The sequence below is a fragment of the Triticum urartu genome, chromosome 4, assembly GCF_003073215.2.
Source record: "Triticum urartu cultivar G1812 chromosome 4, Tu2.1, whole genome shotgun sequence".
NCBI lineage: Eukaryota > Viridiplantae > Streptophyta > Magnoliopsida > Poales > Poaceae > Triticum > Triticum urartu.
Genome location: NC_053025.1, coordinates 363,275,039 through 363,347,127, shown reverse-complemented (window position 1 = coordinate 363,347,127; position 72,089 = coordinate 363,275,039). Strand labels below are relative to the sequence as shown.

Here is a 72,089-nt window from a genome sequence, read left to right as displayed (position 1 = left end):
TAAATAGATAGGCCCTTCGCGGAGGGAAGCAGGGATTTGTAGAGGTGCCAGAGCTCGGTTTTGAAATAGAGGTGTGTCGGCATTCTGGGAACGGGGGTCCCCAGACTTGCCTGCCTGCGGCCTGCGGCATGGCTCAAGTGGGGGCCCAGCGCGGCCCATCTTCATCAGCTCAAGCTCAAGACCCTCGCGAGGGGCCAAGCCTCGCGGGGCGGATGACCAGAAGCTTCCTCGGAGGTAGACTCATCAGGCAGGCTCGCGAGGAGGCGGAGAGATCAAAGCAGGGGTACCTCGCGAGGAGCCCGTGACGCAAGCCATGACGATCGAGACCAGGCGGGCGCCAGGCGGGCGCCGGCCTGCGCAGTGTCCTTGTTTTCCCTTTGGTGCAAAGGGGGCAAGCATAGGCCAAGGCATCGGGCAAAGGTTACCATTCCGGTGCAATGAGACCAAGACCGGCAGAGCGGCAGGACGGAGGTCACCGTGGAGCCCAAGACGGCATCATCACCAGTACTTTTGGCAGCCGAAGACCACCTTTGGTCAGGATAACTTGTACTAGATGTTCCCCTTCAAAATGGCCAATTGTTGGCGCCCTTCCCGCTCATTATTTGGGGAGAGGCCCAGGGCCTCTATAAGTAGAACTAGCCACACAGAGCAGAGGGGCATCTAGAAATCTGGTAGAGCCCTAGCAGAGAGAGAGGCGACTGAACTCACCCTAGCAGTTCATCGCACCAGCTCAAGAACACCTCTCGCGAGGCTGTTCTTCCCTTGTACTGTTCATCAGCAGCCCCTGAGGCAATCCACCACACCACACACTGGAGTAGGGTATTACACCACAATGGTGGCCCGAACCAGTATAAACCTCGTGTCCCTTGTGTTGTTCATTGTTTCTAGCTTAGATCACGTGAGGAGATTGGGCGTAGATCGGTAGGGGAGAGATCTCCGCGCGCACCCTAGTGTTCGAACCTCAAGGGTCTGCCGGAACCCGAAATCCGACATTTGGCGCGCCAGGTAGGGGTGCGCCGGAATCTTTCTTCCGCTGTTCGCGTGTGACCTTCCGTCGTGTCCATGGCTGACACTCGTCGGGCTCGCGCCGAGCGCCGGGCTGCTCTTGCCCCCCGCATCGCCCAGACGGCGCCCGTCGGCGGACGTCCTCGTCGTTCCCCATCGCCTGCCGCCAACACCGCCACTGGCCCAGCGGGGAACGAGCAGCAGACCTCGTCCCAGCATCCTTCGGTACAGCGGGAGGGCCGCACCGCCACACCGTCGCTGACTCCAGCCGCTTCGTCGTCCCACGCCCGTCGCGCCCCCACGGACGCGCACGCCGCGCTGCTCCTGGCAAGAGAGCTCTTGCACTACCGCCCCGTCGACGACCTCTACGAGGACTGGCTCGCCCGCATCACCGAGCTCGTCAACACCGCAGGGGGCTCCCCCTTGCCGTCCCTCTTGCTGCCTCGCCCTCCGTTCCGCGCAGGAGGCGGGGATCAGGAGGCGCCTCCACCACCTCCTCCCCAAGAAGGCGCCCTGGCTCCAAGGCGCGCAGCCCCAGGGCGAGACCCTCCGCGTCCGGCGCCTGCCCAGCAAGAAAGGAGCTGCCAAGAGATCCCTCGTCCCCAAGGAGGTGCTCGCGCGCTCCCAGCGCCGGCGCGCCAAGATCGCGTCCCTGCACCTCCACGCCAAGACCCCGCGCTGCTCCAAGCGGTGGCATGCGGTAATCTCCAGGAACAAGCCCAGCACCAGCAAAAGGCACCGGTGGCCACGGCAGGCTGTCGCGCCCTCCCCCCGAGCTACGCGGCGTCGCATGGCCAGGCAAGTTCAAGCCTGACCTGCCCCCCTGCTATGATGGCACTATGGACCCCGCGGAGTTCCTACAGCTCTATGAGCTGTGCATCGAAGCCGCCAACGGAGACGAAAGGGTCATGGCGAACTGGTTTCCCATGGCGCTCAAGGACGAGGCCCGCACCTGGCTCCTCAACCTGGCTCCTGGCACGATCTCCTCCTGGGACGAGATGCGCACTCGCTTCATCGCCAATTTTCAGGGCACTCGCGACCGGCCCCCGACCGTGAGCGATCTGCGCCGCATCAAGCAGCAGCAAGGGGAAACCCTATAGAAATACATCCAGCGCTTCAACAACGCTCGCCTCAAGATCCCCAAGTGATTGAAGAAGCCATCATCTCGGCCTTCTCCGATGGCGTACGCGACATCAAGATGAAGGAGGAGCTAGCAATCCATGAAGACATGTGCACATCCCTGGAGCTGTTCAACTTGGTGACCAAGTGCGCCGGGCTGAGGAAGGGCGCCTTTCCCTCCTCGAACTCCCGGCTGCCGACCCAGAAGAGAAGAAGTCCAAGGCCAAGGACGTGAAGCGCAAGGGGGCTGCCGTGCTTGCAGCGGAGCCAGACACCAAGCGAGGCAGGGATCAGCCTGAGTCATCCAAGGGCAGCCGGTACTGCGTGTACCACGACCTCCACACCCACAACAGCAACGAATGTCAAGAGCTCAGGACCGTGAGAGATGGACGTGTCGGCCGACGCCCCGAGCGCAATGACAGGGGCTATGGCTGAGTAGGAGGAAGAGGTGGCGGACGATGGGAAGACCGTGGCCCTCGCCAAGGGTGGCGTGACCGACCTCGCGAGGATCACTGGCAGGACCAGCCTCGCGAGGGAGGCTGGAGAGGTCAGCCTCGTGAGGATCGCCCACACGGCAACGCAGGCCTTCCTCCTCTGCCGCCACCGCCAAGGAGGAACGAAGACCAACATCAAGACGAGGGAGCTGGGGGCTTCCAGGAGCCACGCGCAATCGCTTGCATCTTGGGTGGCGCGCAGGCCCCAGCCTCACAGCGCATCTTCAAGCAGTTTGCTCGCAAGGTGAATGCAGTCCTCCCCAAGCTTGAGGCCACGCGCTCTCTCAGGTGGTCTGCATGCGCTATCATGTTCAGCTCAGCGGATCAGCTCAAGTGCACGGCAACGGCTGGTGTCCTCCCTATGCTTTGCTCCCCAGTCATCAGTAATGTACAGGTCACCAGGACCATCATTGACGGCGGAGCAGGACTCAACGTCCTGTCCGTCAAGACGTTCGACAATCTCCAAGTGCTGTACGATCAGCTTCAGCCAACCAAGCCATTCTCAGGAGTCACTGATGGTTCCACTGTTCCCATAGGGCAGTTTCACCTTCCAATCACCTTCGGACAGCACAACAACTACCGCATCGAGCTCATCGACTTCGACGTCACCCACATCCGTCTGCCATACAATGCCATCCTCGGGTACCCAGCCCTGGCCAAGTTCATGGCAGTGACTCACCATGGATACAATGTCCTCAAGATACCAGGAAGCGGTGGAATCATCACCGTACCTTGTGAAGAAAGGGACGCAGTGTGTTCACTCGAGCGCGTGTTCCAAGCTGCAGCAATCAAAGACCCGGACCACAGAAACGAAAGATTGCCCGAGGCAACCCCCAAGAAGAAGAAGGTTTCACCTGGCCTAAGCCATAAGGAGGCAGGTGCCTCCGAAGGTGTTGGGTCAGGATCTGCGCCCAATCAGGGAGCGCCACCCTCTCTCGCATAGGAAGGCGCGCCCGGCGCCCTCCTTAGGCAGGGCTCGGGGGCTCTTTCTTGGAGAGCCACCGACCTTGCCGAGGTCGTGAGGCAGGCGCTCGGGCACCACTTGGAGGGGTGCTTCCAGGCACGTTTCCCTCAGGAAGGTACAAGGCAAGGAAGACCAAACCCTCAGGAGTTCATCGCAAGCAACAGCTACAGGAGTCGAGAGTCATGCGCAGCAGCCGCCGCTTGCCCGCCATGGCCCCACATCCAGGTGAGGATGGTGGGCTGCGCGTCTGCATCGACGTGCCAGGGCTCAACCGAGCCGCGTCTCAGGAGCGCCTTTGGCCTTCGCGCGTGGGGCGTTGCGAGGGTCCACCTCACAGCTACGTTTGCATGCCTTTCGGCCTGCCGAACATGGTCGCCGCTCATCAGCGCCTGCTGAGGAGCATTCTGGAGGCTCAGGAGGTCAGGCATGGTGCGGTCCTGGCGGAGATGGAGAAGGCCCTCGGAAACCCACCAGTGCCCCCGGAGCCTCCCGAAGCTCCTGGGCCTGGGGGCTCGTGAGGATCGACGTCTACATCGCGCATCGCCCACTTCTTCAACATCACCCCATCTTCAAACGACACCAGGTGACATCTTTCTAAGTTCTGTTTTTAGCTGGGAGAGCCCACAAGGCCGCATTATTCCCAGGTCGCGTGGGTTCGTCCCTGCGGCATGTATCCGTTTTGCTTATGCTCTTTACTTACCTTGTTGGGGGCACCCCTTGGGCTGCATCATCCCTGAGCTGCTTGGGCCTGGCCCAGCGGCGTTTGCTTTTCTCACGTCTATTTAAATGAATTTCCTCCTGCGTGCTTAACATACCCGACCTAATCGCCTGCTCGATTGACGCCTACCTATGGAGCCGCTCTCTCTGGCACGACATCTGCGCACGGGTCCGTCCCTGCAACACCGATAAATCTGAGCGGTCGAGCTCTGGCCGCGGCAGCCCCGCAAGGCGCCACCTCACCAGGCCCTCAGTGCCCCAATCACTCCCCCAGAGCGACCAAAGGTTGGCTGGCAACCGTAACAACATGTCTTGTTTCCCTTTATGACTGGTGTGCAGGACCTACTCCAAGAGCAACGCTAGGGACATCGCGAGCTGCCTCTCCCTCTCTCCGGCACGGACCGCTTGCATGTTAAAAGGGGGGCGCCTGAGCATCGCGACTCATGGGCTCCTACTGGCTCTCTAGCCCTCACCCCCTGGCCTTGACCCACGGCATCGTGACCTGTCATACCAGCGGCGGCTGAGCTCACTCAAGGGCCGGGACCTGAGGACGTAGAGCATTGAGGAAAGTGCGGGGGAGAGGGAAGAAGCTCGCGAGGACCAAACCCAGCAGCACCTCAGCTGCCACCGCTCGGGCTAGGAGCTTCGTCGAGGAACTACACCAGACTCAAGAGATAAGTCACGCCCTTACAGGAGTTGAACCAACGCAGCGCAAAAACCCTCGCCCTGTGCAGCTCTGTCACGGCGACATTGCCTTCCTTTCTCGCTCAACGAGGGCTGCTTGAGCGCTAAAGGGGACCTCCCGAGCATCGCGACTCGGGGGCTCTTACCGGACCTCGAGCCACTCACCTCCTGGCCTTGACCACGGCATCGCGACCTGGCAAACCAGCGACGGCTGAAGCTTGCCTGGGGACTGGGACCTGTCAGCGTAGAGCGCCAAGTCCTCATGAGGATAGAAAGGGGGAGCCGAGCCGAGATAGGACAAGCACCTCGCATTGATTCATATTAAGGATATAATATTCATAAAAGACATGGCAGACGCCTTACATGCCCCCACGGGGTGTTGCTTCGATTCCTCGCAGGGAACAAGAGTACTAATCCTAAGGAACGCTAATCGCCCACGTCGCCGCAAGGGATGCCATCATCAACAGTGGGCTGCCCAACATTGACGCCAACCTCATCCAGATCAGTGGCGTCGGCGGCTGGACGCAGCTGCCCCGCTCCGAGCACGGCACAAGCTCGGGGGCTCGTAGCTGTCGTCGCTCGTCTCCGGAGTCGCGAGGAGCTCGGGGGAGCCGCTGGATTCCCTAGCTCCTCCGCTGCCGCCTGAGGAGCTGTTGGAGGGCCGATGGGCAGGCCAGGTCCTCGCCGGTTCGTCGCCCCTGCTGCTCTCCCTGGGGCAGCACTCCAGCCGGCGTCCTTTCAGCATCGAAGACCTTGAAGAACATCAGGGAGGCGCCGTCGTATTCAAGATGAATCACGAGGGCACCTACCGTCTGGCAGACCCGGGCGATTTAGCCCCAGCCCCGGGTCATGAAGACCTTGCCCGGAGTGACGACCGCGACCTCCGCTTCGGTCGCAGGGGTACCGCAGTCAGCGTGCTACAGCCAGAGCTCCAGAGCCCCGCTCGGCGGCATCTCGAAGGCGAAGGAGGGGGAAGGCGAATCCAAGAGCTCAGAGGCATGGCGGCATGGATCACGAGCTCGCGAGGGGAGCGCTCGGCATGGACTCCAGGAGGAATGACACGCACCACCGTGACTCGCCGGTGTCGACGGCGGCACCGTCGATGTCGCTCGACGCCTTCTCCCCCAGGGCCCACGACGCGGGCATACAAGGGTAGCGGATACCCAGGTGGCGGCCGCTCGTACCAGGGCCTCGGTGCCTCCTGCTGAGAAACCCTCTTCTCGATGGCAGAGGACCAGCCGCTTCTTCGGCGGAAGTGGGTCAGGACCCTCTCGGGGGGCCTTTCCCTTTTCTTCTGCAGAAAACCGATGGATTGGTGCCATTGGCGTAAGGAGAAGCAAGAGCGAGGAAGAAGCAGGAAAGGAGCGGCAGCAAGGGATGGACTGAAGGGACTCGCGCAGCCCCGTACTTATAGCCGGAGGAGGCCAACCGTCCAGTACCACGATCGCAGGTAATCATGACCGGTTTCTCTGCATGCAGGGACATGTCAAGTCGTTCTGTTGCCGAGGTGTCGTGGGGAGGCGCAGACGCCCACGTCCAATCAATCGCCACGCGGCGCCAAGGCCGCGGGCTGTTAGGGCCCGCGGCGCTTCGCGCTTGCCCCTTTGCTTTCCTGCTAGGCCAAGCCCGGGCGCGCCTTGGGCCCGGGGGCTACTGTCGGCATTCTGGGAACGGGGGTCCCCAGACTTGCCTGCCTGCGGCCTGTGGCGTGGCTCAAGTGGGGGCCCAGCACGGCCCATCTTCATCAGCTCAAGCTCAAGACCCTCACGAGGGGCCAAGCCTCACGGGGAGGACGACCGGAAGCTTCCTCAGAGACAGCCACATCAGGCAGGCTCGCGAGGAGGCAGAGAGATCAAGGCAGGGGTACCTCGCGAGGAGCCCGTGACGCAAGCCATGACGATCGAGACCAAGCGGGCGCCAGGTGGGCGCCGGCCTGCGCAGTGTCCTTGTTTCCCCATTGGTGCAAAGGGGGCAAGCACAGGCCAAGGCATCGGGCAAAGGTTACCATTCCGGTGCAATGATACCAAGACCAGCAGAGCGGCAGGACGGAGGTCACCGTGGAGCCCAAGACGGCGTCATCACCAGTACTTTTGGCAGCCGAAGACCACCTTTGGTCAGGATAACTTGTACTAGATGTTCCCCTTCAAAATGGCCAATTGTTGGCACCCTTCCCGCTCATTATTTGGGGAGAGGCCCAGAGCCTCTATAAGTAGAACTAGCCACACAGAGCAGAGGGACATCTAGAAATCTGGTAGAGCCCTAGCAGAGAGAGAGAGAGAGGCGACTGAACTCACCCTTGCAGTTCATCACACCAGCTCAAGAACACCTCTCGCGAGGCTGTTCTTCCCTTGTACTGTTCATCAGCAGCCCCTGAGGCAATCCACCACACCACACACTGGAGTAGGGTATTACACCACAACGGTGGCCCGAACCAGTATAAACCTCGTGTCCCTTGTGTTGTTCGTTGTTTCTAGCTTAGATCACGCGAGGAGATTGGGCGTAGATCAGTAGGGGAGAGATCTCCGCACGCACCCCAGTGTTCGAACCTCAAGGGTCTGCCGGAACCCGAAATCCGACAAGGTGAATAATATTTTGAGCGGTATACTTTCATTGTCAACATAACAACCAAGAGATGGCAATATCTTCCATGATACACACATTATAGGCGGTTCCCAAACAGAATGGTAAAGTTTATACTCCCCCTTCCACCAACAAGCATCAATCCATGGCTTGCTCGAAACAACGAGTGCCTCCAACTAACAAGAGTCCCAGGGGGAGTTTTGTTTGCAATTATTTTGATTTGATTTGCATAAAGCATGGGACTGGGCATCCCGGTGACCAACCACTTTCTCATGAGTGAGGAGCGGAGTCCACTCCTCTTGAGAATAACCCGCCTAACATGGAAGATACGGACAGCCCTAGTTGATACATGAGCTATTCGAGTATACAAAACAGGATATTTATTTGAAGGTTTAGAGTTTGGCACATACAAATTTACTTGGAACGGCAGGTAGATACCGTATATAGGTAGGTATGGTGGACTCATATGGAATAACTTTGGGGTTTATGGAGTTGGATGCACAAGCAGTATTCCCGCTTAGTACAGGTGAAGGCTAGCAAAAGACTGGGAAGCGACCAGCTAGAGAGCGACAACAGTCATGAACATGCATTAAAATTAATCAACACCAAATGCAAGCATGAGTAGGATATAATCCACCATGAACATAAATATCGTGAAGGCTATGTTGATTTTGTTTCAACTACATGCGTGAACATGCGCCAAGTCAAGTCACTTAAATCATTCAGAGGAGGATACCACTCTATCATACCACATCACAACCATTTTAATAGCATGTTGGCACGCAAGGTAAACCATTATAAGCTCCTAGCTAATCAAGCATGGCACAAGAACTATGATCTCTAGTTTTCATTGAAAACATGTTTATTCATAATAGGCTGAATCAGGAACGATGAAATAATCATATTTACAAAAACAAGAGAGGTCGAGTTCATACCAGCTTTTCTCATCTTAGTCAGTCCATCATATATCGTCATAATTGCCATTCACTTGCATGACCGAATGATGTCAATAATAATAATAGTGCACGTGCATTGGACTAAGCTGGAATCTGCAAGCATTCAATAAACAGGATAAGACAAGGCAATATGGGCTCTTTTGTCAGATCAACAATAATGCATATAAGAGCTACTTCAACAATTTAATCATGGTCTTCCCCTATCGACCCCCAAAGAAAAGAAAAGAAATAAAACTATTTACACGGGAGAGCTCCCAACAAGTAAAAGAAGAACATGAAATATTTTTGGGTTTTGTTTTTAATTACTACTACAAGCATGGAAAGTAAACTAATTAAAAGCTACAACTAATTTTTTTTGGTTTTTCTTAAGGTTTATCAAACACACAAGAAGAAAGCATAAAAAGGGGAAATAAACTAGCATGGATGATACAATGAAAAAGTATGAGCGCCGACATCTGGAAATGAGTGTGTGAACATAAATGTAATGTCGGTGAGAAATACGTACTCCCCCAAGCTTAGGCTTTTGGCCCAAGTTGGTCTATGGCCACGGTTGGCCAGGCGGATATCCATAGTAAAAGTTGGGGTCGCACTAAGATGCAGCGGCTATCGCCTCCTGAGCTGCAGCGTGGCGACGAGCGGCCTCCGCCCTCCTCTCATATTCATCTGCCTCCTCTCTGGTAATAACATATCTTCCTTTTGCCTAGTAATCAAAGAAGGCAAGAGCAGGGAGAGTAATATGGACAGCACGGTGTCTGTCAAAGATTAAACGATACTAGAGAGGTGATTCATTCCTCTCGACAAACTGGTGGTGAACCATAGCATTAAAGTCCAGGTAAGTAGTAGGCAACTCAATATCATCTTCGCGTATGGCTACACCAAGAAAATTAGCTATGCGGGTTGCACAAATTCCACCACATAAATCTCCATTAAATCTACTAAGATGCAACCTACGTGCAACAATGGCTCCCAAATTATAAGATTTGTCTCTTAACACAGCACTCCTAAGAATACTTAGGTCAGGGACACACATGTGACATGCCTCATCTTTACCATTAATGCATCTACCTATGAAGAGAGCAAAATAATGTATAGCAGGAAAGCGAATGCTCCCTATGGTAGCTTGTGTTATATCTCTAGATTCTCCCATAGTTATACTAGCAAGAAAATCTCTAAATTCAGGTTTGCGAGGATCCCTGATACTACCCCATTGTGGAAGTTTGCAAGCAGTGGTAAAATACTCTAAGTCCATAGTGTAAGAATTTTCATAAAGATCAAACAGGACAGTTGGAGAATTACGTGAAGATGAAAATTCAAACCTCCTCACAAAGGAACTAGTGAGATAGTGATACTGGCTGCACTTTTCTTCCTCGAAGCTCACAAGATTAGCGTTACGCAAATATGCGTTAAATTCTTCCTTAATTCCCGCTCGATCCATAAAATTTTCCGAAGGCCATTCACAAGGACGCACTGGAGCGTCTCTTGGTGGCTCTTCATCAGCATCACGCATTGCAAGCCTGGGTCCTTGCTTCCTTGAAGAACCACCTTGGAACATTTTCCTAAGCATATTTCTTCCTTTGAAAAATTTCTGAAATTTTTAGTAACTTCAAAATAAAAGTAAACCAAACTCAATAATATTGATAGCAACTACTCCTACAAGTGCCTAGGGCCTATATCATGCATCAAAACTACTTGGAACCACATAAATTTGACATGCAATCTCAAGAACAGGGTCACCTAAGCAGCAAAAATTTGCAATGAATAAAGCACTAGAACGAAAACTAATTGGACCAATGGAGGAGTCACATACCAAGGAACAATCTCCCCAAGCAGTTTTGTGAGAGGTGCTTTGAGCAAGGAGATCGAAAATGGCAGCAAAATGAGCTTGGACTCGGGTTTGAGCTGGATATTCATGTTTGGGGGAGGAAGAAGGAGTGTGTGGGTGAAAGGATAAGTGGAGGAGGGCCACCGTGGGCCCACTAGGCAGGGGGCGCGCCCAGGGGGTACGGCACGCCCTCCACCCTCGTGGCCAGGTGGATGACCCCCCTGCTGTGTTCTCAGTGCCAAATATTTCGAGTGCGCCTTCTCTCAAAATGGACACAAAAAATACCATAGCATGCCGGGTGCCATTCCATGATAGCATGCCAAGTTTCATGAATTTCAGACGAGATTTGCATTTACTAGAATTTAAAACAAAGTATCTCAACGTTTTGCGAGCAATCAACAATGCCCTGGTGTTTGAAATTCATTCTCATTTCTTGCATTGGACCTAAGCATGCACCCAAGGACAAAGATTTGATTTTTCAACCAATTTATATGCACTAGAGCATGTGCATGTAGTTCACATTTGAATTATGCACATAAATGCATGGAAAACTCAGTTAAAGCACAAAAATGTGTAGGATCTAGAAGTAGATGTGTCTAAAGGGGGGGATTAGACACTAGGTGCTAAAGTTGCAATTTTTAATCTTTTTCGGTTTAAGTGGAGTTTAGGCACAATTTCAACACACCCAATACATATCAAGCAAGCATGCAAAGAGTATATGAGCAGCGGAATGTAAAGCATGCAACTTGCAAGAATGTAAAGGGAAGGGTTTGGAGATTTAACGCAATTGGAGACACGGATGTTTTTCCCGTGGTTCGGATAGGTGGTGCTATCCTACATCCACGTTGATGGAGACTTCAACCCACGAAGGGTAACGGTTGCGCGAGTCCACACAGGGCTCCACCCAAGGGCAACGGTTGCGCGAGTCCACGAAGGGCTCCACCCACGAAGGGTCCACGAAGAAGCAACCACCCACAAAGGGTCCACGAAGAAGCAACCTTGTCTATCCCACCATGGCCATCGCCCACGAAGGACTTGCCTCACTAGCGGTAGATCTTCACGAAGTAGGCGATCTCCTTGCCCTTAAAACTCCTTGGTTCAACTCCACAATCTTGTCGGAGGCTCCCAAGTGACACCTAGCCAATCTAGGAGACACCACTCTCCAAGAAGTAACAAATGGTGTGTAGGTAATGAACTCCTTGCTCTTGTGCTTCAAATGATAGTCTCCCCAACACTCAACTCTCTCTCTCATAGGATTTGGATTTGGTGGAAAGAAGATTTGAGTGGAAAGCAACTTGGGAAGGCTAGAGATCAAGATTCATATGGTAGGAATGGAATGTCTTGGTCTCAACACATGAGTAGGTGGTTCTCTCTCAGAACAAATGAGTTGGAATGATGTGTGTGTTCTGATGGCTCTCTCACTGAATGAGAAAGAGGTGGAGGGGTATATATAGCCTCCACACAAAATCCAACCGTTACACAGTTTTCCAATCTCGGTGGGACCGAATCAATAAACTTGGTCTGACCGAAATAGTAAACCTAGTGACCGTTAGGAATTTCGGTGGGACTGACATGCAACTCGGTAGGACCGATTCGGTTAGGGTTTGGGCATAACGTAATCTCGGTGAGACCGATTACACAAACTCGGTGAGACCGAGTTTGGTAATTAGCTAACCAGAGAGTTGGTCAGGAAAACTCGGTGGGACCGAAAAGTTACAAAGGGGAAACACTGAGTTTACATTGCAATCTCAGTGGGACCGAGAATATTACAATAGGTAACAGAGAGTTTGCAATCCCATCTCGGTGAGACCGAGATCCTCATCGGTAGAACCGAATTGCTAGGGTTTGGTAGTGGCTAATGACAAGTGAAACTCGATGGCGCCGGATAGGAAGAATCGGTAGGACCGAGTTTGGCTTAGGGTTTAGGTCATATGTGGATATGGGAAAGTAGTTGAGGATTTTGGAGCATATCATTAAGCACATGAAGCAAGAGGCTCATTAAGCAACACCTCATCCCTCCTTGATAGTATTGGCTTTTCCTATGGACTCAATGTGATCTTGGATCACTAAAATGTAAAATGAAGAGTCTTGAGCTTGAAGCTTTAGCCAATCCTTTGTCCTTAGCATCTAAGGAGTTCCCACAACCTTTAGTCCATGCCACTCCATTGTTGAACTTTTCTGAAACGTGATAGATAGAGGTGTTAGTCCAACAAGAGATATGTTGTCATCAATTATCAAAACCACCTAGGGAGCACTTGTGCTTTCAAAATGTCCAAACGATCCCCGAAAAATCACAAAAATTGACACAACACTCCTGTTGTTCTATGTTGACACGAGAAATTTTTTGAAAGCAATAAGAGGCAATGGATATCGTTTCGTCCCCAAGGTGGGACGTTCCCTACCGAAACCATCATGCTTGTTGTGAGAAGCTCTGGTTTGTGAGAAGCATATACCCAAACCTGCCCCATATGGGACAAAAAATTTACCACGGCATGTTGATGCCGCTCCATGATAGCATGCCAAGTTTCATGAATTTTAGACGAGTTTTGGATTTACTAGAATTTAAAAACCAGGTATCTCAATGTTTGCGGGCGAGTGATGGTGGCAGGGTGTTTGACATTCATTCCCATTTCTTGCAAGGGACCTAAGCATGGAACCAAGGACAGAGATTTGAATTTTCAACCAATTTATATGCATTAGAGCATGTGCATGTAGTTCAAATTTGAATTATGTGTAGACTAAGGGATAGCCTAGTGGTGGGAAGGGGCTGATGCCTTCCCACCCACCCAGGTTTAAGGCATGGTACTTGCAATTTGGGTTTGTTGCACCAATTATACTATAGGGGGTTCCCTTACAGTCTTTCTGTCAACAAAATTTGAATTATGCATATAAATGCATTGAAAACTCAATTAATGCATAAAAATGTCCAAACGAACCCCAAAAAATCCCAAAAATTGACACAACACTCGTGTTGTTCTATGTTGACACTAGGAAAAAATTGAAATCGATAAGAGGCAATGGATATCGTTTCGTCCCCAAAGATGGGACGTTCCCTACTGAAACCATCATGCTTGTTGTGAGAAGCTCTGGTTTGTGAGAAGCATATACCCAAACCTGCCCCAAATGGGACAAAAAAATTACCATGGCATGTTGATGCCGCTCCATGATAGCATGCCAGGTTTCATGAATTTCAGACCAGTTTTGGATTTACTAGAGTTTAAAAACCATGTATCTCAATGTTTGCGGCCGAGTGATGGTGGCAGGGTGTTTCACATTCATTCCCATTTCTTGCATGGGACCTAGCATGCAACCAAGGACACATATTTGAATTTTCAACCAATTTATACGCATTAGAGCATGTGCATGTAGTTAAAATTTGAATTATGCACATAAATGCATTGAAAACTCAATTAATGCACATAAACCATCGTGAGGGCAACTTCGGGGGCCCACTTTGGTGAGAGCGCGGCCGCAGCCGCCATACGCGTGCTAACAAGGTGAATGAGCGCGGCCGCGATCTGCGACTGGGTGGCCAAGGCAGCCCAAACAGCCACTGTTTCTTTTCATGTGGCGGCAACAACATCTGCCTCGGGGATAGCAACTGACGAGAGCGGCACACCAGCTGTCCGGTCCGCAGTGGCGGCCTTAGCCCTGATGGAGGCCACACACGACCATGCTGAGGTTGCCCACGCCCAGCTCGTGGTGGTCACCGCACAAATCGAACGAAGCTTCTCTGACAACGGTCGGCAACCCACAACCGAAGAGATGGCAATCGCCGAGAGCGTTCGAGCAGCCGTTCGTTCCTCCGTCACATACCTTGTGACGACGGAGCCCGTCCAAGCCCAAATCACAGCCGCCCACGCCCAGCTCGTGGCGGCCTTTTCCAAAGAGATGGCGGACGTGGATGGCGCGATGCTTGCCGAGTATGGTGCGATGGATGCCATGGAGCCCCTTCCTGCGGAGACCGTCGGGCGCGAGCTCGACATGGAAGCGGCGGCGGAGATCGACGAGCACCAGTCGTAGTAGTACCCTTTGTTTTGTTCAATTAAGAGCGCCAGTCTTTAATTTGTTAGAGTAATGTTTAGGTTAGGTAGCTCTATTTAATTACTGAACTTGCTCGATTAAGAAGTGTGGGTGTGCTGTAGTCTCCTTTGTGTACCCAAATTATGCAATGACGTGGATGACCACTGTAACCAGGGAAATTTGAACCAAATTTTTTGACGTTCAAACTCATCACACACGGGTTAACCTATCTGAATCATTTGTGATGTTCACATATCTTACATAGTTCCGAATAAGGGACCGTGTCTGAAGACACTTTGCCCGCCAGTTTTTCGCTGAAGTGATTCCAAATTTTTGGCTTCCGCGGAAATATCTACCTCCTCGCCCCCTCCCCCTTACCAAAATCCACATTTCCCCTATTTCCCCCTTCTTTTCCAAGTTGAAACCTTCACTCCTTTCTTGCAGTGCCGCCTCCTCACCGGCGACCCTCCTTCATGCTGCTCGGCCTCATCTATCCAGGCAGGTAATCCACACCCGACCCCCATCCTCCTCCTCCTTCCACATCCCACATGCCTCGACCGCCGGCGCAAGCGCGACACCTTCCACCCAAATCACCGACCCCTCCACCAAATAAGCGCTACCCTAAGCCATGGTGCACGCAGTATAGCCAGGATGTAAAGGAGCATTTGGCAACGGAGAAGCAAATCGTGGCCGCACACGCAGATGAGGTCGCGATGGCTGCCATTCGTGCCGACCCCAGTTCTTGGAGGAGCACCTTGCCATTTTCTAGCTATGCCAGTTAAGCATGCTCGGTTTACCCGTTGCGTGCTGCTCCTGCCTTTCCTTCACAAATTCTAGTGAATTGTGCTATCTAATTTCACCATGCAATCTGTTGCTCTAGTGTATATGTTCTATATGTCGTGCAGTGTGGTACTCACTTATTAACTTTTTGTTAATTAGTTGTCGTCTTCAGTTAACTGTTTGGTTCAATTCTACAAATGTGATGTTCAATTCTTCAAGCTACAATTTTGTATTGTCTTCCATGTGAGAAATAAATCAAATTTATCTTTACAAAATACATGAGAAACGAATACAATTGCTATATTTCCAAGTTGTCAAGCATGCTTGGTTTGGTTATACATTGTGCAATGTGGTGCTCGGTAAACGTTTGGTTCATTTGTGTTGTGGTGTTTAGTTTACTGTTTGGTTCAATTCGGTAATGCAATGTTCAATAGTTGTGGGTGCATTCTATTATTGTATACCATGTGAGGAATAAATTGAATTTGGCTGTAGTAAATACATGAGAAACAAATACAATTGCTATATTTCCATGTCGTTAAGCATGCTTGGTTTGGTTAACTGTCTGATCTTCTATTAGGAGTATGTTATATTGTGCAATGTGGTGCTCAGTTAATGTTTGGTTCATTTGTTATGGTGTTTAGTTAACTGCTTGGTTCAATTATGCAATGCGATGTCCAATTGCCGTTCGTAGAATTTTGTATTGTTCTGCATGTGAGGAATAAATCGAATTTGGCTGCACTTAATACATTAGAAACATATACAAGTGATATATTTCCTATTTCTTAATCATGCTTGATTTGGATAAATGGGTTTTCCAGCTGGCTTTAATTAATCTGATGAATCTGCAATGCGATTATTTTTCATCAACATATTTTACTAATAGCATGCGAACCCTTACTTAACCTGATGACTAACTACCTTATATGTGTTGCAGGGAAACAATGGGAAGCACTGAGGTTTACAATCGAGGTTAGCACGTGCATGGTCCGTCGTCTAATAGCACATTATTGTGCAATTGCAGGAACCATTCTAATATTTAGGTTTTTAACAATTTGGTCTTGCACATGTAGGTCCTGCTGTCAGAGGTTTTGACCCACTGTTTGACCCTTTTTGCATATGGGGAAATGAGTTGTCCATGAATATCAATCAAGTCAAGAAACTCAGAAAGATTTTTGGGATAAAGAAATTAGCGACAAAAAACAACAAGATCTTTGTTTGCACAATGAAGAAGACATTAGTTCACTACAAGATGGTACTAACTATTACACCTTGCCTTTTTTTATTCCTTTGCCCCATTTCCAATATAGAGAAGATATTTATGCACATCCTTGTTTTCAGGCCTTTCCAAAGCAGTTCACTGATGATTACCTCTCAAACCACCTCTATGGTCAGGAGGCGAGGAAGGTTTTCATACAACACCCACGGTTCAATATTTAAGTGTTTCTAAAGAGGACGAAGAACAGATGGTCAATCATCCACAGGCACTGGCCTAAAGTTGCAAAGACATCCAACATGAATGAAGGATCAATATTCGCCTTCTGCTTCAACGGTTTTCCAGATAAGATGCATCTGTCTATATACCGTCTATGATGCTAATTTCGAAAGGTTCTACATGTTGCATGTGAAACATGGTGCTGGTGCAGTTGTGTAATGGGGTAGCTGAGTGCTGAAGCTATATCATGTTGTACTTTGATGTATTTCAATTATGAAATCATGCTTCCTTAATATGGAAATGAAATATATTATGTGCTTAATATGAATGTCAATTAGATTAATAAATGGATTATTAATAATAGGGCAATTAGCCTGCTAATTGGGGTTTGCTATTGGAAACGGTTATTGAGAAAATACCATGGGTGATGACCTCAGGCAACGCACATAGTTTGTAGGAATAAACCGTGTTGGATCAATGAACAATAACACACGACCTTCTCTTGAAAACTATTTGCGTTAGGCCACCTTGTGCAAATGTTTACCACATAAAAACTGTGTGTGATGGACAACCTTTGCCACACAGTTCCTTCTACGCACTGTGTGTGATGCATTCAATAACGCAAACGATAAAATTGTTAATATCATGTGCGATGGCAACGCTATCACAAATGATTTAACGGGAAAAATTATGTGTGATGTACCTGTGAATGGAAACTTTTCTTTGGAGCGACTGTGTGGGATGTACATACGAATGGAAATGTTTAGCGAGAACGGACTGTGTGGAATGTACTTGCGACCGGAAACAATTTCGCCTATATAATTGTAATTTTTTATCTCTACTGTACGTATTTCCGTATTTGAGCGCTCGCCGGTTGCACACGACCTCATTTTGCCGAGTGTGTGTGTGCCAGAAGGGCATACCCGATGGTTTCTGGGTCGTGTGGGAAGGACCCCCTATCGCCATCACTCACTAGGCGACGGTTCCAAATGTCGTCGCGAAAAGGGGTTAAAAACTGTTTGTATAGCACCGACGCGTACCAGTGACCCCCCTACAAGGCAACATACCAAATTTTGGTGAACCATTCACGTGCATGTCGCATGTACACCCCACCCTGCCTTGAGCCCGGCCAAGCGAGGCAAGCACACACGTGTGTCTTCTCTTCCTCTCGAACCCACTATATAAAGAGGTCCAACACTTTCTCAACTAGCAATGTGGGACTAATCTTTAGCACCACCACCACTTTCATTTTTCTCATGGGCTCATTTGAGATTTCAGAAATTTTTAATGGGCCAAACCCATTTATTCTAGCATGGGACATCCATAGTGATCTGCACTTTCTGACGTGAAGATAAGGAGGAAAGCAAGATGGCGAATGGATAATATTTCTCCGCGGAGAAAAGAGAAAGAAATATGTGCCACGGGCCCACAACGAGGTGGGCAGGTGGCACGCGTGCCTGTGACCGGCCGAGGACGAGATCGGTCGGCCGGCTGGGATCCTTTTGTAAAAGGGGACCGATAGGAGATAGCGTGTCAGTGATAGTTTCGGCCGGCCGGCTCTGAGCCGTCAGATGCGCTCCACTATAGTCGTCTGATCTCTATCTTTTCCCCCACCAATTCGTCCAAAAAGACGGGGCACACATTGACTTCGAGCCGTCGACTGCTTCCGCGTGCGTCTGTGCTGTTGGTACCTCGCCGCACGCGTTCGACGACTCACGGCGCCGCGTCGCACCACCGCGGCTGCAGTACCCTGGCCAACACGGTGGTGGCCTCACAGTGCAGCACCCGCATCGGCCCTCAAACTAGCTTGTCGTGGCCGCCATTGTAGCTCCTCCTCGACCTATTGGCCGCAACTCTCCACCATGCCGACTGCTACGCCACAGTCCTCGTCATCACCATCACAACATCGCATCGACCGTCACTACATACTAGATCTCGCGGTCATAGTTCGCAACATCCCACTCCAAACATCTCGTTGTGCTCGTCACCGCCATTGTAGCACCGTGGCATCCCATCATCCCATGTATGGTTGTAACAAATTTTGGCATCGGTTGTAGCAAAATCCGATGATGGTTGTAGCAAAAATGTCGTCACCGTCCTCGCCGTTGCAACTAAGCCATGAATTGTTGAAGCTTTATCTGTCATCGCCCATATCTCCCGTCATCTACAGTTGAATCATTTTCGTCGCTATTTGAAGCTTTTTTCGTCGATGGTTCCAGCCTTCGCGGTTGCATAGTGGTCGATCCCCAGCTTCCATCACCTTCGATTGAAGCTTCCTATGACGGCGGTTGTAGCAATTGCTGATACTGTTTGCAGCTGCCCTCCGCGCCATACACAGCTTCCTTTCTCTCTCTGGTTCCAGCAAAACTAAAAGCCAGACACAACATTTTGAACCATTGGTTGCATCTCCTTCGGTCGCCGGCTGTGGCTCCACCGCCGCCAGGCGTGTTGGTTCGAGCATCTCCAATGATGGTTGCAGCTTTTGGTGTCACCATCCTAGCTACGTGCATGGCCGGTTCCAACAATCTCCAACAACGGTTGTAGCTTTTTTCACTAGTTCCAGAATCTTCCCAGAAATGGTTGCAGCTTCTAGTGTCAGCGTCATAGCTGCGTGCAGGACCAGTTCCAGTAAAAGCATGTGGATGACTGGCTCGCGCTTGATTAGAGATGTGGTGGGCTAAGCTAATCAATGGCGGGAGGGGATGGCAGCAGAGGTAGGTGACGATGGGGGAGAATGTATAAGATTGAATGAGTGGTTGTTGTTAAGAGAGATAAGAGCCCGTGGGCCTATATACAGATGACGTGACCCGGGGGCGTGTGATGCAATAGGAGGCGACAGATCACGGCCTAATCCGACGTCGCATGCTCGACCAACGGAAAACTCGTCCGGTCCGCCGGCACCAAAAAATTCCCTTTACAAAAAGAATGATCAAATCAGTTAGGCCTCTTCCAATGCATGGGTGCTTAGATAAGGTGCTAAGCACATTAAAAACTTTAGCAACTAAAGTCCCCAATGCGCAGCTGTTTAACTTGTTGTAGCTAAGCTCCTTCATTTAATGATTTAGAAACTAAATTTCTCCATGCATTGGTGGGCTTCTTTCATTTAATTGTTTTGCCTAGGTTCACGCACTTGACATTGGTTCTTCCTGGGGTCACCGTACTCATCTCTCTCCTCTTAATTACCATGCCACATCAGCTTCTTAGCCTACATGGCGACCTTAGCACCCATCTAAGGTGGAGCACTGGGAAGGGCCTTAAAGCATCTCTGCTCACCCCCAAGAGCCCCCAGGGTGCCTTTTTTAGCACTGGCGCCTGAAACCGACCAACGCACTCCCCCCCCCCCCCCCCCCCCCCCCCGCTTCCCCCGCCGGCCTCCACACCCAATACAGCTACTCCCCGCCGGCGTACTTAGCCTCGCCGGTACCGCCTCTGCGCCGAGACGCCCTACCCTTCGCACACGGCTTCGTGCCATAGTTCGGCAACACCGACGCCGACCTGGACGAGATCATCACGAGCGGCTCAGTCGCCACTGCTTCCTGCCCCGGGTTCCACGCACAAGAGGAAACAATGGACACCTCCGTCGACATGTACGACGATCTCGACGACGCCGAGGAGGGTGAGGAGGAAGAACATCGAAGGAGGAGATGGAGCCGGCGCCGACGATGAATGGGAGAAAGAAGAAACAGGTGGCCAGTGCCAGGCCGGGCGAGCCGCGCATCAAGTGGACGTGCAAGGAAGATGAGTGCCTCGCCGAAGCATGGAAGACCGTTAGCATCGACCCGATCATCGGCTCGAATCAGAACGCCAACGTGTACTGGAGAAGGATCAAGACGACGTTCAATGAGCGCAAGTTGGTCGACCCCTACTTTGCCGACATCCACATGGAGTGCGGAGACAAGGCCATGGCGAACCATTGGGCGATCATCCAGGCAGCCTGCAACAAATGGCATGGGATCGTCGAGGAGGTCGCGGCTCGCCCGGAAAGTGGCACCAACATCGAGGGTCAGGTATGTATAGCCACCGGCTCACTTCTTTCGCCGTGTACGTCGCCGACACTTGTTCTTCGGTTGTGCAGATGGTTCGGATGTTCAACATGTATAGCCGGGACAACAACGACCAAGAGTTCAAGTTCCTTCATGTGTTCTCCCGGATCGAGTCGTGCGAGAAGTGGAGGGAGGTCCGGCTCACCCTCGCCAAGGCCAAGGAGATGTACAAGCCGGACGCGCCTGCCCCAGGGGCAGCGGATGGGCGCCTGATACGTCTCCAACGTATCTATAATTTTTGATTGTTCCATGCTATTATATTATCAACCTTGGATGTTTTATATGCATTTATATGCTATTTTGTATGATTTTTGGGACTAACCTATTAACCTAGAGCCCAGTGCCAGTTTCTATTTTTCCTTGTTCTAGGGTTTCAAAGAAAAGGAATATCAAACGGAGTCCAAACGGAATGAAACCTTCAGAAAAGTTATTTTTGGACAGAAAGCAATACAGGGGACTTGGAGTGCACGTGTCACACCCTCGATGCGACTATAGCTCCCACATGTCGAGGCACGACTTAGAGACATAATCGCATTGAAGGCATATGTCGCAAGTCAGGCAATCATCACAAACATCCCATGTAATATAGATAATAAAAGGGATAACATAGTTGGCTTACACTCGCCACGTCAATCAAGTACATAAATAACATTACATCATCCAAACACTCATGGCCTGACTACGGCGCCAAAATAAAAGATAACCCAACATGCGACATGGTCCCGATCACCCCAACTGGGCACCACTACTGATCATCAGGAAAGGAAACATAGTAACGTTGAGAGTCCTCGTCGAACTCTCACTTAAGCTCGAGCGCATCACCTGGAGCTGAATCATCAGGCCCTGCATCTGGTGTAATAGTAATCTGTGAGCCACAGGGACTCAGCAATCTCGCACCCTCGCGATCAAGACTATTTAAGCTTATAGGTAAGGCAAGGTAAATATAAGTGGAGCTGCAGCAAGCGACTAGCAGAAATGATGGCTAACCTGTTCGCAAAAGAGAGCGAGAAGAGAAGGCAAAGCGTGAGCGAGAAACTAGAGAGCAACCTGCGCAAGCATTACTCCAACACCGTGTCCACTTCCCGACTCCGCCGAGAAGAGGCCATCACGGTAACACACTCAGTTGATTCATTTTAATTAAGTTAAGGTTCAAGTTATCTACAACCGGACATTAACAAATTCCCATCTACCCACAACCGTGGGCACGGCTTTCGAAAGTTCAAAATCCCTGCAGGGGAGTCCCAACTTAGCCCATGACAAGCTCTCATGGTCAACGAAGGAATAGACCTCCTCCCGAGACGTTCCGATCAGACTCGGTACCTCGGTTCTTCAAGACACTTCGACGGGTTAAAACAAGACCAGCAACACCGCCCGAATGTGTCGACAAATCCCGATAGGAGCTGCACATATCTCTTTCTCAGGACACACTCAGATTGTCCTAGGTACGGGTAGGCCAGCCCAGAGTTGCCCTGGTGGCCACCGGCAGCTGACAGGTGAACCAACACTCAGAGGAGCACTGGCCCGGGGGGGTTTAAATAAGATGACCCTCGGGCTCTGGAAACCCAAGGGAAAAAGAGGCTAGGTGGCAAATGGTAAAACCAAGGTTGGGCATTGCTGGAAAAGCTTTAATCAAGGCGAACTATCAAGGGGTTCCCATTATAACCCAACCGCGTAAGGAACGCAAAATCCGGGAACATAACACCGATATGACGGAAACTAGGGCGGCAAGAGTGGAACAAAACACTAGGCGAGAGGCCGAGCCTTCCACCCTTCACCAAGTATATAGATGCATTAAAATAACATGGCAATATAATGATATCCCAACAAGTAAATAAATGTTCCAACAAGGAATGGCCTCCAATCTTCACCTGCAACTAGCAACGCTATAAGAGGGGCTGAGCAAAGCGGTAACATAGCCAATCAACGGTTTGCTAGGACATGGTGGGTTAGAGGTTTGACATGGCAATTTGGGAGGCTTGAAAGCAAGTGGTAGGCATCGTAGCGTTGGCATAGCAAAAGAGCGAGCAAACTAGCATAGCAAAGATAGTAGTGATTTCGAGGGTATGATCATCTTGCCTGCAAAGCTGTCAGAGTTGACTGGATCCTCAAAAGCAAACTCAACGGGCTCCTCGTTAGCGAACTCGTCTCCCGGCTCTACCCAAACAAGACAAACAAGCAACAAGGACACAATCAACCACGTGCAAGGATCAAACAATATGATGCAAACATGGTATGCTATGCGGGATGCGATGCGGGATGCATATGCAAGATGTGACAGGAAAAGCATGAATCTGGCCTCAACTTGGGAAACCAAGTGTGCTACTGGAAAGATGAGATGAAATCGCTTGAAAACGATATAAAGAACGCCGGAATCGGAGTTACGGTTTGGAAAAGGCAAGCAAAACAAATATGACACCGGGCCGCGATTTACAGCAAGTAGCCATCTAAATGCAATGAGATGAACATGCTACAACACTCAAACATGACAACAAAATACATGGCAGGGATGCACTCAAGATGCTTAACAAAAGTCTAGCACTGAGATACGGCCAAATCATCCATCAACAGGTTCAAACAAGCATGGCAAAAATGCATATGGCAAACAGATTTCAGACTTAGTGAAATTAACACTTGTCTAGAATTTCAGATCAGGAGCTCTCTTCGGAGCAACGAAACTACATGCTACAGGACCTGAACATGGCAAAGTAAAGCATGGCATGGAGCTACTCAAAGAGCTTAACAAAAGTCCCTTAGTGACCTTGAGCCAAAAGGGATCAGAAAATACAATTGCAAGCACGTGAACATGGCAAAAACATAATCAGTTCTCAGACTTGGTGAAAACTGGCACATGCTGAAACAGATATCAAGTAGGCATGTTTACGAGCTCGATGCACTCACTACGGAGCAAGGCATGACAAACTAAGCATACACCCATCAAGAATACACAAAATGCAAGCTAGACATGGCAATAACAATAGCATAGCATGCACGGGTCAACTACAATACCATCAGCAAAATTGCAAACAAGTTGACAATCTGCCCAGATTCACAAAGTAGCAAAAGTACAGCTCGATTAACTCAAGCTAGGGTGCTCCATAATTGCAAACAAAGACATGGATGGATAGAGCACTACAATATTAATAAAACATCCTTACTGATCATCCTCAAAAGAGGCACGGATCACTAGTAATCAACATGAACATATGGCATCATGAGATAAACAGCTCAAGGGCTTAGTGGAATTGCTAAGTCCCTGAAAACAGAATTACCAAGTGCCTCACTTTGCAAGCTTGCACTAGTCACCACACACATCACAAAAATACATGGGTTGCACCTCTGGAAAGATGACAAAACCCTTAACAAAACATATGTAGAGCATCAGGGCATATCATGCACACAATAATCATGGCAAAAAATGACAAAGCTCTAAATGGAGTAGCAGATCTGACAATTAACTCAAGTAGCCCTCTTCTAACAGCATTTCGGGCATCAAGATGAACTCAAATGAAAATGATGCAATGGAATGAAATGATGTACTCTCTGAGATGAACATTTTGATATGCTATATGCATGAATCGGAGCTACGGATGCAAAGTTACGAGGCTATGAACAACAGCACTTGGATCTGGAATTTCGGGACTTAGAAGAAAAACAACCTCCAGATCTAGGGTTTACTGTTCACGGCATGCGAACCGAGGTGGCGGCGTTGCTCGCTGGGGAAGACGAGGACGGCGGCAGCCGGGGCCTTGGCGTGGGGGAGGAGACGGCCGGGGTGGTCGCCGGCGCGGATTCCGGGCGCGGCGGGGCGGCGCGGCCGGTGGCGGCGTTGGGCGGCGCGGGCGAGCTCGGCCTGGGGCGGCACGGAGAGCTCGGGCGGCGAGGTGGAGGCGAGGCGGCGCGGCGGAGGTCGAGGCGGCGGCGGCGGGCGGCGCGCCTCGGGCGCGAGGAGGCGAGGCGAGGGAGCGGGCCCTCGGGGGCCGGCGCTGGGCTCCCGGGCCGCGGCGGCGGCTGGCGGCGGAGGTGCCACGTGGCACGCGGCGGTTGGCGGCGGTGCGATCCGGACGTTGTCCGGCTCCGTCCGGACACGTCCGGCGGCGGCGGAGACGGATTTTTTAGGGTTTCGAGGAGGGGGTCCGAGATTTTCGAGGAGGACCTATTTATAGGCCTAGAGGGAGCTAGGAGAGTTCAAATGAGGTGCGGTTTTCGGCCACGCGATCGTGATCGAACACTCTAGATGATGGAGCAAGTTTAGGCGGGTTTTGGGCCAAATTGGACGGGTGTTGGGCTGCAACACGCACGAGGCCTTTTCGGTCCCTCGGTTAACCGTTGGAGTATCAAACGAAGTCCAAATGGTACGAAACTTGACAGGCGGTCTACCGGTAGTAAACCAAGGCCGCTTGGCAAGTCTCGGTCCAATCCGAAAATGTTTAATCCCCACACACGAAAGAAAGTTAGAAATGACCATCGAAGGAGAACGAAGCGCCGGGATGCAAAACGGACAACGAGGAAAATGCTCGGATGCATGAGACGAACACGTATGCAAATGCAATGCACACGATGACATGATATGAGATGCATGACAACGACAACAACACACGGAGACAAAAACCCGAACCTGAGAAAAATAAAATAACTTAACGCCAGAAACGGCAAGAGTTGGAGTACAAATTGGGAAAGTTACATCCGGGGTGTTACAGGACGTCAAGGGATCAACGAGGAAGCCACGCGGCAGGGGGCGCGCACACCCCCCTAGGCGCGCCCTCCACCCTCGTGGCTCCCCTGATGTATTTCTTCCGCCTATATATATATATATATCCATATACCCAAAAACGATTGGGGAGCACAATAGATCGGGAGTTCCACCGTCAGAAGCCTCCGTAGCCACCAAAACCAATCTAGACCCGTTCCGGCACCCTGCCGGAGGGGGGAAATCCCTCTCCGGTGGCCATCTTCATCATCCCGGTGCTCTCCATGACAAGGAGGGAGTAGTTCTCCCTCGGGGCTGAGGGTATGTACCAGTAGCTATGTGTTTGATCTCTCTCTCTCTCTCTCGTGTTCTTCAGGTGGTACGATCTTGATGTATCGCAAGCTTTGCTATTATAGTTGGATCTTATGATGTTTCTCCCCCTCTACTCTCTTGTAATGGATTGAGTTTTCCTTTTGAAGTTATCTTATCGGATTGAGTCTTTAAGGATTTGAGAACCCTTGATGTATGTCTTGCCGTGCGTATCTGTGGTGACAATGGGATATCACGTGATTCACTTGATGTATGTTTTGGTGATCAACTTGCGGGTTCCACTCATGAACCTATGCATAGGGATTGGCACACGTTTTCGTCGTGATTCTCCGGTAGAAACTTTGGGGCACTCTTTGAGGTTCTATGTGTTGGTTGAATAGATGAATCTGAGATTGTGTGATGCATATTGTATAATCATACCCACAGATACTTGAGGTGACATTGGAGTATCTAGGTGACATTAGGGTTTTGGTTGATTTGTGTCTTAAGGTGTTATTCTAGTACGAACTCTAGGGTTGTTTGTGACACTTATAGGAATAGCCCAACGGATAGATTGGAAAGAATAACTTTGAGGTGGTTTCGTACCCTACCATAATCTCTTCGTTTGTTCTCCGCTATTAGTGACTTTGGAGTGACTCTTTGTTGCATGTTGAGGGATAGTTATGTGATCCAATTATGTTATTATTGTTGAGAGAACTTGCACTAGTGAAAGTATGAACCCTAGGCCTTGTTTCAACGCACTGCAATACCGTTTACGCTCACTTTTATCATTAGTTACCTTGTTGTTTTTATATTTTCAGATTGCAAAAACCTATATCTACCATCCATATACCACTTGTATCACCATCTCTTCGCCGAACTAGTGCACATATACAATTTACCATTGTATTGGGTGTGTTGGGGACACAGGAGACTCTTTGTTATTTGGTTGCAGGGTTGCTTGAGAGAGACCATCTTCATCCTACGCCTCCTACGGATTGATAAACCTTAGGTCATCCACTTGAGGGAAATTTGCTACTATCCTACAAACCTCTGCATTTGGAGGCCCAACAACGTCTATAAGAAGGTTGTGTAGTAGACATCAGCGCCCTAATGGTAAGAAAAGCCAAGGCGGCGAGGGACGCGACACCTGCTGCCAAACGGCTGCAATCATCGATCGAGCAGTGCATCACCGATGCCAAGAACAGTGCTGCAAAGAGGGAGGAGAAATCCGATGCGCGGTGGTCAGCGTTGACGACGAAGCAGGCCGTGAAGCTCGACCTTCTCAGGACCAACATCGCCGCGAAGAAGAGGAACACCGACCTGACGTTCTTGATGGCGGCAGACATGTTGACGATGGACAAGCATGTCAAGACGTGCTACCTGGCAGAGCGCAGCCTCATCTTGAACCAGATGCCCGGGCCAGCGCCGACTACCGCCCCTACGCCCACACCAACAACAACGCTGACACCCAGCCCGAGCGATGAAGCGGTGCCGATGCCGACCACTAGCCTGAGCACAGAAGCCACGCCGACGCCGAGCATGCCTGCGTCCACGCCGACCCCGACCAGTCCCATGCCAAAGGAGCCCGCCGTTTGATGCGCTCTATGTCTATGATTCCTTTCTTTTGATCATCGAACTTTCGGGCATGTTTGATCACCGAATTGTGGCATGATGATCGCCGACTTGTGGCATGGTGATCATCGAACTTGTGGCGCTCTTTTGGTCACGGGAAAGACAAGTTTAATTTTTTGGGTGTCTGGGGGCCAAAACCTGGTGCGCGGCTGGGAACTCGATCGCCCCATGGCGAAAAAGCCGTCGACACAAACGCGAAAATGCATTCACAGGGTGTGCTGGGGGGCCGAACAAGTGGAGATGCTCTTAGAAAGAATTCCTTATTTAGCACTATTTTAAATTTTGTTTCTGTTGACGTATAATGTGCTGCCTAGTCTCTTCCATCAGATCGGTTTTTTGATTGCATTGGCTAGAGCATGCACTTCTACATGGTATCAGAACCAAGAGGTCTTGAGTTCAAGACCCGGCTGGCACAATTATATTGCAGCCCACTTTCGGTCCATGTTTAGGCCTGAGGAAGCCACACGTGAGGGGGAGTGTTGACGTATAATGTGCTGCCTAGTCTCTTCCATCAGATCGGTCTTTTGGTTTTCTTCCTCGCTTCCACTCCGCTGCCGCCGCTCGCGCCCTTGTCGCGACCCGCCGCCGCGTTTTGCCCATCTCCACGCGCTTCCGAACGCATCGCCCGAGCCCGTCTCCACGCGCTGCTGCCGCTTTTCCATCGCGCCAGCCGCTCCCGCCGAAGCTGTCTCGACCCATGGCGCTACTGCCTCGTGCCTCCATGGCCGGTGCCTCCCAATCAACTGCAGTACAGGTCGTGGCTACTTCGTCTCCCGTCAATGATGGATTTGCTAGCCCGCCAATAGCCCAAGCCATCGATGGATTTGCTAGCCTGCCAATCACCCAAGAAGCCCGTCCGCCAGATGGATTTCGTCCGCAGCCCCCGCACGTATATGACGCCCATCAATTATACGGTGCCCTGCAGCCTGCTGGTGCTCCATCCGCGGTCAACCCCTGGTGGGGGTACGCCTCTGCGGACCCGCCGCCGGTGCTCTACAGCACGTCCCGTTCGCCATACAGGGCAGACGTCATCTACGACGCGTCAGTTCCTATGTACGGGAATCCTATGTACGGGGCATACAGGACTCCACCCGCATCCACGTACGGGTTTTCACCTGCGTACAAGGCTCTGCCCGCGTGCTGGTGGGGGTCATCAGCGGGTCAGCACTCGCCCGCAGCAGCCAGACGGCGCCCAGCACCGCAGTTGCAGTCGGGACTGTGTGGAGCGTACCCACCGCCGCCGTTGAGCGGCGGCTACGGCTTCCCCATGGTGTCTCTGTCCTCCTCGCCGGCCCACTGCCGGCGCCTTGGGACCCGGTGCTTCTCACAGGGCTGCATGCCGCTCCTACGCCGAACAATTACACTGGAGGTGGTGATTGGTACATGGACACCGGTGCTACGGCTCACATGTTTGCTCATCCTAGTAACCTTGCCTCCTTCACTCCTGTCTCCACCGACCACCGCATCATTGTCGGCGACGGTTTCACACTTCCTATCACCCATGTTGGGCATGCTTCTTTTCCTTCTACTTCTACTCCATTATCTTTGTCTAACATACTTGTGTCACCTCATCTTATTAAGAATCTCATTTCCATTCATTGTTTCACTCGTGAAAATCCTGTTACCGTTGAATTTGACGAGCTTGGTTTTTGTGTCAAAGATGCTCGAACCAGGATGGTACTTCACCGATGTGACAGCCCCGACGAGCTCTATCCGGTGCACTGGCCTTCACCCCCCACCACCGCACCGGTTGCTCTCTCCGCTGGCGTCGATCTCTGGCACGCTTGCTTGGGTCATCCCAACCCCGTCACACTTCGTCATATTCTTAGGAGTTTCAGTTTCAGTTGCAATAAGATTGAGGATCACACTTGTCATGCCTGTCGAGTCGGTAAACATGTTCGCCTGCCGTTTAATAATTCCACTACCATTGCTTATTTTCCTTTTCAGTTGATTCATAGCGATGTGTGGACTTCTCCGGTTCCCACTAACTCGGGCTATTTATATTATCTAGTCATTCTTGATGATTATTCTCATTATGTGTGGACTTTTCCTTTACGCAGAAAGTCGGATGCACTCTCTACCTTGACGGCTTTTTACTCCTATGTCCGCACACAGTTTGGGCGTCCCATCCTTGCGCTTCAGACGGACAATGGAAAAGAGTTCGACAACCTCGCTTTCCGCACCTTTTTGTCGCATCACGGCATAGTTTTCCACCTCACATGCCCGTACACTTCACAGCAGAACGGTCGAGCCGAACGCGTCCTTCGCACTCTGAATGACTGCGTTCGCACGCTCCTGTTTCATGCCAACGTGCCACCTCGTTTCTGGCCGGACGCACTCGCCACTGCATCACTTCTCCTTAACATTAGACCCTGCCGCCCATGGTGGAACTACGCACCTCACCATCTGTAACGCCCTCGATGCGGCTATATCTCCCACGTGTCGAAGCACAACTTAGAGGCATAACCGCATTGAAAGCAATGTCGCAAGTGAGGTAATCTTCACACAACCAATGTAATACATAAGGGAAAGAGATACATAGTTGGCTTACAATCACCACTTCACACAATTACATGAATAAAGAATTACATTATCCAAATACAATCAAGGTCCGACTACGGAACCAAAATAAAAGAAGACTACCCCAAATGCTACACAGATCCCCGATCGACCCCAACTGGGCTCCACTACTGATCAACTAGAACGAAACAACACAAAGGAGAAGATCTTCATTGAGCTCCTCCTTGACCTTGGTTGCGTCATCTGCATGGTTCAACGGCACCTGCAAGCTAGTTTTGGAAGTATCTGTGAGCCATGGGGACTCAGCAATCTCGCACCCTCGGGATCAAGACTATTTAAGCTTATAGGTAGGGCAAAAGGTATGAGTTGGAGCTGCAGCAAGCGACTAGCATATTTGGTGGCTAACATACGCAAATGAGAGCGAGAAGAGAAGGCAAAAGCATGGTCGAACAACTATGATCAAGAAGTGATCCTAGAACAACCTACGTCAAGCATAACTCCAACACCGTGTTCACTTCCCGGACTCCGCCGAGAAAAGACCATCATGGTTACACACGCGGTTGATGCATTTTAATTAAGGTTAACTTCAGGTTTTCTACAACCGGACATTAATAAATTCCCATCTGCCCATAACCGCGGGCACGGCTTTCGAAAGTTCAAATCCCTGCAGGGGTGTCCCAACTTAGCCCATCACAAGCTCTCACGGTCAACAAAGGATATTCCTTCTAGCGGGAAGACCCAATCAGGCTCGGAATCCCGGTTATAAGACATTTCAACAATGGTAAAACAAGACCAGCAAAGCCATCCAGATGTGCTGACAAATCCCGATAGGAGCTGCACATATCTCATTCTCAGGGCACACCAGATGAGCCAGACGTCGAGTAAGCCAGCCCAGAGTTGCCCCTGGTAGCCTCGGACATCGCTCAGTTGGACCAACACTTAGAGAAGCACTGGCCGGGGGGGTTAAAATAAAGATGACCCTTGAGCCGGCCGACTCAAGGGAAAGAAAAAGGCTAGGTGACAAATGGTAAAACCAATGTTGGGCCTTGCTGGAGGAGTTTTATTCAAGGCGAACTGTCAAGGGGTTCCCATTATAACCCAACCGCGTAAGGAACGCAAAATCCGGGAACATAGCACCGATATGACGGAAACTAGGGCAGCAAGAGTGGAACAAAACACCAGGCATAAGGCCGAGCCTTCCACCCTTTACCAAGTATATAGATGCATTAATTAGATAAGAGATATTGTGATATCCCAACAAGTAAACATGTTCCAACAAGGAACAAACTTCAATCTTCACCTGCAACTAACAACGCTATAAGAGGGGCTGAGCAAAGCGATAACATAGCCAAACAACGGTTTGCTAGGACAAGGTGGGTTAGAGGCTTGGTTCAACAATATGGGAGGCATGATAAGTAAGTGGTAGGTATCGCAGCATAGGCATAGCAAAAGAGCGAGCAACTAGCAAGCAAAGATAGAAGTGATTTCGAGGGTATGGTCATCTTGCCTGAAATCCCGCAAGGAAGAAGAACGAGTCCATGAAGAAGACAAACGGATGTAGTCGAATGGTTTCTCACAAACGCGACGTTATCGGAACCAACCCGAAGAAGCAACACCGGAAAGAAGCACACAACATAGTAAACAACCAACACATGAACATGGTATGATATGCGGGATGCGGTATGTGATGCATATGCATGATTTGGAAAGGAATGATTGAACCTGGCCTCAACTTGGAAATCCAAGAGTGCCACTGGAAATGGGAGGTAATTTCGGTTGAAATCGATATAAAGATCACCGGAATCGGATGCACGGTTTGGAAATGGCAAGCAAAACAAATATGGCACCGGTCTGCGATAATCAGTAAGTGACCAACTAAATGCATCAAGATAAATATGCTACAGCAATCAAATATGGAAACCAAATACATGGCAGGGATCCACTCAAGAAGCTTAACAAAAGATGAACACTGAGCTATGGCTAATTCATCCATTAACAGGTACAAACAAGCATGGCAAAAGTGCAAATGATAACAGGTTTCAGACTTAGTGAAATTAACACAAGTCTGGAATTTATCATCAGGAAGCACACTTTAGAGCATGAAAACTATAGGCTACAGGACCTTAACATGGCAAATCAAGGCATGGAATGAAGCTACTCAAAGCACTTAACAAAAGTCCCTTAGTGACCTTGAGCCAAAAGGGATCAGAAAATACAATTGCAAGCATGTGAACATGGCAAAAACATAAACAGATTCAGACTTAGTGAAAAATTGGAGCATGCAAAACAGTTAACGAGTAGGCATGTTTACGAGTTCGATGCACTCACTACAAAGCATGGCATGACAAACTAAGCATACACCCATCAAGAAGACATGGCATAGAATCTAGACATGGCAAGAACAACAATATAGCATGCATGGATCAATAGCAACAACCTCGGCAAAATCGCTAATCATGTCAACGATCTGCCAGGAACATTTTATAGCAAAAGTAGAGCTCGATTGACTCAAGCTAGGGTGCTCCATAAATGCAAAGAAAGACATGGATGGATAGAGCACCACAATGTTAACAAAACATCCTTACTGATCATCCTCAAAAGAGGCACGGATCACTAAGAAACAACATGAACATATGGCATAACAACAAAAATAGGACAAGGACTTAGTGAAATTCTATGTCCCTGAGATCAGCATTACCGATTACGCTACTTTGCAAGCTTGTTCTAGTCACCAAAAATGTCACAAAAATACATGGCAAGCACCTTTGTAAAGATGGCATGGCATATAACAAAACACATGTAGAGCTCAGGGTCATATCATGCACACATTAATCATGGCAAAAATGACAAAATGCCATTTGCTGAAACACACCTGACAAATTCATCACATAGCCCTCTTCCAACAGCATTTCGGGCATCAAGATGAGCTCAAATGAAAATGATGCAATGAGATGAAATGATGTACTCGTCGAGACGAACATTTTGATATGCTACACGCACGAATCTGAGCCACGGATGATGAGTTATGATGCGATGAAGATTGCAAAAAAACTAGGATTTCAGGAAGAAAGTCAACCGTCTCGTTTGGATCTGGATCTGGATCCGGTACTGTAGCGGCACACAAAACGAGGATGCTTGGCGGAGAAGACGGCGATGGCCGGAGGGAGGGCGCGGTCGCCGGAGACGGGCGCGCCGGTGAAGGGTGGCGCGGGGCCGGCGCGGGCAGCGAGCAAGGCGGGGCGGCGGCGAGCCGTGCAGGAGGCGGCGCGGTGAGCTGCGCCGGCGATGGTGGCGGGCGTGCGCCGGCGAAGGTCGGTGCGGCGAGCCGGCGCGGCGAGCCGGCACGGTGGCGCGGCACGGAGGACTGCCGGCGGGCAGCGGGAGGAGCTCGGGCGAAGGCGGCGGTGTCTCCCGGGCGGCGGAGCGAGATGGGCCCGCGCGGGCCGGCCTCGGGCCCCGCTGGCCGCGGCGGCGCGCTGAGGAGAGAGGGATGGCGGCGCCTGAGTGGTTGGAGGCGGCGGTGATGCTGAGGTGGCACGCTCCCATTGGACGGGGTGATGTGGCGGCAGATTAGACGCGTCCGCCGACGAGCGGACATGTCCGGTGGCGCGAGGAGGAAGAATTTTAGGGTTCATCCGCGAAAAATTCGGGAAGGCACACATATATATAGGTAGAGGGAGTTAGGAGAGTCCAAATGAGGTGCGGTTTTCGGCCACGCGATCGTGTTCGAACGACCGAGATGATGAAGAGGGTTTTGGTGGGTTTTGGGTCACTTTGAAGAGGTGTTGGGCTGCAACACTCACGAGGCCTTTTCGGTCCGTCGGTTAACCGTTGGAGTATCAAACGAAGTCTAAATGGCACGAAATTTGACAGGCGGTCTACCGGTAGTAAACCAAGGCCGCATGACAAGTCTCGGTCCAATTCGAAAACGTTTTAACACCCGCACACGAAAAGAGGTAGAAATGGACACCGGGTGACATAGGAGCGCCGGATTGCAAAACGGACAACGGGGAAAATGCTCGGATGCATGAGACGAACATGTATGCAAATGAAATGCACATGATGACATGATATGCAATGCATGACACACAAGAAATGACAAGGCAACAACAGCGAATAACTAGAGGACACCTGGCACATCGGTTTCGGGGCGTCACAACATCTTCTCTTTGGTACGCCCCCGTCTTATGACGACTTGCATATTTTTGGGTGCCTTTGCTATCCTAGCATTGCCGACACTGCTTCTCACAAACTTGCACCTCTATCTGTCGCTTGCATCTTCATTGGCTACCCCTCCAACTCCAGGGGATATCGGTGCTACGATCCCGTCTCCCACCGTGTGTTCACTTCCCGGCACGTTTACTTTGATGAGCATGTGTTTCCGTTTCACCAGGTACCCCCGGCTGTTCCTCCCGCCATTGGTGACGCGGGCTCCTCGATGTCTCTCCCAGGGCGCTCGCGCGCCTCTCTTGGTGCGCCCCACGGCTTTGAGGCGCGCCCCCCCGCATGCGGCGCCTCCTACAGCCGCGGCGCCCCCGACATTGGCGCCCGCGGCCCCCGCGGCTCCTCCGGCGCCCGCGGCCCCCGCGGCTCCCCGGGCGCCCCGGCGCCCCTGGTGTTGGCGCCCTCGGCACTCGCGGCCCCCCCGGTGCCCCCGGTGCTCGCGGCCCCCGCGGCCCCCTCAGCACCCCCTGCGCCACCGGCGCCCGCGCCCCCCCCAGCGCCTGTGGCCGGTCCGGTCACCCGCGCCCGTACGGGCGTTTTTCGCCCGAGCTCGCGCTATGCCTCGGCTGACTACGTCCATGCGGCGTCCACCTCTGAGCCGTCGCCGTTGCCGTCCTCCGTTCGATCCTCTCTTCGTGACCCGCTCTGGATGGCTATGATGCAAGAGGAGTTTGACACCCTGTTGCGTAGCCGGACGTGGCAGCTTGTTCCCCATCCCCGGCACGCCAACGTGATTACCGGGAAGTGGGTCTTTAAACACAAGCTCCGTCCCGATGGTACCCTTGATCGCTACAAAGCGCGTTGGGTAGTTCGTGGCTTCCGACGGCGTGCTGGCATCGACTTCACCAACACCTTCGCTCCGGTTGTCAAGCCCGGCACGATACGCACGGTTCTCTACCTTACGATCTCCCATGCTTGGCCAGTGCACCAGATGGACGTCTCCAACGCCTTCCTCCATGGTCACCTCGAGGAGCAGGTCTTCTGCCAACAGCCCACTGGGTTTGTTGACCCGGCGCTTCCCGACCACGTGTGCCTGCTTTCGCGGTCCTTGTACGGACTCAAGCAGGCTCCGCGCGCTTGGTACCAGCGCATCGCAGCGTTTCTCCACCAGCTTGGGTTCCACTCTACCCGCTCGAACGCCTCACTCTTCGTCTATCATCAGGGGTCTGACACGGCCTACTTGCTGCTCTATGTCGACGACATCATCCTGACGGCATGTACGGCTGGTCTCCTCAGTCAGCTCACGGCTCGTCTTCGCGCTGAGTTCGCCATCAAGGACTTGGGTCCTTTGCACTACTTTCTCGGTGTCGAGGTGGTGCGCCGTCCGGATGGCTTCTTCCTTCATCAGCGGAAGTACGCTCACGAGCTCCTCGAGCACGCTGGCATGCTTAACTGTAAGCCCGCCGCTACGCCTGTTGATACGAAGGCCAAGCTTTCTGCCACGGATGGTTCTCCTACTTCGGATGCTGCTTTCTATCGGTCTATCGTTGGTGCTCTCCAGTACCTCACTCTGACTCGACCGGAGATCCAGTATGCCGTGCAGCAGGTGTGTCTTCATATGCATGCTCCTCGAGACGTTCACTTGGCTGCCGTCAAGCGGATTCTCCGCTATATATGTGGCACTATGGATCTTGGTGTCACGCTTCACGCCTCCGCTGACACCGCCCTCACCACCTACTCCGATGCAGACTGGGCGGGCTGCCCTGACACTCGTCGCTCCACTTCGGGCTATTGTGTCTATCTTGGACCCTCACTCATCTCATGGCCGTCCAAGCGCCAGCCTACGGTTTCTCGTTCCAGTGCTGAGGTTGAGTATCATGCGGTGGCCAACGCCGTCGCTGAGTGTTCGTGGCTTCGCCAGCTGCTTCAGGAGCTCTCTTGCCCTGTTGACCGTGCCACGGTGGTCTACTGCGACAACATCTCGGCGGTCTACCTCTCCGCTAACCCGGTGCATCATCGACGGACCAAGCATATTGAGTTGGATATTCATTTTGTTTGGGAACAGGTTGCCCTTGGCCATATTTCGTGTTTTGCACGTCCCTACTTTCCAACAATTTGCCGATATCATGATCAAGGGCTTGCCTACGGCGTCATTTGAGGAGTTCCGGTCCAGTCTTTGCGTCAGCCACGGTGCCGCTTCGACTACGGGGGGGGGGGGGGGGGGTGTTGAGTATATGTGTTATGTGCATATTGTGTATTGGGCCCGCCTCCTAGTTCCTTGTATAGTCGAGATCCGTGACCCACATTTGTACATCATATATACGTGTCTATGCACGAAGAGCAATACATCGTGCAATTACAACATCATACATGGTATCAGAGCCAAGAGGTCTTGAGTTCAAGACCCGGCTGGCGCAATTATATTGCAGCCCACTTTCGGTCCATATTTGGGCCTGAGGGAGCCACACGTGAGGGGGAGTGTTGACGTATAATGTGCTTCCTAGTCTCTTCTATCAGATCGGTCTTTTGGTTGCATTGACTAGAGCATGCACTTCTACAGTTTCCCTATTTGACATTAAGAATTTTTTTCTTCCCTATCTAATACTAAATCTAAATTGTATGCCCTTTATAACACTCTCGTCCGTTTTTGTGTCTAACGCTGTTAAATTGCACGTAAAAAGCTGCCTTTGCCCCTTCTGTAATACTTGACAAGTCACTAGCTCCCCGAATACATCCCCCGATGGTCCACAAGTCGCTGCGGCGTGAGTGGGAGCAGACTTGCCGTATGCGCTAGCTCGCTCGGTAGGCGCTTGGGTGTAGCGGCGTGCCGGGTCCCGAGGGCAACTACGGCGACGAGGAGGGGATGCGGCTACGGCTACGCATGAAGCTCGTGTGGCGGCGGCTCACGCATGCGGTGTGGCGGCAATGCGCGGATCTCGTGCGGCTCGCAGCCTAGCGCGCAAAGGGCGGGTGGCGGCCGGCAGAGCTGTGGCACGACAGTTACGCGACGTCTGGGAGCTGCGCGTTTGGCAGCCGGGACGGCGCACGGGGGCAGCAGGGTCACCCACGTTGTGCCCTATACCGGCCGGCTGGTCTACACGGCGACCAACGGGGCCATGGCACGACACGGTGGCAGCAACGCATGCTGTTTAGCCATTACCGTTCGTCGGAGGAGAATCTATCTCCTATCCAAGGAATAGCGAGGGCTTCCTCGATGAACATAATGCTGGGCGGCGCCATCAGTCTGAATATCTTCAGAAGATAATTCTACACACACTTAATTTGTTACATCAAAGTACTCCCCTGTTTCAAAATAGATAACCTAACTTTGTACTAACTAGTACTCCATTCATTCCACAATGTAGTGCCTATAGATTTTTTTGAAGTCAAACTTGCCAACTTTGACCAAGTTTATAGAAAAAACTGTTTACATCTATAATACCAAACATGTACATTCTGAAAAATATAACTCATGATGTATTCAATGATGTGCATTTCGTATTCTAGATATACCTACACTTTCTCTATAAATATGGTCAAAGTTTGTATTCTTTGACTTCTGTAAAAAATCTATAGGCACTACATTATGGAACGGAGGGAGTACAAAGTTAGTATAAAGTTAGGTCATCTATCAAAGCTAGTATAAAGTTGGGTCATCTATTTTGAATCGAAGGAAATATATCTTTGCATCCGCTTGATATTACTACTTATCTTGCGTCCAGGAACAGAAATGGATATAGAATATAGGCGTCGTTTTACTGAGTCGAGAAGGCAATATGTTTTGGCATCAATTACAGGTTTTTGATGCTTCTGAATATATAGTTTTTGCCTTTACCAGAGCCTGGTTGGTATGTCCCTTTGTGTGCGTGTGTCACGGGAACTGGTGTTGCATGCTAGTCAGCTACGTAGCCGCCGGAACGGCTGCAGGGTTAGGTGAGCTGGTCATGTTTTTTTTGTTCTTTAATATTACTAAAATTTTGATCACATACCACATGAGGGATGTTAGTGTCTTTGTATGTGCAATTTAACAAAGTTAGATGGAAAAATGGATAAAAGTGTTATAAAGACATAAATTTTAGACTCAATGTTAGATAGGGAATTTTTATTTATAGTATCAAATATTTTCTTCATCCGGAAATACTTGTCATCAAAATGGATAAAAAGAGATGTATCTATATATATTTTAGACTCAAAGATAGAAAATTTTAGTTGTAAATACATCCTCTTTTATCCATTTTGATGATAAGTATTTTTGAACGGAGGAAGTAGTAAACTACTCACTACTCTCTCTGTCCCATAATAGTCCCATAATATAAGATTGTTTTTCACACCATATTAATATAGAAAACGCTTTTATATTATGGGACGGAGGAAATAAAATTTAAAACAGTCTTAAATAAAGAGTTCTCTCATGCACTTACGAACCACTAGGCATCAGACTCTGATGCCTTGCGTCAATCAGACTAGCTGCTTGCCATTAGATTAGGCTAGTCATAGTGGGAGTAACTTAGCTAGTAACATAGCACACTTTAAGAAAATTTTACTTATGTGGCAAAGAGTTAATGGGAAGTGGTAACATAATATGTTACTGTAACATAGCGCTTCTAAAGACAATATGAGTCTACATGCTAATAAATGAAGCCATCTATGACACTAGTACTGTATTACTTTGCACTATGAAGATGGTAACTTAGACTAGTGTCATGTGCATGACACTAGCATAAGTTACTCCCCACTATGACCAGCCTTAGTGATATCTGATGCGTCTGATGCATGAATAGAATAATGTGGGCCTAGGTAGTTACTGTGCATGCATGGGCCATTAATTGTTGGCCTAGGTAGTACGTGGGTTCGGTGCTTCGTTTTTTTTCTGCCACAAATAATTGGTTGGAGAGTTTATTTGAAAATTTGGATGCAGAATTATTTGGAATCTAACCGTCTTCTTTTAACGCCACAAGCGTTGCTTCCATCGTGATTGGAATTTGTTTCGGTCCAATATTTTGAATTTAACAGGTTTCTTCAACATGGCAAAACAAATGTTTTCATAGATACGAGAATTCTCTTCAAACACGACTGGAATTTGCTTCAGTTTGACAGAACCTTTTGCCTTATATAATGGTATATTTTGTTTTCAAACATCACAATATTGTTTCCGCCAATAAACACATATAGAAATACAAATGTGCACCCTTTGCTTCCATCATAGGAAAATCAAGCATCCAACCCAACAACCCATGCTTCATAAACCATAGTCATTTTTCTCCAAGCAACCAAGTGGTGCGTATGGCTAGTTTGCTTCCAAGCTGATGACCATAACCCTTAGCATTGAGATGCTCGACAGCATGCTGCATGCTAGGCCCACCATCGACCGTCGTGTTATTCTCACCATCAGCAAAGTATGTTTTTCCGCTTCCATCAACCTTGTAGAAATTTAGAAGGGTGAACTGTTTGATGTGTATACAAAGATGATTCTTAATACAACACATAGCATGGAAATGTCACAAACCAAACAAAATGTAGAAGCACAGATGTGAAAGATACGAAGCAAACTATACACATTGAAGAAGCATAGCTATATATGTGGCATATGAAACAAATTGTACACCGTGAAGAAAAGTGTGATTCATACGAATCATGAAAATTTGGATGCAACTTATTCATACAATCTCAACATAATATCTACATAGTGGAAGTGCATATATTTATTCTAAATGGGAATACAAAAGATTTATATGTAGTCATTCAAATTAAGTTCAGAAAGGAGTGGCTGTTTTGTGCATAATATGTGTGAAACTAGGAAGCATGGGTTAGTTTTAAATTAAGTAAATACATGACGGCTGCAAACATACGCATGCAAAGAAGCAAAACTAAACTCATTGTAGAAGCACAAGTTTCAAATGTATGAAGCAAACTCGACTCAGTGAAGAAGCACTAGCATGAGAAATATGAAGCAAGCTGATACGTATTTCCCATACAAAAATATGATACGTATGAAACATATAAAGTTGTAAGCATGGTATGAATGAGGAGAATCACAACCTAGATCAGATGGGGGCTCATTCTTACAACCTGCCGCATGTAGTACCTTCAACTCGCACGGAACCTAGACAACAAAGATGCGAAAAGGTGTCGCGATTTAATGACTGAATACAGAATGAACGAGACAAAATCATGTCCACAATCATGAAAAAACCAAGATATTGAATAGATATAGGTCAAACAAATTACAGAACACAATGATGGCCAAAACCAACCAACAGTAGCAATGAAGGGATTTTGTACTGTATTAGGAGGAGATAACTCAAACCCTAGGTCAGCTGAGGATGGATTGGGCGAAACCTTCAGTAATCCACTCGTCGTGGCTTCCTTCCCGAATAGAAACGACGTACCGACGAGGTCGACCGCATGCCACAACTGCAAATGGAGTAGGGTCCGATCTTGGTGGAGACAAGCATGACGGCTCTACGTTTGCGAGGTCGTGGACGAGCAGTTTGTAGGCCAGTCCTCGCGTGGCCGCCGAACGGGATGATGCACCGACGATGCGGAGAGGAGGGCCGGGCGGCGAACAGGGACGACGATGACGGCGCTAACGAAGGACGGCCAGACGGGTGCGCGAGGGATGGAATCAGGTGAGATGAGTTGTGTCGTGAATTCAGGGTAATTAATTGGGCGATGCTAGGCGCCGGTGCGCCGGCCGAACGTTTCGGCCGGTCGCACCCTAGCCGTCAGATCAGCCCGTCCCAAGCCGTTGGATCCTTATCCAACCAGGCCATCTTCTCTCTCGCGAGCGTGTAACGAGTGTCGTCTTTCTCTCGCGAACCCCATCTCGCCGGCCGCCCACGTTCCCCCTCGTCGTCGCCCCTCCCTCGCCTGCCCTCCTCGTCCTTGGTCGCCGTCCTCGCCGGCCGTCTTTCCCGGCCGCCCTGGTCGCCGGTAGTCCTCGGCGGCCGTCCTCTTCATCGGCTTCGCCCCCATGCAAAATAGCCCATTCCTGCGGTTGTAGCTTCCATGGCCACCGTTGCAGCTCCGGTGGCGACGACCGGATCTCACCGGCGTGCTCACCGGTGTGCTCGCCGGCGCTCATCCCCCTCTTGCGAACAAAAAAGATCGAGCGCCCAGGGAGATGCCCAGTGCTGCAACCTACGACGAAAAAAGCTACAACTAGCGATAGGAAAAGCTTCAACCGGCTACGAAAAAAGCTTCAACCAGTATACGACTAGAGCTATGGATGACCAAGAAAAGTTACAACCGGTGACAGAGAAAAGCTTCATCAGACTATAAAAAAAGCTTCATCAGACTATAAAAAAAGTTTCACCGTGGAAACAAAAGCCATGGACGAAAAGTTACAACCGGTGAAAAAAAGCTTCATCTAGCGATGAAAAAAGCTTCATCCGACTATAAAAAATGTTTCAACCATGGAAACGAAGCCATGGACGAAAAACAAAAAGTTGCAACCGACAATTATAAAAGTTACAACCGCATTGAAAAAAGCTTCAAACTCCTTATCTCAGCTGCGACCCCGCGATGACGATGACGCCGTTTTGCTGCAACCGTAGTAGATTTTTGCTACCACCGGCTATTGAATTTGCTACAACCAATTTCAGCAAAAAATCGCCGTGGGGTGTAGTCTGCCATGGTTGGTTGCAGCTCCGGCGTGGCCGGGTCCGGCGAGGTAGGCAGAGCTCCGATGCATGCGAGGTAGGCGTCGCCATGGTAGCACCCCATTGCCCCGGTTGCAGCATCTCCTGTGGTCACCGCCCCTCGGTCGCCGGCGAGATGAGATGGTCACCGTGCAGATCCATGGCAGCTTCGAGCGGGGAGGGGAGGCGTGGTGCTGCGACCGGGGGGCGGGGGAGGGGGAAGGGATGGGGAAGGGGTGGGGAGGAGGGGGCAGAAGAAGAGGGCGGCGCGCGCCCCGGCGAGCTGCACGAGATGTGGGGGAGCTGCGATGAAGGAGATGCGAGGAAGAGGGAGACCGGCTCAATGTTCCGCCGGTGCCCCGGCTCCAAATGTTTCCCTAATTAATTTGGGAAGGAGCGATTAGGGGAGTAGTAGTTTGGAAAGTTGGCCCAGGAATTTTAGTGTGTCTCTCAGCCGTGAGATCCAACTGGGATCGACGGCACACGGCTGGTCTAACGAATGCTTCCGATCAGACGTCTGGAGGCAAAAATGCTACACTTACGTCTGGAGGTAAGTGTTTCCCGGCTCGGAAGGCGCTTTCTTACAGCTGCTCTGCCCTCAGCTAAACCAGCGCACACCAAAAAGAAATGGAGGAGAAAAGAAAAATGGCGGGTTTGTTCCGGCACATCGCCGCCGCTCTCCTTTTCCTCGTCACGTCCGCTTCGACCGCCGGCGCTTCCACTTATTACGCCTCGGATCCCAACCTCGGATCCGCCCGCGTCATCTTCCAGGTCCTCCCCCATGATCTTGATTCCTGTTCCTGTTTCTGCTCTTACCGTCGTGAGATTCGCACCCAGGTGTTTCGCCTTGAACTCCTGCAAATTGAGCGGCCTATTCTAGCGTTTGGGGGAGGAAAAGTATCCCGGAATTAGTTTTTGTAGATTAAATCCTCTATATCTGTCGACGAATTTGCTTTTCTTTTTTTGAAACTTGTCGATCGATTTGTGAATCGTGAGTATCCATGAGGATCTTAGCTGGAATTTCCGAGCCGCTGCTGTAGTTCCACAAAGATTCGTTTTGGAATTGGTTTAGCAAGGGTGGTACGGCCAGAGTGTATTGGAGTTAAGAGTGAGAGGATTGCAAGATCCAGGAATCTAGGATTGGTGAGTGAGCTGCTGCATATCTCTCGTCAAAATTCTGATTTTCTCGGTTACTCCTATTGGCCGAATACACCTAACTACTCCCAACTGCTACTCCCTCCGTTCCAAAATAGATGACTCAACTTAGTACAAAGTTAGTATAAAGTTGGGTTATCTGTTTTGGAACGAAGGGAGTAGATGATACGGCTGTAATGGCAGAAACCGGATCAGATTTTTTCTATAAAGGGCGACTTTAGTATCTCAGAATGTAGCATCAAGCGATACAAAGCATTATGAGTAACACCCTGCCTCTGCATAATTAGGATGCACACAGCCAAATCCAGAAGTCTGACAATAATTCATTACATAAAACCGACAAATCAGCAACAGTGGAGTCCTATAGACCGATACTATGCCTATGTCGAAGGGGGTGGTGGATCGATCCGTAGGTTATGCTGCCACACATGTCGGGAAAAAACCTCCGTAAGCACCTGCTTCAATCGCACGCACACCGCCATGAACAGCGGTTGGTACTCCGGCCGTTGTAGCATAGACCACGTACATACGAGTGTGTACGTTGGAAAATAACCTGCAAAGGAGAAGCCTTTTTGTCATCAAAAACCAAATCATTTCTACATAGTCAAAGCGAATGAATTAAGGCATACGCTCCCACCCTTATTAGTGTTTTTAACCTATTTGTAATACCGTCCAACCAATGACCAAAAATATTGGCAACACTTGTGGGCGGATACAAATTTGATGCTATTTGGATGACCAACCACGTAGAACGCGCACTTGCATTGGAAAAATAGGTGTTTGATTGTCTCATCATGAGTACAAAAACAACACTTCTTACTCCCTAGCCAGTTGCGTCATGCGAGGTTGTCTTTAGTTAACACAATTCCCCTACAAAGATACCACATGAAGATTTTCACTTTTAGTGGAATCTTAGACTTCCAAATTTTCTTGTTATTACTCACTGGTACCTCAGAGTGCGTGAGTGCATGGTACGTAGAGTCTACTGTGAAAGAGGCTGATGTTGTAAGGTTCCAACGAAACACATCCCGTCCTTGTGTCAGGTTAATCGAGTCCAACCGGAATAAAAGATTATGCCATGACACAAGTCGGGGGCCAATCAAATCGTGCCTGAACGAAATATTCAGCAGGGAAGAACTGAGCACGTGCGCAATAGTATTATTCTTATCGTGAGCAATGTTATACAAGGTTGGATATTGTTCTCTGAGACTGGCATTGCCTAGTCAGATGTCTCCTATCGTGAGCAATGTTATACAAGGTTGGATATTGTTCTCTGAGACTGGCATTGCCTAGTCAGATGTCTTCTCAGAAACGAATCTCTGATCCGTCCTTTATCGCGAAAGACCCAAAGCGAAAGAGATGTTTCGTTGCCACCATTAGGCTAGCCCAGAAGTGTGAGTCGCAAAGTTTCCAATATGCCTGAGACACCGCCTTTTGGCCTAGATACTTGTTGCACAACATGGTTTGTCAAACACCATCCTTAGTAAGAAGTTTAAATAACCATTTACTGAGAAGGGCCTCATTCTTGACCTGCAGGTCATGAATTCCAAGGCCGCCTTGGTCTTTAGGCCTACAAACCACGCTCCATTTGGCAAGCTTGTATTTTTTCTTTTCACCGTCTCCTTGCCAAAAGAATCTGGATCTAAAATAGTCTAGTCTTTGCAGGACCCCTTTTGGGAGTTGGAAGAAAGAAAACATATAGAGAACCATATTTGTGAGGACGGAGTTAATCAAAACCAGCCGACCTCCAACTGAGAGCAATTTTCCTTTTCAACTGCTCAACCGTTTCTCTAGACGCTCCTCCACATGCTTCCACTTTGCAATGGTGAGACGCCGATAATGAACTGGTATTCCCAGATATTTTATCGAGAACTGGCTAAGTGCGCAACCAAATAGGTCAGCATAATCGGCCGCCGCCTCAATGGCTTCTCCAAAGCAGAACAATTCACTTCTATGTAAGTTAATTTTGAGGCCCGACATTTGCTCAAACATTGAAAACAAGAGTTTCAGATTTCGAGCTTTGTTCAGGTCATGTTCCATAAAAAGAATTGTGTCATCGTCATATTGCAAAATAGAGAGGCCACCATCCACAAGGTGTGGCACTACTCCCGCAATCTGTCCATCCTGCTTGGCGCGCTCAATCAGAATAGCCAACATGTCAGCAACAATGTTAAATAACATTGGGGATATGGGGTCACCTTGTCGTAGTCCTTTTTTTGTCTGAAAGTAATGACCTACATCATCATTGACTTCGATGGCCACACTACCGCCAGTTACCATTCCCTTCGCAACTACCATTCCCTTGTCCGTCCTCTCGGCCATAGCTGCCCTAGTTGATCGCGAGCTCCCCGCGGATCCAGCCATCGCGCCGATCACCATGATGGTCGCTGGCAGTCCCATCGAGGCATAGCCGCGTCGCGCCCCACTACGCCGACCTCTGCCCAATGGATCACAACCCCAAGATGCTCATTCGGAACGTGCCCGGCCTCAACGCACGCGCTCGCCGCACCGCCATTCGCTCGCTCGTTGTAGCCGGAAACGTGTCCATTGTCTGCCTCCCAGAAACGAAGATGGCTTTGATTTGCTCGTTGACTGTCCTTGAGACCCTTGGCTCGGAATTCGACGACTACGTGTACCTCCCCGCGCTTGGTACTCGTGGTGGAATCATGCTTGCCTGGAAGAGCCGTGAGGTGTCCATCACTGATGCTCTTTTCACGGCAAATGCCATCACAGCCCAGGTTTCCCACCCATCGAGCGCTCGCACACCCTGGTGGCTCACCGTGGTCTACGGCCCCCAACTGGACGCCGACAAGATTGCATTCTTGCAAGAGTTACACGACATTCGCGTGGATTGCCCTGGACCATGGATGGTCTGTGGCGATTTCAACCTCATATCCCAATGAAGACAAGAACAACGGCCACCTGAACCGCCGCATGATGGGGTGCTTCAGGCGCATCCTCGACGACCTCGCGCTCAAGGAGATCTATCTCAACGGGCGCCGATACACTTGGTCCAACGAGCAGTCGCCCCCGACCCTTGTCCACCTTGATCGCGTCCTATGCACTGCGGATTGGAGGAGCTCCACGGGGAGGGCCATCTTCGCTGCCTCGCCTCCGTCGTGTCTGACCACAGCCCTTTGCTACTCGATTGCTCCTTGATGCCACCAACCCATCGGCGATTCCACTTCGAGGAATTCTGGATCCGGTTGGATGGCTTCCAGGACGTCGTCGCAGCAGCCTGGCACTCCGTCCACGACCCCGACCCCTTCAGGCAGCTCATGCTTCGCATGAAGGCCACGGCGCGCAAGCTTACGAGCTGGAGCTCGAGGACGATTGGCAATGTATGGCTCAAACTTGCAATCTCTAGAGAACTCCTCCGGCTAGATACCGCGCAGGACCACCGTGCCCTGTCCCGGCACGAGGTTTGGCTGCGCCGACAAATCAAGGTGTCATACCTCGGCCTCGCCTCCCTCGAGCGCACCATTGCCCGACAACGTTCCCGCCTCGCAACCCTCAAGGACGGCGATGCCAACACATCGTTCTTTCATCGGCAGTGCACGTACCGGCGCCAAAAGAACAGGATTCATAGTACCCTCGTCGGCGAGGACGTAATCACCGACCCCTCGGAGATAGTCGCGTCGGCCTACGCTCACTTCGACGCGCTCCTGGGCTCGAAGGCGCCCTGAGACTGCGCCCTCGACCTCTCGGACCTCATCACCCCCGCCAACTTGGAGGACCTGGACGCCCCGTTCGACGCCGACGAGATCTGGCAGGCGGTCAAACGGCTCCCCGCGCGCGAAGCCCCTGGACCCGACGGCTTCACGGCTGAATTCTTACGCGCGTGCTGGCCCATTGTTCGGCAGGACTTTGTCGACGTCTTCAGCCAGCTCTACGCAATGCGAGGCCGCGGCTTTAGCTGCCTTAATCAGGCGCTGCTCACCCTGCTACCCAAGCGCGCAGACACCCACGCCCTCGGCGACTTCAGGCCCATTAGCCTCATCCAGTTGGTCGCCAAGATTTTGGCCGAAGTCCTGTCGCTGCGCCTCGCGCCCAAGCTCAACTCACTCGTCAGCACGAGCCAGAATGCCTTCATCCCCGGACGCAGCCTGCATGACAATTTCATCCTCGTCCCCCAGTCAGCCCGTCAGCCCGTCTGCTGCACCAGCTCGGCGCCCCACGCGTACTCCTGAAACTGTACCTGGCACACGCCTTCGACTCGGTCAGGTGGCCATTCCTGTTCATGCCCTTCGCCGATACGGCTTTGGCACCAGGTTCCTCGATTGTCTTGCCATCTTATTCTCTTCGGCAAGCACCAGGGTGCTCTTTAACGGAGAGCCAGGCCCAGCAATCTGGCACAGATGTGGGTTCCGCCAGGGCGACCCCCTATCTCCCCAGCTCTTCGTGCTCGCCATCGACACGCTAGGCCGTCTACTCCACCGTGCGACTGAGTTGGGCGTACTGCAGCGGCTTCACCCCCGACGCCCGATGTCATATGTTTCCCTCTATGCTGAGGACATGATCCTCTTCTGCCACCCCACCCTGAGCGATGTCACCGCCATCAAGAGCATCCTGCAGCTTTTTGGGCGCGCCTCCGGGCTCCAGGTCAACTTCACCAAGAGCACGGCCACCTTGATCCGTGCCAGCACGGATGAGGCCGCGCCTGTCGTCGACTTGCTTGGCTGCCCCATCGTCGAGCTGCCTGTCACCTACCTGGGCATCCCCTCACGCTGCGCCGACCTTTCGCTGCCCAGCTCCAGCCCGTTGTCGATAAAACCGCCCGCATGCTCCCATATTGAAACCATGCACCGCCTCATCCTCGCATGCCCCTTCGCCCGGCAGGCCTGGCACGAGACACTGAGTTGGCTAGGGATCCCGTGTACCCCGCCAGACAACAAGCCTTCGCTTCTGGACTGGTGGCAATCGGCGCGACACTCCGCCCCAACACCCATGCGCAAGGGCCTAGGTACCGTGACCCTCCTCGTCCCCTGGATGATATGGAAGCACCGCAACCACTGCGTCTTCAATGGAGCATGCCCATCCGTGAAGACCCTGCTAGCGAAGATCAAGGAAGAGGCCACCTTTGGGCAAACGCGGGCGCGCTAGGGCTCAGAGCCATTACCCCCCACACTTGGGATGTCCATTAATTCAGATTCTGTAACAGCCTCCTAGGAGGAATCTAACTACAACTCTCTCTTTACAATGAAATGAAACGCACGCTCTCATGCGTTTTCTCAAAAAAAATACTACTCGACTCATGTTCTTTCGGTGCATCTCGTGAACGGTCTCATGAAGGATTACTACACCATCAGTATATTCCTTCCTTGCATGAAGGCTGTTTGAGATGGTCGGACAACATGGTTAGCTATCGAGTTTAACATATTCGTAGCCACTTTGGTGAAAATCTTGAAGCTGACATTAAGAAGGCATATGGGTCTGAACTGCTAGATCCGTTCAACCTCCTTAATTTTCGGCAACAAAACAATCTCGCCAAAATTTAGCTTGAATAGGTCAAGTCGATCGGCATGAAGACACTTAAACAACTCCAAAAGGTTAAGTCTTGATGATATCCCAGAAATTATGATAGAATTCTGCGGGGGAACCATGCGGGCCTGGAGCTTTGTTGTGTTCCATTTGGAACACCGTCGCTCTCACCTCCTCTTTCGAGAAAGGTGCCCTGAGGATATCGTTCTCTTCCACCCGGTTAATCCTCAAATGTAGTATGCTAATCAATTTTCTTACTGACATCACCTACTTGTATTGCAATTGTACCTGCAGTTAAATCATGGTGACATTGAATTCGGCTTCTTTCCTCGTGTTGCACCTAAGACAGTTGAACACATTTTTAAACTTGTGCAGCTTGGATGCTATAATACAAATCACTTCTTCCGGGTATGAATAAATTTGATAACTTGCTGACACATTTTTTGTTTGTTTGTTATGGACTACTTTTTATCATATGCATGCACATCTGTTACTGGTTGCAGGTTGACAAGGGTTTTGTTGCGCAAGTTGCCGATGTCATGGGAGGTAGAAAAGCCCCTATGAATAAAGAGCAGGAACAACAGGCAGAGAAATCAATTGTTGGTGAATTTAGTACTGTCAAGCATGTCAGAGGAATTCTCTCAATGGGAAGGTACTCCCTCTCTGAAGTTTCGGCAGAAACCTGTCTTATCAAACCATCTGGTTCTGGCCTAAACCATAACATCATGTACTAGCATCTTTCTGTATGCATTGGTTCAGATGGTTCTCCATAGTTCCTTTTGTTGTCCCGTACAACTCCAGATGAATGCAATGTATATCCTTATTCAGAGTGGATATTGTACATGCAAGGGTGGGTGCTTGAGTCTAGGGTTTAGCTAATTATTTATCTTTTAAAAATTCTGAAAAACATTCATAGATTCATTCGTAAATATGATCAGGTATGCCCTGCAAAAAAAAGAAGCTGCTTTGTATCTACAATTACATTTTATCAGCTTATGATATTTACTTATTCTTCCCCTCTGCAAGGTATTCTGACCCAGACAGTGCCTCCTCTTCCTTTTCTATCCTCCTTGGTGATGCTCCCCACCTTGATGGCCAGGTATTTAGCATTTTTTGAAACGACTCATATTCAATGTCAGTTAAGTAACTGAATGGAGATTGATGCCTAATGATTTTCAGTATGCTGTATTTGGGAGGGTGACTAAGGGTGACGATACATTAAGAAAACTAGAGCGCCTGCCAACCCATAAAGAAGGCATTTTTGTAATGGTATGTATCTGGCAATGCCAGTCCTATGTGTGGGCAATCTGTTCCATCTTATTTACCTCTCGAGTGCACATGTTAAATATTTGAATTCTTCCACATGCTAAATTGCACCATAATTATTTATTTATTCCATTTTCAGCCAATTGAGCGCATTGAGATTCTGTCGACATACTATTATGGTAACAACTGAAAGTTCCTTGTTTCTTCCCCCTTTTATTTTTATTTTCTGTATCTTGAACATTATTACCACAAACAAAATACGCTAGCATATATGCAAAGCAAAACAATGATAGTCAGAGTGTTACACTGCATGCCCTTTAGATGGTTAAACAATTTACTAATGAAATACATGTGATGTTTACATATTGAGTTGATCTTCTCTATCGTTGGAAGTAGTTTTTTTTCTCTAGTAGTTTTTTTTGAAAGGAATATCATGTATTCCACTTAAACTCGATGCACCATGTCGGTGATCACCAGACCAGAAACAAAGTCTGGGGCATTGGAAGCCCACACAGAAAGAGGTGTCGCAGCACCCATAGCAAACTGCGCCAAAGCGTGCGCAACCTTATTACAGTCTCGAAGACAGAACATAAACTCATAAAATTCAAAAGATGCATGGCACCTGCTTCTGGTCTCCCTAAAGAGGACGCCGAGTTCAGCAGCATCGTACTCCCGCCCCTTGAGCGGAGTGATCATTGTCAAACAGTCTGATTAAAAGTAAATCCTTTGTGCTCCCAGATCAGCTGCACCTTCGATTGCCTAAATACAAGCGATCACCTCAGCCTGAAAGGCAGAGCAAACATGCACCATCTTGCCAGCTGCAGCCGCCAGGAACGTCCCTTGCTCATCCCGCGCCACGAACCCCCAGGCCCCTGACTCTGAATCAGCATGGAAAGCTGCGTCCATGTTGAATTTTATAAGGCCCGCTTCAGGAGGGGTCCAAGTATGCTGAACTAAGACTGGAGCTGTCGCAGCGGGTTGTGTTTTGAGACTCTGGAAATCTGTCAGGTGCTTAGTAATGAAGGCGCTCACTTCGGCTGCCGATCGCTGCTTTTCGCCCGCGTACGTTTTGTTTCTCGTCGTCCACCAGTCCCAGAGAAGGACCGGCACAGACAGCTTCTTTTTGGTCGGAAGGGAGCATATACTCCTCATCATTTCATTTGCCTCAGTGCACTCACAAAGTGCTATCCGGACATCTTCCAAGTACTGTTCCCTCCACACAGCCTTCACCTTCTTGCAATTCAAAAAAAGATGCCCCCCGTCCTCGTCTAGTCTCAAGCACATGGGGCATCTAGTGTCCAGATCGATGTGCTTTCTCTTGATATTCATCAATGTTGGAAGGCTATTGTGAGTCAGTCTCCATAAAAACATCCGGACTTTGCCTGGAAGGTCAATCTGCCACAATTGTTTCCAAGTTCTGCAGTTGCACCGCTTGTCCACGGGAAGGACTAGCATCCTGGTAGCTTCACGCTTCTCTCAGGCTAACACCAAGCCGGTACGCAGACTTAACCGAAAACGAGCCCTTCTTGTCAAAATGCCAAGATATTGAATCTTCCATGTCCGATTTCAGCGGGATGGCCAGAATTACTCTCGCATCATCGTGTGTGAACAGCTCCTTCACTAGCTCCTCGTCCCAAGACTCAGTAACCGGGTTAATAAGCTCGTGCACCTTCGAAACAATGGCTAGTCCCTGATGTGCAATAGGTCTCCTAGTCGACCCCCTCGGGAGCCAGGGATCAGTCCAAGCGTTCACCTGCGTGCCGTCACCGATTCGCCACACAATGCCCTCCTTGAGAAGATCACGGCCTCGTAAGATACTCCGCCAGGTATAGGACATGCCCTTTTGTTCAGTTGCTTCGAGGATAGAACAGTCCGGATGGTATTTTGCTTTGAGCACGACAGCACAGAGAAACTCAGGATTTTGTATCAATCTCCAACTTTGGCGCGCAAGCATGGCCATATTAAAGATGTGCAGATCACGAAAACCAAGACCCCCATCCTTTTTTGCCTTCATCAGTCTTTCCCAGCCTAACCAATGGCACTTATGTTTACCTCCTTGCTGGCTCCACCAGTAACGACAGATCATAGAATTGATTTCCTCACACAGACTCTTCGTATCGAAACACGGTATCGCATATGTTGGTATGGCTAGAGCCACTGCCTTTATCAAGGTTTCCTTCCCCACCTTTGACAACAATCTTTCAATCCAGCCTTGAATCTTCCTCCAGATACTCTCCTTTATGTACTCAAAATCCTTACTCTTCGCAGCTCCAAGATGCACCGGAAGACCGAGATAGCGCTCGTTTTGAGATTCTGAGGGAATGTCAAGGACCTGGAGCACTTGATGTTTGTATTGCTGGCTAGTTTTCTTGCTGAAAAAAGCAGACGACTTGTCTCTATTTATCTTCTGCCCAGATTGATCCTCATACAGAGCCAAGATTTGCTGTAGTCGGGACACGCTAGCAGCAGAAGCCTTCATGACGATCAACGAGTCATCCGCGAAGAAAAGGTGGTTTATCCTTGGTGCTCCTGTGCAGATCTGAACTCCTTCAATGGAATGGTCAAGTTCGGCTTGCTGCAACATGATTGAGAAAGCTTCCGCACATATAATAAATAAGTATGGCGAGAGGGGATCGCCCTGCCGCAAGCCTCTTTGGGGATAGAAGGCCTCAGTAACTTTGCTATTATATCTCACACGGTAAGAAACAGACCGGACACACTTCATAATCAAACTCGCCCAAACCGGAGCAAACCCCATGGAGAGCATCATCCTTTCAAGAAAGTTCCACTCAACCCGGTCGTATGCCTTGCTAATGTCGAGCTTCACCGCAACGAGGCCTTGCCTACCCCCCCTTCTTCTTATGCATCAAGTGTGTGATCTCATATGCAAGCAGCACATTATCCGTAATCATACGACCCGGAACAAAGGCCGACTGTGTAGGAGAGATCAAATCCGGGAGAATTACCTTAAGGCGATTAGCCAACACCTTGGAAATAAGCTTATAAATGACATTGCAAAGACTGATCGGTCGGTATTGCGTGAGGTACTCCGGATTCTTTACCTTGGGGATCAACACAATCGTTGTTTCATTCCACCCCTTGGGGATCACACCCCCATTCAGCACCTTAAACACCTCCTCCTGGATCTTGGGACCCACCATATGCCAAAACTTCTTGTAGAAAACTGCTGGCATTCCGTCCGGACCCGGTGCCTTCAAATTGCCAATTGCATCATGGGCTCTCTTTATTTCCTCCCCAGAAAACGGTTTGGTCGACAACTCGTTCATTGCCGGAGTGACCAAGGATGGAACATGTTCGAGGATGTCGTTGTTCGGGGAACCTGCAGAAGATATGAACAAACTTTTGTAGTAGTTTGTAATATAAGTCCCTATCTCTTCCTCTCCCTCCACTACACCTCCATCCTCCCTCTTCAACCTCTTAATCAGATTAATTCTCCTCCTCTCCGACGCTTGTGCATGGAAGAACTTAGTGTTACGGTCCCCCTTGGTAAGCCAGTTTACATGAGCTCTCTGCTGCCAATAAATGTTATACTGGTCCTCAAGCCGACTCAGTTTGTACCGAAGGAGTTGTTCCCTTGAAATCTGCTCTGATTAATGCCCCCCCTCCCCCTCCTACATCTTTCCAGCTCCCTCCTGACCCCCTTAATCCTATGCTTCAGCTCCCCTAGAACTTCCCTATCCCACTTCACAAGGCTGCTGCTCACCCTTCGAAGCGCCTCCCCCACCGAGACTCCCCCCTCCCAAAAAGCTGTGTTCCACGCCTCTTCCACTACCTGCTCACAGCCCTCCTCCTGCAGCCAGCGGCCCTCAAAACGGAAGCACCTCAGTCCGCTACCTCCCCCCATCACCAGGCTCTGCTCCCGAAGTTTAGCTATGACCGGGTGATGATCGGAGTGTCTTGGATCTCCATTGATTATTTTGTGCAGCGTGAACATGCACCTCAAGCTTACATTACCAACCGCACGGTCCAATCTCTCTCGTGTATAACCCCTAGCGTCATGCCAGTTGTTCCTCCAGGTGAAAGGATCACCTACAAAACCCAAATCCTCCAGCTCACACTCTTCTAAGCATTTCCCAAAAGCCTCCATGCAGCCCTGGGCCCGAGCCGGCCCACCTTCCTTCTCTCCCGTGAAGAGGATCTCGTTGAAGTCTCCTAGGCACAACCACGGCATATTTGCTTGGCCGTGCAACGTTCGGAGCATTCTCCAAGTCTTCTCTTTTTCGCCTGCCTTTGATTCACCATACACTCCCGTTAACCTCCATGTACTGCCATTCTCCTCAACTACATCAGCATCTATATGGTACCTCCTCTTCCACCTCAGTTGCACCTCTACTCCCCTCCTCCGGAACATCGCCAAACCCCCACTCCGCCCAACACAATCCACCGCAACCATGTTCGCCAAGTTCAAACGCCATCTCAAGCAATCAATCTCCTTCAATTTTGTTTCTGGAAGGAAAAGAATGTCGGGCTCTTCAACCCTCTGGAGTTCCAGAAGGCTACGAACTGCCGGCGGGTTCCCAAGCCCCCGGCAGTTCCAGGCTACAACTTTCATTGGTGCTCGCAGGGCTGTTCCGACAGCCCCGCTTCATTGGGAATTGCGTTACCCATCTCCGTCCTGCTCTTCTTAGCTTCAGCCCCCTCCCCAACGTCACACAACATATCATCTCCACCTCTCTTCTTTCCCAAAGTTACACCAATGGACGTGTTATCTCCTATCTTTCCCTTTCGGTGTAGTCTATGGTATTTGGACCCTCCCTTATTCATACACTTGCCACTCCCCGGAGCAGTTGTATCTTCCTCTACTGGTGGCCCATCTGTTATCAACACCACCTTCTTCTCAGCAGCATCCTTCACTGTCCCCTCCGTCGGTACTGTACCAATATCCCCCCCCCCTGATATGTCCATAACATCCTCCTTGTGTTGTTGTCCAGCTCCTGCATCATCATAGGTGAGTTGCCTCCTGCTCCCATTGATTTTTCCTGTAGTATCTTCACCTTTATTCTCCTTGTGTGCTGGCACGTTCTCACTTTGCTTTTTCAAATGGCTTGTGACCTCATCATCCCGGGACTCCTTTCCTGCTAACCCATGCCCTGCCTTTGGGTTATCCTTTCTCCAAGAGCCACTATCACTGCCGGACTGTCCCCTGGAGTTACCAAAGCTTAGGCTCCTACCACTTCCATTGCTACGCCCAGGAAGGTTACTTCGTCCTTTACTCCAACCACCCCTACTCGCCTCACTTGTAGGCCGTGGAATAAAGGCCTTCAGCCATGGACCAAATTGCTTCGCCTTGCCCTTCTTCAACCTTATGGAACAATCCTTTTCTACGTGATCAAGCCGACCACAAATGTAACAGAAATCCGGCAGGAACTCGTATTCAAAGCGACGCCACTTCTCTTCCTCCTTTCTTTTTTCCGCTTCAGTTAGGTTCTTCATACCCTTGTCATTCTCATCATCATCATCGAGCACAAAGCCCCTCATAATGGGATTTGATATGTCCATGCGAACCTTGATCCTCAAGTATTTCCCCACTGCCATACCATCTGATCCAGCATCAACCTCCAGAGCTTCACCTATGATATCTCCAATGGCCAGGCCAGCATCACGGCACATCATCCCAAGTGGCGGATCAAAGACTAACCCAGACCGGGATCTTTTTGAATTCATATTCTTTAACACTTTTACTTGGATCAAAGTCCTCCAGAACCAAAAGGGACTTCCCAAACATCCAGGGGCCCTCCTCTAACGCCTTCCTCTTGCCTGATTGCTGGCGTAATGTAAACATGAAAATGTTACCAGGTGTTCCAAGACTTGCTTTCCAGATCTGACAGCTTCAACCTCCCCATCAGGCCCTCCATGCGATCCATCCCCGACAAGTGGTGGAGGCAAGGACGGCGATGGGTGACTGGCGGGGGGGGGCCGGGGGGGGGGGGGACCAGTGCTCAGGGAGCTTGATGGGGGAGGCGGTGCAGAAACCAGGACAGCAGAAGGGAAACACCCCGGGGTCACCTGAGGGAACACCGCTGTAACCCGCGGGAGCTGCTGAGAGGACGGAAGGGAGGGGGGGGGGGGGGGGGGGGGGGGGGGGGGGGGGGGGGGGGGGGGGGGGGGGGGCGCACGGAATCAGGACGGCGGGCTCCCCTCGGGTCGCCAAACAAATCCCCAGGGAAAGACCTAACCGTTACCCCCCGGGACGGACTTTTTTTTTTCTCTAGTAGTTGAATAGATGTCAATATGAAGGTTCTATAGCTAATCCTATCATGTATATACCTAAGAGAGTGATCCCCATTAATTCTAATTATCTCAACTTGCATGTTTCAACATAATCAAAATTGTTGTGGCCGATAGATTTACTAGCTTGATCCACTAGCATCTGTCTGATCTACGCATGAGAATCCTCTACCATGAAACATGCATAAGTGCATTCTAAGTAGGTTTTAAATCACATTGCATTTAATTGTGACATGCACAACTTTTCATGTTAATATTTTTTGTTTATGCCGAAATCTATCACATTGTTTGAATCGTAAGGACTGAGTTAGTATTCTACAGAGTATTTAGAAACTATATATCCAATTCCATGGCAACACGAGGGGTATCATCTAGTTAAGTAGAATTTTAGACCCCTACCCCAGTGGCGTAGCCAGCCCGATTTGTCAGGGTGGTCCGGTAATAGAAATATTTACACAAGTTTTGTTTTATTTTAAACGAAATGTTTTTTACTACACTATACATAAGCTATGGGGGAATTCCAGGGTGGTCCATGGACCACCCTGGCCACCCCCTAGCTACGCCACTGCCCTACCCGTCTACATTTTTAATTCTAGAGTGATTGCTGATGAAGCAACACTAACCTGTCAAAATATTAGGTGTTAAAAGGTTTGACCTATGCCTAGTAAAGTAAGGCCACCCCCTAGCTACGCCACTGCCCTACCCGTCTACATTTTTAATTCTAGAGTGATTGCTGATGAAGCAACACTAACCTGTCAAAATATTAGGTGTTAAAAGGTTTGACCTATGCCTAGTAAAGTAAGGCCACCCCCTAGCTACGCCACTGCCCTACCCGTCTACATTTTTAATTCTAGAGTGATTGCTGATGAAGCAACACTAACCTGTCAAAATATTAGGTGTTAAAAGGTTTGACCTATGCCTAGTAAAGTAATAGTAATGAAATATTAATCTGTATGATACACAAAAGTATAATTTTGAATTTCTGATCTAAAGAAAAAGTATATGCATGATTTCCCTGCTACCTAGCTGTTATGTATCGGAATACATGCCCCTACCATGGCAGCTACCAATTATGGCAAGAGGTTCCCAACCGCTATCTTAGATAGTCTATCCTTTAAATAAAGAAGAAGAAGATATCCTTTAGCTTGCGAAAGCCAATTAGGGATAAGATCTGTGACCTCTTAGATTGGATTGTTAGGCCTCTGCCTAAAGAGGACCCTCCATGAGGAATAATGCAAGCTAGAATTTGAAAAATAACTCTTCTATCTTTGCTTCCAGGGCTGAGAGCTTCTCCCTAGCCCTAGTACGAAATCTATTCAGCACTTTAGCTATGACATGTGTATTTTCATGTATCAGAACCTGCTGTAAACTTTGATCCAGAATGTAAGTACTACCATGCTGAAGATAACTTGAAGGTGTTTGGAGAGAATAATTGGAGAGAAAGATTGATTGTTCTTGCTTCCTAATCTGAGATACAATACATCCTTATATATGGGATGTTTTGCCCTTGACCTTTTTTCGAGAAAACGCAAATGGCCTTTGCGTTTCATTGCATTGGAAAGATAGGGAATTTACATCCTCCTAGGAGGCAGGTTTACACAGTTGCCAGATGATCAGTGGACATCCCATGATGATGGCAAAACGACCCTGAGCCCTTGAGCCCCGGCCTTTGCCCAACATCGGGCCTCGTCCTTGATCCGGTCGACAAGCTCATTGAGCGAAGGGCTCACATGGTCACAAACGCACGCGTTCCTATGTTTCCAGATCATCCACGGCACCAAAAGCGCCACGGATTTCAGCGCCTTGCGAAGCGCTGGTGGTGTGGAGTCCTTCGTGGGTGTGCTGGCAGACTTAGCAGTCGCCGGCAGTGGCCTCGCGCGTGGGAGGAGGGGAGAAGCACGCTGGGATCTCGATCAACCAGGGCAGCGATGGCCTTGAGCACAGACAGTGGAATCGGCGCCGCGAACATGTCGTCGTATGCTTTCATCTCAATGGGCGAGATCTTCTGGTTGGTGCCCACAATCCCAAGTGTGCGCAGAATCTGCACATGGGCCCTCCGTTCTGCCGTCGGTGGCGCCGCTGCAGGCGTGGCAGCAGCCGCCGCGGAACGGCCTCGTCGTGGGGCGAAGTTGAGGGGCCGACGTGGCCGCTTCCCAGGTGTCGGCAGCGATGCACTGATGTGCTTCATGGCCGCGGCCAGAAACTCGCCAAGCGTCCATGCCTGCTGCGAAGTAGCATGGCAGCGCGATCGCCGCATAGTGATTGGTGGCGAGGCAAACCGACCAGACGCAGGCGAACGGGGGCCGGCGACAGGCGGGCGGCGATCAGGGGTGGGCGCGAGCACAGAGTGGCCATGAGGCCGCTGTAGGATGGAGATTGGGCTCTGGGCAGTGGGCATCGGTGATCTGGTGACTGGGGGCCCAACAGCGGCCACTGGGGGCGTCGGCGCAGGAGTTGCGGTCTCGGCTGTTGGCGGCCCAGCCTCATTTGGCCCATCGACAGTTGTGGGAGGAGGGGGGGGCAACTTCAGAGGGGGGCGCGGGCGCCGGCACGATGGCAATGGAGGCGGCAACGAGGGCGTCTCTTCCCGCCGAAATCGCCGTGGTGTGATCGTGGGGCTGCGGTGACTGTTCAGCGGAGATTACTGGGCCCGCCCGGGCGGCAGGAGCGGGTGAGATGCCACTTTGCCCCGACAAGGCGGCAGGCGATCCTGGCTCTCCTGAGCCAACTGGCGCCACAGGCTGCGAGTCTGGGACCTGGCTCAAAAGGGCAAGGTCCCGACACGGCGTCGGATCAGCAGCGGCAGGGGTGGGCCGGCGGGATCGTCCTCGTGATCATGGGGAGAGCCGGTGTTTGAAATTCCGGGGCTCTCCTGCGCACCCGCGACCAGTGGGAGTTCGCCAGCTGGCCTCGACACAACTGTCGTGGCGTCGTCAGCGGGCTCGACAGACGCGTGCGTCAGGCCTGCCTCCAAAGCCTGCCCTTGCGGGGCCCTTCTTTTTCCTCCTTTTCCTCTTTTGGCTCGGTGACGAGAATTAGCAGGGCCCGACTGACCCAGCCATGACAACATGCCATCCCGCGTCAGCAAGGCGGGTGGCACCGCCGCCGCCGCTGGCCGGCCGAGGCCAGGAGGTCGCCATGCTCGTCCCGTCGGCTCGCCCTGAGCGGTCGCCGGCGTGCCAGGTGAACGCGTCCATGGCCATGCCGTCGGCCCGGCCGTCCGGCGCAGTGTTAGACCGCCTACGCTTCCGGCCACGGCGTCACGCCCGACCAGGTCCGGAGCCCTGGCCCTGGCCATGCCCATTACCGGCGCCATCGCGGCCGGGGTCGTCGTTGTTGGCCTGGGCACCGGGAGTGGGCGCCCCAAGCGGAGCCGCACGTACGAGCGCAATGGAGATGGGGTACGTGAGTGTCCTGACCACCGGCGCCTCCGAGGGCACACGAGACGGCAGGAGCTCGACGATCTCCAGAATGGCGGCACGGCGGACGTCGGCGGGGTTGTGCACACGGCCGGAAAGCCGAAAGATGGCCAGGTTCTCGCGAGAGCGCGTGCGGGGGTGTAACCTCTCGATCCAGCAGCTCTCCCCAAGAACGTGCTCGGCGGTGGAAAGATGCCAGGCTTGGGCGGGAATGTCACGGAGCTCGAGCTCGACGCGGTATTCGAACACGCCGGCGCCGGCATGCGCGAGCTTGCACCATGGCCGAAGCGACAGCGCGAAGCGTGGCGAGCTGATGAAATGCTTGCCATTGAGCTGGCGCATGGTGTCCAGGGAGGAGAAGAGGATGAGGAAGTCTTCGGGGTGATGCTCGTGGACGGTGAAATCGCCTTCGGAGAGCTCGAGGGAGCGGTAGAGCAGCTCGGCCACCTCGGTCGTGGTCACCTGCGGCCTGTTGCCGGTGATGGAAGCCACCATTGCGCGGCCAAGGACCCGCTCGGCCTCCTCCATCTCCGTGGATTGCACCATGATGACACGCACGGGTATGTCGGGCCGCGGCGGGGGAGCCTGGACCAGCTGGGGAAGCGCAGGCGGCGCCGGGGGGCTGGGAGTGCGGCGGCGCGCTGTGGGCGCCGGTGGCGGGCCGTCCCTGCCTGGGGCGACACGGGGAGGCCGCGCGTCGCCGTGGCGTCGGCTGTCACAGTCGCGGGATTCGTGGCCAGAGGCGAGGCAGCGCCTGCACCGGACGTCGTTGGTGCAGTCCCTCACCCGGTGGCGGTGGTCGAGGCAGCGAAAACACAGCCCGGCAACCTCCTCCGGCGATGGGCTGCGGCGGCGGGGAGGTGAGGAGCTGGGGGTGCCGTCCTGGCGCGGACGGCGGTGTCGGTTCCTGCGTCGCGGCTGCTGGAACCCATCAGCGTCGAGCACAGCCCCGCCAGAGACGCGGTGGACTTCCGAGCGGGGTCCAAGCCGTTGCCTGGCAGGCACGCGGGCAACTAGCGCGACGCGGCCAGGGGCCTCAGGTACCGGCGACGTAGTAGGCGCCGGCGGGGTGAGGGCGACGTCCCTGTACGAGCGCGCCGAGGACTCGCTCTCCGAGCTGAGCCAGCGGTCACCGGAGGACACGCGCTCGCCGGAGAGGGTCGCCCGGCGGTCAACAGGGGCAGTGCCAGGTGATTCCATGGCAGGGGGGCGGGGGAGGCGGGCGGCCGGCGGGGGCGTCGGGGGCAGGCAGGGGGGGCTTGGAGGGGCTAGAGGGTGGGAGCGGAGCTAGGTGGGAGCGGAGCCATCTCAAGCAATCTCCAATCTTGCCCTTGCCCTTTACCTAATGCAACTAGAATTCTAATCATCCTAATGCAACCAGAATGATTAGAACTTCCCTAATCCGAGCTGGCTGTTACCAAATCTGCTAGCTGATTCTCTCTCTGACTTGGACTCCTAGCCATCCCCAATTCTCTGGTACCAGCTTTTCTCTCCTTTGCGGACATAATGCCAGCATTGCTGCTGCCTATACTGATCGCTTTTCCTAACCAGAGTCCACAATAGAACCTGCCATTTCTTTCTCTTGCTTCAGAGGTAATACAGGGTTATCCCACTGCTGACTAGATCGCCATATTTGAGTACTAAAACTTTAGGTCAGCAAGGTCGTAATAAAATTGACATGTTCCATGGTGCACTATTTTTCTCTGTTTGCCTCTAGTATTCTGTCTGTACGTCCATAGTTGAGTGACAATTCATTACTGTAAGTTGTCTTTTGGTATTCTCTTTTGTGGGCTAGCTTTATGTCACAGATATTTGTTCATTTAAATCCTGAAGGTGCACAGTTCAGCCTCAATTGATTTTGACTTGCATGCAGATATTGATGTAGAGAGCTGTGAGGCAGAGAAGTCTATTCTTAAGAGGAGACTTTCTGAATCAGCATCAGAAGTTGAGAGATGGGTGAGGATCTCACTTGAGAAATATAAAAATGTATTCTCCTTGCACATGTTCATAGTGGTCAACTAACGTCATTTCTATTTTTGTAGAGACGAAAATGCTTCGCATGATCCAGCGATTGAGTGCCTTTTTTTTTTCCTTTCGGCCTCACTGAGAAGACATGTGTTTCAAAAGGACATCCATATTACCTCTTCCAGGATTTAGAGTGCATGTGCATTCCAAGGAGAGGGGTCAGACTTGTACTATGTCCAAATGCGTTGTACCATGTAATTTTTCCATGAGTTTGATGTTACTAGGTCTGCACGTTTAGCATTGTTTCTCTATGGTGACCAAAATTTTGTCTTGTACCTATTTGGCATGCTTAGCACATGCAGAACGTGAAGCATTGGGAAGGTCCTAATGCAATCCAATCGACCGATAGTCTAATGGAAAAAAAAATCAATATTACACATGTATGCTTTCCCTGCTCGTAGCTACTCCACGTTGTACTGTTTGCTACAGGACGATGACACTGTGCACTAGAGAGATGACAGTGATTGGCACGAGAGGTAGACGGTGTGTTACATGACAGGATTGCATTTATGCATAAGCTACCATTGCTTTGGTACATAGTGTTACATCTCCAACGGCGTCCCTCAATTGCCCGCAGACATCTGGATCACGATGTTGGTATCATTTTTGCCTTTCAACATGGTGCCGTATGCGTTTGTGATACATTTCAAACGTATTTATAATTGTTAAATAATATTATGTTATTATTTTTATATAGTTTTTATAAAAAATATGTTATTTCTGTGGACTACTTATTAATTTAGTGCCTAATGTCAGTTTGTTTTCTGCTTGCATTTGGTTTCGTGGAAAATCAATATCTACGGAGGTCAAATACGTTGCTGATTGAACATGATTCTTTTTGGACAACAAGAAACACTAGAACATTTGGGAGACGTCCGGAGGGGCCACCAGCCAGCCACAAGGTGTCACATCCTCTGGTATGTTAAAAATTTCACACGGAACTAAAAAATTTCTAGGAATTTCCCATGATTGCCTAGGATTGTTTGAAAATGACTTGATTGCTTTATTGTTTGCGTAGACGGATGAAAATGTAAATGCCACTAGTTGAAACCCTAGCTAGCCTTGGTAGGAACCCAAGCCATTTTGAAAATATTATGTGGCCAAAAGCATTTTCAATAAGTCCCAAGTAATATTCAAAGCCAAATTATTTTTTCCCAAAAGAATTGAGTTGGATTCGTTTTGAAATCAATTTAAATTAGAAGGGAATTATTCAAAAATGAATTTGCATTTTATTTGGCAGGAAATCAAATTTCATAAGTCCAAATAATAATCTTGACCCTCTGCAAATTTTCTAAAAAGGATTTGAAACAAATTTGGTTCTGAAACCAAATTCAAGTTCAAAGAGGAAATATAAGTGCAGGAATTACATGCACATTTTGTCCAAACAAAATGTTCAAACATTTCTTAATATTCCATTTGGAATTTAGAAAACATTCTTTGTTCAAAGAAAATTCAAATTCAGATTCATTTGAAAAGATAGACAAAACAGAAAAACAGAAAACTAAAATAGGAAATAAAAAGAAAAAGAAAGGAAAACGTTTAAAATAAACCGGATGAAAACTACCGAACACAAACCTCCTCGAGCGATCGACACGCGTCCCTCGCTGGCCCCACGCGCCGCTTTACCATCTGCCTTATCCCACGCAAACGCCCACAGCCACGCATTTTACTGCCCCATCGTCATCTTCCTCGCGACTCTCGCGATCCCCTCGTGCAAATCCCTCTCTCTACTGATGCCCACTGCCATGGCCCATGGCCGCACTCTGCTGCTGCCCGCTGCCATAGCCGCACGCTCTCCTGCTGCACTACCATAGCCGCGCACCCCCTTCTCTTCCACAACGGATTAGTTGTTGCTGCAAGCGGCACCACGGCGCTGCAGCGAATTGCCAGAAGCTTCGACGCCGACCACCGCCTGCCATGACCGCCGGAGCTGCTGCCATGATGGGTAGCATCTGCGCATGGCGTCGGACCTGTGATTTGAGCATCGCGCATGGCCTCCTTGAGCTGCAATGGAGCGGCGCTGCGACGGTGACCGCAACGAGTGGACGAGGGGACGCTGCAACTCCGGGGATGTTGCCTTCAAGCTGTTCGGGAGCACCGCCGGTGTTGCAGTGGAGCAACCCTGGGCCGCCGGAAGCATGGCCGGCGCTGCAATGGAGCTTCACTGAAGTTGTAATGAAGCTTCACCGGAGCCGTCGATGCTGCGTTGAAAATCTGCCGGAGCTGCATTGGAGCTTCGCGAGGGCCGTCCGTGCTGCGTTGGAGCTCTGCCGGAGTTGCATTGGAGCTTCGCCGGATGCCGGCGGTGCAGCGTTGGAGCTTCGCAGGACGCCGGTGGTGCGCGATGAGCCCATGAAAGCTGCAGTAGCTTTTGCCAGGGTGCATCAGGTTGCATCGAAACAGTCATGCACTTACTATTGCTATAGCCTTGCTGTGATCCAATGGCCACATTACGCTGATCGGACGACTGCCTAGCCGGATGATTTGTTAGAGAAATCATTCGGCTGATTCGTAGCAGTCGTCAAAAAGAAAAGGCCCAGCTAGCGGGCCCAGCTGAGCCAGCCAGCCAGCCGCCGCCCAGCTAGCCGACCCAGCTAAGCCAGCCCTGCCCGCACCCTTCTCTCTCTCCCCCTCTCGCTAACACCCCGACCCCACCCGCCAGTTCCCTCGCCCCCTATCTCTAACCGCCCCCGCTTGCATGGGCGCACGACCCGAGCCCCACGCCGCGCACATCGCCCACGCCCACGCGCCCTCTGGTGACGCCAGCCCAACAGCCATGTTCTATAAATAGGACTGGAACCCCTCTCCATTTCCCCTCTCCTTTCGCTCCACATCGCCGCCAGGCTGCTCGTCGGCGAGCACCCGTTTCCACCTCTGACCTAGCCACTCCGGCGAGGATTCCGACAAACCTAGCTACCCCCGAGATCAGCCACTCACACCACTCGACTCCCCGTGTCTAGGCGACCCCCTAAACATCTCCGCCATGCCCGAAACCCCCCGGATGCCCTTGACCACCAGTGACCCGAGCCATCCTCCGCCGTGATCCCAACTCCGGCGATCACCGAGGTAATTTGGCCTGCACACCTTGTCCATGATCTTCACCCCACACGTGCACGCCTCCTCGACCATTTGGTTCACCCCTAGGTGCTCCAGATCGACGCGCGCGTCCATGCCTGTAGCTCCGCCACCACACCCGAGCTCCGGCGAGCTCGTAGCCATTGTTGCAGTCATCCTCAAGGCCGTTCATCACCACCATCGACCCTGCCGTCGAATCACGCGTCCACCTGTGCCTTCCATCATCTTTGGCGACCCCTAGAACTCCGTCCCCAACGAGGTCCGAGCCATGCGTCGCCGTCCGCGTCGTCCCTGGTGACTTCTCCGGTGACCTAGCTCTGGTGAGGACCTTCTCCATGTAATGTCAGCCGCAGATCTTCGATCCAACGCGTCTCACACACTCACTTAAACTAAAACTGTATCGGCCAACCACATCACGCCATGTCATCAACATTATCCAGAAGAAAATCAGTTAATTAAATTAAAAGGGAATTTTATAGAAAAATCCCTGAACTTCAAACACTCATAAGCTAATTATCTACAAGTCCAAAATAGATGATTGTTTTCTCAAAACGATCCTTATGAAATTCTTTCATCCTGTCCAGAAAAATTTCACATTTGAATAATTTAAAATTCAAATTCAAACATAATGAATTTGAATTTGAATAGGGCATAACTTGCACATAGTAAATCCAAATTAAATGATTCTTTTGGCAAATTGAACGTAGTGAAATGTATTTTCATCCCATAACACTTTAGTTCAAGTTTAAATAATTTTAAAATACATTTGACATAGAGTATAGGACAAAATTCAAATAGAAATTAAACCTAATTAGGTTTGACTTTGAAGTAAAAATTGTGTAATAAAACAACTGTGTTACAAATGAGTTTAGAAACTATATTATGAACCATAAAAATTATTTGGATTATTATTTGACTTTGGGTAATTCAAACAACAATTGAATTAAATTCAGACATAGTTTGAATATAACATTGAAACCCTAGATTTAATCTAAATAAAACTAATGCAATGTGATTTAATGAAATGAATTAAACCTAGTAATCATTGTTGGAGTTAATACTTGACTATAGGCAAAGATGAACTCAAATTAAATTAAATTTGAAACCATTTGCACATAGTAAACCAATTGTTCTAAATTTGACTTATTTCAAATTAAATAAAAACATAGTAATGGCATTGGATTTATAATTGGCCTTAGTAAAACTAAAGATCAAATGAATAAACCTTAGCAACCACATTGGATTGGTACAAGACCTTAATTGAATCAATTGAGTAATGAACCTTAGTAATCAAATGGACAAACCATAGTGATCTTAGTGGATTATGTTTGACTTCCGTTAAACAAAAATCAAATAAATAAACTATAGTATTATGTGGTACTATATTTGACTTTAGGTTGAACTTGAATTAAACAATGGGCATTAGTCATCATATTGGATTTGTACTTGACTTTAGGGAAGCAACAAACATGTTGAATTGTTTGAACCAACTTACTCAATTATGAAATAATCCACAATTCAAATTGACATAATTGAAACCAAATCAAATTGTGAACTCAATTCAATTTGAATTCAGATAAGATGAATCGTATCCAAACCCAACTTGAGTAGGAAGCCAGACCATTTTCAGACTTAGTGTATTCAAAATCACGAAAGGTCAACAAGTTGAATTGTCATTCAAACTTGAACATGAACTTGGCTATTGAAGTTTCATAAGATCATGACTCTGTTGTTAAGATTCTTTTCCAAAATCTAACAATCACAACTTGACATCACATACTCCTTATGTGATGAACCTTTTATTTTGGAACTTGCATGGGAACTCTTATGTCACATGTATTCCAATTAACAACCACTATGTTGTTTCCAAAACTCTTATGAGTTAATCCTGACACCAGATCTCACAACACAATGACACAAACACCATGCACAACACCTATCATTTGTTGTTTCTATTGTATGGTTGTTTATGATTGCTCTTTACCTACGATAGATTGTACGGAGAGCGAAGAGTAACATGATCAAGATTGTGAGATTGAAGAATCGTCAATACAGGCAAGTTCAAAGCATGTTTCTATTTACCACCTAGTTTTATAGGCATGTTTCTATTTACCACCTAGTTTTACATATCAACAAAAGAAAAAATTCTTCTATGATTTAAGACATTACTTTTGGTATGACCCACATCTTTACAAAGAAGGAGTAGATGGTATTATTAGACGTTGTGTACCTGAGCATGAGCGGGGATAAATCCTATGGAAATGTCACTCCAAAGCCTATGGAGGGCATCATGCTGGAGATAGAACTGCTCACAAGGTATTGCAATCTAGATTTTATTGGCCTAATCTCTTCAAGGATGCCCGTAAGTTCGTCTTATCTTGCGATGAATGCCAAAGAATAGGTAATATTGGTAAGCGTCAAGAAATGCCTATGAATTATTCACTTGCTGTTGAACCATTTGATGTTTGGGGATTTGATTACATGGGACCTTTTCCTTCCTCTAATGGGTATACACATATTTTGGTTGCTATTGATTATGTTACTAAATGGGTAGAAGCTATTCCAACCAGTAGTGCTGATCACAACACCTCTATTAAAATGCTTAAGGAAGTTATTTTCCCAAGGTTTGGAGTCCCTAGATACTTAATGACTGATGGTGGTTCACACTTTATTCATGGCGCTTTCCGTAAAATGCTTGCCAAGTATGATGTTAACCATATAATTGCATCACCTTATCATCCTCAGTCTAGTGGTCAAGTTGAACTTAGCAATAGAGAAATAAAATGAATTTTGCAAAAGACTGTCAATAGGTCCCGAAAGAATTGGTCTAAGAAATTAGATGATGCACTTTGGGCTTATAGAACAGCATATAAAAATCCTATGGGTATGTCTCCTTATAAAATGGTTGATGGAAAAGCTTGTCATTTGCCTCTTGAGTTAAAACATAAAGCATATTGGGCAATCAAAAAACTCAATTATGATTTCAAACTTGCCGGTGAAAAGAGGTTATTTGATATTAGCTCATTAGATGAATGGAGAACCCAAGCTTATGAAAATGCCAAGTTGTTTAAAGAAAAAGTCAAAAGGTGGCATGATAAGAGAATCCAAAAGCGTGAGTTCAAAGTAGGAGAATATGTTCTTTTGTACAACTCTCGTTTCCGATTCTTTGCAGGAAAACTCCTCTCAAAATGGGAAGGCCCCTATGTCATCGAGGAGGTTTATCGTTCTGGAGCCATCAAAATAAAGAATGCTGAAGGTACTAACCCGAATGTTGTTAATGGGCAACAAATAAAACATTATATCTCAGGTACGCCCATTAATGTTGAAAGTAATATTATCCAAACTATGACACCGAAGGAACATATAAAAGAGTCCTTCCGGAGCACTCCTGAATCATGAAAATAAGGAGGTACGTGATACGGTAAAGTAAACGGACTCCGAAAAATCCGCAAAAATATTTTTTGTCAGATTTGGAATATTTAGAAAAATAGGAAAATAAGAAACTTCCAGGAAGCATATCCTGGTGGGCACAAGACACCAGGGCGCGCCTGGCCATGTGGGTTGTGCCCACCCGGGGTACCTTCCGGACTCCGTTTTTCTATAGCTTTCTTGTTTCCCAAGATAAAAAATCTTTATATACCCCCCGAACCTGTTGACCACCGTATCACGGAGAAATCTTCTATTTTCTTTTCTTGCTGTTTTCTTGTCAGATCTGAAAATATGTCATCCCAAGACTCCGAGGGTGAGAGCTATGCTGCTGATTTCATCGCAAACCCCAAGTCCTATGGGGATGTGGAGCACTATGGCTGGACCACGGAGGAAGAGGAGGACTATTATCCTATGAAGAATCATGAGATGAGCTCAGATGAAGACGAACCTCCGCTACCTCAACCTGGGGACATGCATGTGGAATTCAAGAAGTCAAGCCTCCCCAATAAAGCAAAGAGGCCTAAGCTTCAGTTTATACCTTTTTTCCTTTTGCAGGAATGCAAGCAGGACCTATGTAAGGGGGTACTAGAGCTTGAGTAGGAGGTCGGTGAATTGAAGGAGGAAAATTCCATCCTCAAGCGTAAGCTAAGGAAGAAAGGCAAACCCTCTACATCATCACCACCACCACCTTCTTCTTCATCACCAAAAGAGAATTGCGTATCGGGTATGGGCACTCCCCTTGGCTTTCACCAAGCTTGGGGGAGGTGCCCCGGTATCGTATTGTCCCCACTATCCTTTGCCTTTACTTATTTTAGTTTGATCTTTTGCTTTAGATGAATAAAAGTTTAGTTCAATCCTTTCTTTTCGAGAGTTTGCTTAGTGATCTATCCTTGTAATCGAGTGCAACATATATAACAAAGTTTAGTTTGAGTTTTTTCTTTCTTTGTTTTCATGTTGCAATTAAAAGAAAGGAAACAAATAAAAAGAAAGGAAACAAGTGAAAGAAAGGAAATAAATGAAAAATATCATATGTTAATCTTATGGTAGGTGATGACACCACATAAGGAAAGGTATAAGTAGAAAATTTTATTAGAGATTGACAAACATAGCATTAGTCAATGATGCAACTCATGAAAGAATTAATAAGGGAAGAGAAGAGTCACATATAAATATACTATCCTAGAAATCTTTTGTGATTGTGAGCCCTCATCAAAATATTATATGCCAAAATTGTTGACATTGGACAAGGAAGACAATCTAATGGTCCATGTTTGTTTATATTCACATAGAAGTCATACTGTCATAGATCCTTTAACATGTGGTGCTTGCCCCCTACTTTTGCTAGCCAAAAATTCCGCACTAAGTAGAGATAGTCCTTGTGCATCCAAAAACCCTTAAACCCAAATCTTATCTTCAAGAGTCCACCATACCTACCTAGGGATTGAGCAAGACCCCTCAAGTCAGTTGTCATCGGTGCAAAAAGTGTTGGGGAACGCAGTAATTTAAAAAATTTCCTACACACACGCAAGATCTATCATGGTGATGCATAGCAACGAGAGGGGAAGAGTGTTGTCCATGTACCCTTGTAGACCATAAGCGGAAGCATTATGACAACGCGGTTGATGTAGTCGTACGTCTTCACGATTCGACCGATCCTAGTACCGAAAGTACGGCACCTCCGCGATCTGCACACGTTCCGCTCGGTGACGTCCCACGAACTCTCGATCTAGCTGAGTGTCGAGGGAGAGCTTCGTCATCACGACGGCGTGATGACGGTGATGATGAAGCTACCGGCGCAGGGCTTCGCCTAAGCACTATGATGATATGACCGAGGTGGATTATGGTGGAGGGGGAACCGCACACGGCTAAGGGATCAATGATCAACTTGTGTGTTCTAGGGTGCCCCCTACCCCCGTATATAAAGGAGCAAGGGGGGAGGCCAGTGATACATCTCCAACGTATCTATAATTTTTGATTGCTCCATGCTATATTATCTACTGTTTTGGACTATATTGGGCTTTATTTTCCACTTTTATATTATTTTTGGGACAAACCCATTAACCGGAGCATGCGCGTAGTGCCAAGGTTTTTGATGACTTGTAGATTTTTGCAATAAGTATGTGAGTTCTTTATGACTAATGTTGAGTCCATGGATTATACACACTCTCACCCTTCCATCCTTGCTAGCCTCTTCGGTACCGTGCATTGCCCTTTCTCACATTGAGAGTTGGCGCTAACTTCACCGGTGCATCCAAACCCCATGATATGATACACTCTTTCACACATAAACCTCCTTATATCTTCCTCAAAACAGCCACCATACCTACCTATGATGGCATTTCCATAGCCATTCTGAGATATATTGCCATGCAACTTTCCATCATTCCGTTCATCATTGTCATATTGCTTAGCATGATCATGTAGTTGACATAGTATTTGTGGCAAAGCCACCGTTCATAATTCTTTCATACATGTCACTCTTGGTTCATTGCATATCCCGGTACACCGCCGGAGGCATTCATATAGAGTCATCTTTGTTCTAGTATCGAGTTGTAATCATTGAGTTGTAAATAAATAGAAGTGTGATGATCATCATTATTAGAGCATTGTCCCAAGTGAGGAATAAAAAAAGAAAGGCCATAAAAAAAGAGAAGCCCCCCCCCCCCAAAAAGAGAAAGGCCATGAAAAAAGAAAAGGCCCAAAAAATGAGAGAAAAAGAGAGAAGGGACAATGTTACTATCCTTTTACCACACTTGTGCTTCAAAGTAGCACCATGATCTTCATAGTAGAGAGTCTCTCATGTTATCACTTTCATATACTAGTGGGAATTTTTCATTATAGAACTTGGATTGTATATTCCAACAATGGGCCTCCTCAAGTGCCCTAGGTCTTCGTGAGCAAGCAAGTTGGATGCACACCCACTAGTTTCTTTTGTTGAGCTTTCATACATTTATAGCTCTAGTGCATCCGTTGCATGGCAATCCCTACTCCTTGCATTAACATCAATCTGTGGGCATCTCCATAGCCCATTGATTAGCCTCGTTGATGTGAGACTTTCTCCTTTTTTGTCTTCTCCAAATAACCCCCTCATTATATTCTATTCCACCCATAGTGCTATGTCCATGGCTCACGCTCATATATTGTGTGAAAGTTTATAGGTTTGAGATTACTAAAGTATGAAACAATTGCTTGGCTTGTCATCGGGGTTGTGCATGATGAGAGCATTCTTGTGTGACGAAAATGAAACATGACTAAACTATATGATTTTGTAGGGATGAACTTTCTTTGGCCATGTTATTTTGAGAAGACATAATTGCTTAGTTAGTATGCTTGAAGTATTATCATTTTTATGTCAATATGAACTTTTGCCTTGAATCTTTCGGATCTGAATATTCATACCACAATTAAGAAGAATTACATTAAAATTATGCCAAGTAGCAATCCACATCAAAATTTTTGTTTTTATCATTTATCTACTCGAGGACGAGCAGGAATTAAGCTTGGGGATGCTTGATACGTCTCCAACGTATCTATAATTTTTGATTGTTCCATGCTATATTATCTACTGTTTTGGACTATATTGGGCTTTATTTTCCACTTTTATATTATTTTTGGGACTAACCTATTAACTGGAGGCCCAGCCCAGAATTGCTGTTTTTTTGCCTATTTCAGTGTTTCGGAGAAATAGAATATCAATCGGAGTCCAAACGGAATGAAACCTTCGGAAACATGATTTTCTCATCAGATAAGATCCAGGAGACTTGGACCCTCCGTCAAGAAAGCCACGAGGCGGTCACGAGGGTGGAGGGCGTGCCCCCCTACCTCGTGGGCCCCTCGAAGCTCCACCGACGTACTTCTTCCTCCTATATATACCTACGTACCCCAAATGATTGGGGATAGAGCCAAAAACCTAATTCCACCGCCCCAACTTTCTGTATCCACGAGATCCCATCTTGGGGCCTGTTCCGGAGCTCCACCGGAAGGGGCATCGATCACGGAGGGCTTCTACATCATCATCCAAGCCCCTCCGATGAAGTGTGAGTAGTTTATTTCAGACCTACGGGTCCATAGCTAGTAGCTAGATGGCTTCTTCTCTCTTTTTGGATCTCAATACAATGTTCTCCCCCTCTCTCGTGGAGATCTATTCGATGTAATCTTCTTTTTGCGGTGTGTTTGTTGAGACCGATGAATTGTGGGTTTATGATCAAGTCTATCTATGAATAATATTTGAATCTTCTCTGAATTCTTTTATGTATGATTGGTTATCTTTGCAAGTCTCTTCGAATTATCAGTTTGGTTTGGCCTACTAGATTGGTTGTTCTTTCCATGGGAGAATTGCTTAGCTTTGGGTTCGACCTTGCGGTGTCCTTTCCCAGTGACAGAAGGGGCAACAAGGCACGTATTGTATTGTTGCCA

General features: G+C 49.4%; 2 protein-coding genes across 3 annotated transcripts; one reads left to right on the top strand and one right to left on the bottom strand.

The window, feature by feature from the left end:
- Positions 1 to 42,118: 42,118 nt before the first annotated feature.
- LOC125551686 (peptidyl-prolyl cis-trans isomerase CYP23-like) lies at positions 42,119 to 61,548 on the top strand. Of its 2 annotated transcripts, none has more exons than XM_048714974.1 (8): positions 42,119 to 42,345; positions 48,505 to 48,618; positions 48,714 to 48,862; positions 49,237 to 49,309; positions 49,390 to 49,479; positions 49,616 to 49,655; positions 61,018 to 61,100; positions 61,187 to 61,548. In XM_048714974.1, exons 1-8 carry the CDS (start codon positions 42,202 to 42,204, stop codon positions 61,205 to 61,207), a joined length of 714 nt encoding a protein of 237 aa, XP_048570931.1. In that variant the 5' UTR covers positions 42,119 to 42,201; the 3' UTR covers positions 61,208 to 61,548. The 2 variants fall into 2 exon arrangements, with proteins under 2 accessions (XP_048570931.1, XP_048570932.1); XM_048714975.1 differs by having other exon boundaries at positions 42,122 to 42,345; positions 48,586 to 48,618.
- LOC125551685 lies at positions 55,578 to 60,353 on the bottom strand. Its single transcript, XM_048714973.1, has 2 exons — positions 56,639 to 60,353; positions 55,578 to 56,509 (listed from the first exon to the last, which is right to left on the bottom strand). The coding sequence occupies exon 1, from the start codon at positions 60,342 to 60,344 to the stop codon at positions 58,986 to 58,988; it is 1,359 nt and encodes a 452-aa protein (XP_048570930.1). The 5' UTR covers positions 60,345 to 60,353; the 3' UTR covers positions 55,578 to 56,509; positions 56,639 to 58,985.
- Positions 61,549 to 72,089: the final 10,541 nt, after the last annotated feature.

Bases quoted from the DNA above. Each gene is read 5' to 3' on its own strand.
- LOC125551685 (XM_048714973.1), bottom strand. From the start codon at position 60,344: ATGGAATCACCTGGCACTGCCCCTGTTGACCGCCGGGCGACCCTCTCC.
- LOC125551686 (XM_048714974.1), top strand. From the start codon at position 42,202: ATGGAGGAGAAAAGAAAAATGGCGGGTTTGTTCCGGCACATCGCCGCC. The intron at 42,346-48,504 runs GTCCTCCCCCAT...TTGTACCTGCAG, and splicing joins CCGCCCGCGTCATCTTCCAG to TTAAATCATGGTGACATTGA. The intron at 61,101-61,186 runs GTGAGGATCTCA...CTATTTTTGTAG, and splicing joins CATCAGAAGTTGAGAGATGG to AGACGAAAATGCTTCGCATG.